The sequence below is a fragment of the Mobula hypostoma genome, chromosome 4 (genome assembly GCF_963921235.1).
Source record: "Mobula hypostoma chromosome 4, sMobHyp1.1, whole genome shotgun sequence".
Taxonomy (NCBI): domain Eukaryota; kingdom Metazoa; phylum Chordata; class Chondrichthyes; order Myliobatiformes; family Myliobatidae; genus Mobula; species Mobula hypostoma.
Window position 1 is genome coordinate 204,602,296 of NC_086100.1, and position 72,089 is coordinate 204,674,384.

A 72,089-nucleotide genomic window follows, 5' to 3' on the forward strand; every position below is an offset into this window, starting at 1 on the left:
AGAAGCTGGATGAGAGGAGACATGATAGAGGTGTACAAGATAATAAGAGGAATAGATAGTGGATAGCCAGCGCCTCTTCCCCAGGGCACCACTGCTCAAGACATGGCTTTAAGGTAAAGTGTGGGAAATTCAAGGGAAGGTTTTTACTCAGAAAGTGCTTGGTGCGTGGAATGCACTGCCTGGGTCAGTGGTGGAGGCAGATACACTAGTGAAGTTTAAGAGACTACTAGCCAGGTATATGGAGGAATTTAAGGTGGGGGCTTATATGGGAGGCAGGGTTTGAGGGTCGGCACAACATTGTGGGCCGAAGGGCCTGTACTGTACTGTACTATTCTATGTACTATGTACTCCCTCCACCACTACCTTCTGCAGGCAAGCCAATTCTGAATCCACTTGGCTAAACTTCCCTGGATCCCATGCCTTCTTACTTTCTAAATAAGTCTACCATACGGAACCTTGTCAAATGCCTTACTAAAATCTATATAGATCACATCCACTGCACTACCCTCATCTATATGCCTGGTCACCTCCTCAAAGAACTCTATCAGGCTTGTTAGACACGATCTGCCCTTCACAAAGCCATGCTGACTGTCCCTGATCAGACCATGATTCTCTAAATGTCTATAGATCCTATCTAAGAATCTTTTCCAACAGCTTTCCCACCACAGACGTAATGCTCACTGGTCTATAATTACCCGGACTATCGCTACTACGTTTTTTTTGAACAAGCGAGATTATTCGCCTACCTCCAGTCCTCCGGCACCATTCCCGTGGACAACGAGGGCATAAAGATCCTAGCCAGAGGCTCTGCAATCTCTTCGTGAAGCAGCCTGGGGAATATTCCATCTCACCTGCCCGCTCTCAATGATATAACTCACGAAGCTGACCGAAGGAACGTGGAACTCCCATTACAACCATTTCTCCCATTTCTAAATAGTTACTGTTTAGGCCTCTAATCAATACAAAGACGAAGCCGTCCTTCTTTTCTACCAGGGAGGAAAACGGTCTGATAATTCCCGCCGCGATGGACTCGCTAATGTACTTCTCCATGGCCTCTCTCTCCGGTCCGGATAGGTTAAAATGGCGACTGGTGGGTAGCGAGGCCCCGGAGAGAAGGTAGATGGCACAATCATATGGGGGGGGGGGGCGCGGAGGCAGGGAAAGGATCCGTTGTTTACTGAATACCTGTGTCATGGTATTCTGTGGGGACTCGGGGCAAATCGAGGGGTTCTGGGACAGGCGGGGTTGCGGTAGCTTCCCTGGGAGATGGGGCTGATCGCAGACAGTTGGCGTGGCAGGACTGGCTGCATTCGGCTATCCTCCCGGTAGACCAGTCGATGTGGGGATTATGTTGGGTCAGCCATGGATACGCGAGAACTACCGGGACTTGAGGTGAATGAATGAGACTGAATCGTACCTCCTCCCGATGGTTGTCGGATAGGATCAAGGCTAGGGGCGGCGTACAGTGGGTCACCCGAGCCAGCAGTTTTCCGTCCAGGGCCCGGGCCTCCAGAGGGTTGGTTAGCGGCTCGCGAGGTATTCCAGCCTGGGAGGCTATGTCTTCGTCCAGCAGATTGCCCTCAGCACCAAAGCGGATATGGACAGGGACTGTCGTTGGTAATTCACGATAGCCGGGATCTGCATCCGAGTCTGGGGGGCTGAAGGGAGTATCTTCCGGCTCACTGGGACCCCCTTTTCACTGGTGAGCCTTCCCTTTTGGCCGCTGAGGGCAGGTATCCCGGAAATGTCCTGGCTGGCCGCAATAGGAGCAATCCCCAGCTCTCCACCTCCAAATTCCTTCGGCCGGGGAGAGACGATTCCGTCCCAGCTACATCGGTTCCTCCTCCAGGGTGGTGGGGACGGTCGGAACAGGAGCTACACTTGGAGTGGCTGGGGAAGGGAGGCTGGCTGAGACTGGCAAGGTGGACCGTGGGCTTCCCAGAGGAGCAAGGGTGAATGGTTCTTTCTCAGCCGCTCTTGAAGTCGACTATCTAATCTAGTGGTTAGCGAGATTAGAGAGTCCGGACAGACCGGGATGTCCCTCGTTGCCAGTTCATCCTTTATCTTGTCCAGGAGACTCTGTCGATACACCTCCCGTAGGGCATCGTCATTCCACCCTGAGTTTGCGGCTAAGGTCCGGAACTCGATGGAATACCTTGCTATGCTTCGCGAACCCTGACAAAGAGTCAGCAAGCGTTTAGCGGCGTCCTTACCATGAATGGGTTGTTCAAAGACGTTTCTCATCTCAGCAACAAAGGAGGGGAAGGAGGAACAAACCTCTGGTTGCTTATCCCATATCGCGTTTGCCCAAGCCACCGTAACCGCCCCCATGATGTACGCAATCTTGGATTTATCTGAAGTGGAGGTACGTGGCTCTAACTCAAAGACCAGAGAGCATTGTAACAGGAAGGCCCGGCACCTCCCTAGGTCCCCAGCGTAGGGTTCGGGCTCGGGTATGTATGGCTCTCGAGGGGACAGTGTTGCTGATCCCAGGGGCGACACCATCCCGAGCGGTGCGGTTTGGGTAGCCGGGGTTCTTGGAGGGGACGGAGAAAGGGAAGCGGAAACTCGGTCCACCTGCTCACTGACCTTTCGTACATTCCTGGACAGCGTCCGAAGGTTTTCCGTGATCTCCCTAAGTAGTTGGTCGTGGGCGCCCAGTAGTTAGCCCTATTATGGCCAGTTCGTTCTGTTACACGGGTGTGGCTGTGGACGAACTCAAGTGCAGAGCACGGGCGCGGAGGCAGAGTCGGGAGGCGTTCTTGCCGTAGCGAGCGTGGAATCGGTTTCCAGGAGAGTCTTTACCCGAGGTCTTCGGTTTGGAGAGAATCCAGGAGCAATGCTAGACTTAGAACTGACAGCGCGAAGAACCATGAGATGAGGTTACTCGCACCGGAGTCGACCAACGAACTGGCAGTTCCTTGTTGTGATCACAGGGTCTTTATCCTGCATTTTCTGATGGAAAGCAGGTGTGTGTAGTTAGTGGAACCTGGGAATGATTGGAAATTAAACGAAGGGTTAAATAGTAAGGAGGGGGATTGCCAGAAGGTACCATGACAACATGAGGCCTAGAATACCAGCAGACTGAGACCTAGGTATACAAATTTAGAAGGATGGGTTGTTATCAGGAGAAACAGGTTCGGAGGGGAAAAGACGCTCTTCTTCCTTCACCCAGGAGTGTTTAATAATCTGTAATTTGTTTCCCGATCAATTGGCGAATACAGACAGTTCCACTGAATTTCGGGACAGTCAACATGAGCACTTGGAAAGGGAAGACGCATAGGGCTCGTGACCGAATGAAATATTTGTGAATACTTTAGTTTGACACAGTATCATGAATTTGTGATATCCAAGCAAAGGGTCCGGGCTCACACTGCTCTGGGGAAAATGCCTGCTGGAATGCTTCCCCGCCCCGTAGCGGTCAGGATGTTTCACATTTGCTCCGTGATACCCCGCGGGCGGTTTGGAATTGGATTTTTTTTTACTGTTGTCCGTAAAGCAGTGAAATGAATGTTTATTGAAAAGATTGTTACGCATACTATTCATGCAGACAAATCATTATATAGTGCATTGAAGTAAAACAACGGCGACACAGAATAAGGTGTAAAAACTACAGGTGAACAGTAAAGCACAATACTACAACAAGATTTATTGTGTGGTCGTTTCAGTCGTATCCGCTCTACTCTCGCCGCAACAAGAGAGAGAACCGTAAAAGGGGTCAACTCGCTGTAAGCACCTACAGGGAGAGTGAAGGGAAGGAAGAGAAGGTGGAAAGTGAATTCTAGTGGAGTGGAGTGGGAAAGCGGGTTATTGGGACTGCGGGATGAAAGAGAATCATGAATGAAGCCGGGAGCCGATAGCTGGAAGACGTGCAGATGAGGAAGCGGAATCTGAAAGGACAGAAACCCATGGAATCAAATAAAGAGTTTTGATGCTGGTCGGCAAGTCATGAGGGCGTGGGTGGCGAGAAAGCGCGAGAAGCTCACCTGACTGAGAGGAAAGAGAAAGGAGAGCTTTGAGAAAATCGACGAGATTGTTTACCGGCGGCAAGAGAAAGGGATGTTCTGTAGACAACAAAAGTCACTGTGGGCCGGCTGTTGTAGGCCGAATCCTGTCAAAATGTGAAGTTTCAACTTCTCAGTAACAGGCTGCTGTGTGCAACGACTGTATTTAAGTTTACTCATCAGAAATTTGACCTTTGCATCCGGAGCATTAAACTTTATTAAAAATAAAAGTTTATTTACAACACGCGGACACAAGACAATCAATATTTGCAAGACAGTAACTACACCCAAAATTACTGTATGATTGCTGCCGTCTATAAAACAGTCAATCCGGCGTCGTGACCACCGCTCACGGAAATCCCTCAATGTGCCCGCAACGAATAATAATATATTAATGATTTAGATGAGGGAATTAAAAGTAACATTAGCGAATTTGCCGATGACACAAAGCTGGGTGGCAGTGTGAAATGTGATGTTATGAGAATGCAGGGTGACTTGGACAGGCTGGGTGAGTGGGCAGATGCATGGCAGATGCAGCTTAATGTGGATAAATGTGAGGTTATCCACTTTGGTGGTAAGAACGGGAAGGCAGATTATTATCTAAATGGAGTCAAGTTAAGAAAAGAGGAAGTACAATGAGATCTAGGTGTTCTTGTACATCAGTCACTGAAAGGAAGCACGCACGTACAACAGGCAGTGAAGAAAGCTAATGGCATGCTGGCCTTCATAACAAGGGGAATTGAGTATAAGAGCAAAGAGGTCCTTCTGCAGTTGTACAGAGGCCCTGGTGAGACCACACCTGGTGTACTGTGTGCAGTTTTGGTCTCCAAATTTGAGGAAGGACATTCTTGCTATTGAGGGAGTGCAGCGTAGGTTCACAAGGTTAATTCCCAGGATGGCGGGACTGTCATATGTTGAAAGATTGGAGCGACTTGGCTTGTATACTCTGGAATTTAGAAAGCAGAGAGGGGATCTTATTGAAACATATAAGATTATATAGGGATTGGACACGCTGGAGGCAGGAAGCATGTTCCCGCTGATGGGTGAGTCCAGAACCAGAGGCCACAGTTTAAGAATAGGGGGTAGGCCATTTAGAACGGAGTTGAGGAAACACTTTTTCACCCAGAGAGTGGTGGATATATGGAATGCTCTGTCCCAGAAGGCTGTGGAGGCCAAGTCTCTGGATGCTTTCAAGAAAGAGATGGATAGAGCTCTTAAAGACAGTGGAGTCGAGGGATATGGGGAGAAGGCAGGAACTGGATACTGATTGTGGATGATCAGCCATGATCACAGTGAATGGCGGGGCTGGCTCGAAGGGCCGAATGGCCTACTCCTGCACCTATTGTCTATTGTCTATTGTCTATAAATTGGACGTTACCTAGACCTTAGATATTACTCCTCCAGCCTGTGAGTGGCCTCATGGTGGCGCAAGACGAGCCCATAGACCGACATGTCGGCTCAGGATAGGGATAGGAATTGAAATGTTTGGCCACAGGGAAATTTCGCTGATGGACACCAGGTGCTCGAAGAAGCGTTAATTAATTTGAAGAAGTGTCTAGGCCAGAAACGTCGCGTGTTTGTTCATTTCCATAGATGCTGCCTAATCTGTTGAATTCTTTCAGCGTTTTGTGTCTGCTGCAATTAAGTTTGTTAATGGTTTACATGTGTTCTATACCTACTTCAGCCTGGATGCGATATTAGTTTAAGTCTCGTCGCTATATTGCAGAAACGTACAAAAACATTTTTTTTAATAATTCAATTGCAAGGTCCATAACCGAGACGATTTCCTCAGTGAACAGAGCAGCCCAATAACGGTTCACAATTGCTCAATGACGACAAAATCTATGCAGCCAAGGAATAGACATCACATGATCAACAATAACAATCCTGAAAACGAGAGGTGACCCTGAGAGCGTTTGGTAACAACATTCGCTGATTGCTAGAATCGTTGTTTCTTTGTCCTTGAGATTTTACAATTCCTATCAACCTATCAATACCTCATCATAATTGCGACTTTAGTTGAATTACATCATATTTGTTTTTACTCCAGCCGTTGGAAGGCACGTCAGTCTTGTGCAATACTGAATATTCAGTGTTCTGGAGCGAGTATAAAGAATGAACGCGGCGATTCATCAGCTCAGAGTTTCTTCAGCGAGATGGCGCGCAGCTGGAAGACAGGCTGAATCTCACACCGAATGCCATACACAGAAATATTTTACCGCGTGAGAGCGATATGGTACACGATCACTGCCGTCATCGGTTTTCCTGGTAAGAGCATATACCAACTAACGATTGTGGTTTTGTGTGCGCGGTCTGTGAACTCGTTCAGTTACCGACAGCGTTGTGATGCCGGTGTATCAATAAGTGCGGTGCAGACGTTGTGACAAATCTCTGCGTTCGATCCGAAGTTTCCTTGCTGTTTAATCCGTGCCCTCAACTGAAAATCACCTGGCGGTTGAAATAGATGCAGTATGGAAGATCGGAGATATGATTCCTGCAGGCTTCGAAGTGAACTCCGATAATCCAGCGCTTCTGCGCCGTTACGGCCTATTGGTGTTACTCTGTATCAATAGAGCAACATGATCTAAATTCAAATTTAAATTATTGCGCAGTGTTTTCAGACATTGCTGCAAGTTTGATGGGAATGCAGGAAGCGGATCGCCGGTGAGATTCAGCGAGGAGAAGTAGACATATCTTGTGATACACTCACAATGAAAAAGTGTGCAGATGACGTTACGGTAAGTCCGTCTCGGCCGGAAGTGTCGACTTTACTTTGTTCCGTTGATGCTGCCTGGCCTGCTGAATTCCTCCAGCATGTTGTGCGTGTTGCTTAGATTTTCAGCATCTGCAGACTTTATCTTGTTTGTGATTGGATTACATCACTTGCGAGTTAGACTCCGAAACATCAGGAGTTTCCAAAATTCAAATAAGGTTCTGTGTGCGTTTTCGTGTACCAGGCTCTCTTCCCACATAAAGTGAAGCGAGCCTTAAGTGCCAACTCAGTGGTGTCAGTTGCAGATGAGGCGGGGTAATCAGAGTGGGGATACTCCACTCTAGAACAATAAGCATTGACTAATTTAGAATAATCCTGCAGCAATCTGGAAACAAAACTAAAAGAGACAGATGTCTTGAAGTACCCATTTTGCCTTTCTTTTGGAAATTGGATAGTTTAAGCACTCAAGGGTCAAATAGCGGAAAATTCAGCGGGTCAGGCAGAATCTTTCAAAGCAAAAGCTGAAATTCTCTGACCGGATACCTTCGGTTGTGTGCAGTAACGGCGGATTTACGTTGATTTCCCCAAAACGCCCCAGGCGATCAGTTGTCAATGCCTCCTGACCAAACCATGACCGTCTTCCAGTACCCTTTCACCCAGCACGTACGTGTGCGTGGCTTCTTCCACTCCCGCTCTACACATTTTAAACTTTCAAAAATAAGTGTCTGCAAAGTTTGATTATTGTCAATTACCAGCTTATTTCTGTCCTGAGACGTAGCGAGCGTCGGCAGAGTAATTAACGTTCCTTTTACTGTTTTTCCAGTGAATTTAGTGGTGATTGCTATCTTGATCTGGGGCAAGTATGACCTCTTCACCTGCATCACTCGCTATCTGGTGGCCATGGCAACGGCTGATCTACAAACCGTCATCTTTCATGTTAAATTCTGGCGGGCCAGTTATTATTACTTCCCGGGGACTTTCCTGGACATCACCCCCGTGTGCAGTGTGATCTCTGCCCTGGGAGAGGCAGCCACAGACTGTTCTGTCTGGTTCACCGTCACTTTTACTTCGCATCGGTGTGTCGCCATTTGTTGCCAGAAGCGGAAAGCAAAGTATTGCACCTGGAAAACTGCGTCTGTGGTTCTGATAACAACCTGTGTTCTGTTCTGTTTTAAAATGTTAATACTGCCCTTCGACACTCTGACAGTCAGACACATTTTAGTGACCAATCGCGTCCGTAAGGGGCTGGGGGGTCAGAGCAAGGCGGAGGACCGCAGTGACCCGGAGATGGAGAGCAGGAGGAGGTCTGTGATCTCACTTTTCACCATCTCCTGGAAATGCATCATCCTGTGGTCGGTGATTGTTGCCTAATTCCTTTATTACATCATTGCTGGACTGCATCCAAATAATTACAACGATTCGTAATACATACTTCAACACTCTGGATAATTGCTGATGATATTAATATGCTGCACAAGCACTTTTATTCCTGGGCTAACTCAGTCCAAGTTCAGAGAGCAGTTCATCAGCGCAATGAAATATCCGCTTACGTCAATTATTCAACTAAATATTAAACAAATTATCTAACCTATTCTCCGAGGCCATCGCTGTGTTTTCACCTAGACACTACAGAACTGTCGTCAACGGACACCGCGACACCGGGGAGAATTAAACTTGTTTGGAGCCCAGAGAGTCACAGCACCATTCGGCACGCGCAGCCCACCATCTCCACGTTCTACCAATTAGTAATCTCATCCTACCAGTTATTTTCATTTTTTTCACCAAATTCCCGCTGTCGTCTCCAGTGGTGTCCCACAAGGATTTCTTCTGGGACCTCTACTTCTTGTGATTTTTATTAACGACCTGGATGTAGGGGTAGAAGTGTGGGTTGGCAAGTTTGCAGACGACACAGCGATTGGTGGTGTTGTAGATGGTGTAGTGCATTGTCGAAGATTGCAGAGAGACATTGATAGGATGCAGAAGTGGGCTGAGAAGTGGCAGATGGAGTTCAACCCGGAGAAGTGTGAGGTGGTACACTTTGGAAGGACAAACTCCAAGGCAGAGTACAAAGTAAATGGCAGGATACTTGGTAGTGTGGAGGAGCAGAGGGATCTGGGGGTACATGCCCACAGATCCCTGAAAGTTGCCTCACAGATAGATAGGGTAGTTAAGGAAGTTTATGGGGTGTTAGCTTTCATAAGTCGAGGGATAGAGTTTAAGAGTCTCGATGTAATGATGCAGCTCTATAAAATGGTTAGGCCAGACTTGGAGTACTGTGTCCATTTCTGGTCGCCTCACTGTAGGAAGGATGTGGAAGCATTGGAAAGGGTACAGAGGAGATTTACCAGGATTCTGCCTGGTTTAGAAAGTATGCATTATGATCAGAGATTAAGGGAGCTAGGGCTTTACTCTTTGGAGAGAAGGAGAATGAGAGGAGACATGATAGAGGTGTACAAGATAATAAGCGGAATAGATAGAGTGGATAGGCAGCACCTCTTCCCCAGGGCACCACTGCTCAATACAAGAGGACATGGCTTTAAGGTAAGGGGTGGGAAGTTCAAGGGGGATATTAGAGGAAGGTTTTTTACTCAGAGAGTGGTTGGTGCGTGGAATGCACTGCCTGAGTCAGTAGTGGAGGCAGATACACTAGTGAAGTTTAAGAGACTACTAGACAGGTATATGGAGGAATTTAAGTTGGGCGGTTATGTGGGAGGCAGGGTTTGAGGGTCGGCACAACATTGTGGGCCGAAGGGCCTGTACTGTGCGGTACTATTCTATGTTCTATGTTCTATGTCTCCGCCGCACCCCTTTCGATAATGATAGAACGGGTCTGGATTGAAGGATATCCAAGAACAAATCTGTAGAAATGTAAAGTCATTCGTTATTTTAGTCTTTTGCATCAGAATGAAAAGAAAAAGAAAGTCAACAGTCCACAGTAAACTTGCACTTCAGCTTCGGATTAGAAGAACCTGTTTTGGAGAAATCTTTAACAGACCAGCACTCGTGCATTCTGTTCATAATTCTGCAAATTTCTGTGGAAAACTCCAATGCCGACTCTGCTTCAAGGAAGGAATGTCATATCACTTCCTTATTTCTATTAAATTTCTTTCCGAGCAAACAGCATGTTGCATCTCCTCTGCGTTCACTCCAGTACAATCGGATGCTAATTATTATTACTTTTTTCCCCAGCCAAAACTGGTAAAACCTGAAGTACATCGACAGACGCAGTTGCTTCTCAATTATTATTCACTTCGGGACTATTCCAGTGGTGTTTATTATTGTGGCTGTCTGGAGATTTAAGTAAATGGTGCCGGGAAGGCCAAATTGTTTAATGCTACTGTGAAGTGACTTTGGGATGATACCAGTTATACATATTACTGTTTGGACAATGTAAACCCTGTTCCTGAAACAGAATCTTTCAATTTCATTTTTAATGTCATCATATTTCTGTTGTTTTTCGCGTATTGATCTCTGTATGTTATGTGTGCTTGGGATGGCAATATCTATTATGTATGATGTGTTTGCTTGTTTATTCTATAATATTAGTTACGGACGGGCATCAGTTATCGCCCTATCTCTAATAATGGATCGGTGGTAATATAATTGTAGGACACTGAACCTCAAATTTGTCAGAAAGTATTTTTAGTCATCTTTAGTACCTTTCATGAGTTCGTATTTTAAATCAAGATTTTGGTGAATAATGCTTGCCACTAGCAGGTCGCTGTGTAAGTAACTAGATTGAAATAAACTGTTGCAGGATCTTGGAATGTATTGAATAGTTTCTTGTTTCTGTGCCCCCCCTCCCCCCCCCCCGGGCCATCAGGGTCGCTCGGCTCGCTGTCGTCTAGGGAAACAGCCTCGGTCCCGGCAAACTGGGTAATTCGTTTGTGTGGATGCTGTGTGAGGTACCCCACCCCGCCCAAACAACAGACAATACACCAGATGCAATTAAATGATTTACAGTTTACAGATATTACTGGAACTATATAATTAAAATAGAATAAAATATAAAAGGAAAATAAAAGGCGCCACACTAATCAAAGTTCAATCTCTTCGTGCACAAACAGTTGGAGCTCAGGACCCTTCTTCTTCACCCTGCGACCCCTCGGACCACCTCGATCGGCCGCCTGGGACCAACAACGGTGGTCGACCAGACGCTCCACACGAGTCCGTCTCCGTCTCCTCGCCAAACGTCCCGCTCGGGGTCCGACCCCCTTAGCGGACTCACAGCACCTCGTCCATCCTCTGTCTCACTCTCCCGCCTTCTGCCCCAAAACCCTGCGCATACAGTATCTTCAAATACACCAAAACGATAACAACTATCCCAATTGGTTAATAGCAGTCTCTTATCACCCTCTAAACCAAAATAAGCTGCTAGCGCAAACTTTCTCAGCGTTTAACACAACAAAGCCGCATTCCCCAGATTAACATAACAAAGACGCCATTTTAATTAGCCTCCGCAGTAATATAAAAGTCGAAACCCCCTTACATTTCTCTGGACATTTTCTGGTTTAATCCTCTTGAACTTTTTTATTGTTTAATTTTGATATTTTTGCGTTAATCCCCTGTTAGGGAATTTCCTTTTCCACACAAGACTCGGATCCAGGTATTTGTTAGGAGTATCTTTGTTCGCATGACATGGAGCGCCGTCCCTCCGGAGAGCAACGACTCCGCGTACAATCGGTACACGCTCCGTGTTTACCGTTGATTATAACGGGTTCAGTTTATTCAACATTTCCATCCTTGGTATTGTTCCAAGGACTTCCAGGCGCAGATCCATGGTCTCGCAAGACTAATGGATGCCTTTAATCTTGGGTTCCCCTGTCATAATTCTGGTATCATGTTTTCCGGAAGAAAAGGCCTTCCGCCACGTAGAAAACATACCTAATACCGATTATTGGAAGCCTTCGCCAGCCGGCATGTGCACAAAGTCCGCCTATAGGTTGGAGAAAGGAGGCTCTGCCAGGGGAAGACGGCCCAACTTTGCGGGTGATTTCCCTTTATTATATGTTTGTCAAATCTCATACCCTTGTACAGTGTGCTTGCCCGCTAGCACCCACTGTTGTAATACCTGGTTTATAATACCTCCTTTCTCTCCGTACCCGCTCCCGTGACTTACGCGAACAAGAGCGGGTAGGACACTCTGTATGCAAACCAGCCGCCAGCAGGGCGGCGCCACACTGTTTCAGAGCCAGGAGCACATTTAGCTTTTCCCGCACTGGGGCAGAACTTCGGACCACTGCTAAGTCCGGTGGGGAGCGCCCGGTGGTCGATGTAATTTTACACATAGCTTGGACAGGACTCTGCAGTTGCACGTTTCCCGCAGCAGCCTGCTTGCCTGCTTTATCTGCTGCCTCGTTGCCTGCGACGTGGGATCCGAGGCACCAGTGTGTGCGTTACAATTCATTATTGCTAATCGATTTGGCACCTGCACTGCCTGTAGCAGATTAGCCATCAAACTGGCGTGTTGTATATGCTTCCCAGATGAAGTAATAAATCCGCTATTTTCAGATGGTCCCAAAATCGTGTACCACCCTAAAGGCGAAACCAGCGTCAGTATCGAACTTCCCGGCGGACAAAATGCAGGTTTCAGTTATAGCGAATCACTCAGCTGCCTGTGCGGATGTGCCTAGGTGATCGGCGGCTACCGCCGGTGTCTCGTAGGGTGTGACAATCGCACAGCCTGCCGGGATCGTATGATCACTGAGTTTGCAGGAGTCGTCTGTAAAAAAAAAGATTGGTATTATCTGTGAGTGGGAGTGATGGGGGCAGTTGAGAGGCGGGGGTTTGGTAGCCAGCAGATCGGCCCTAGGCGAGGTGACCAGCTCGACTGCTTTCCTGTGCCTGAAATCCTGTACAACCCCAAAGGCGTGACGAGAGTCAGTGCAGATCTTCCCGGCGGATGGAACACAGGCCTGGATTAAGGCAAATAACTCAACTGCCTGAGCGGATATACGTAGGTTTTCGACGGCTACCTTCAATGTCTCGTAGGATGTGACAATCGCACAGCCTGCCAGGATCGTATTGATCATTGAAATTGCAGGAGGAGCCTTCCGTAAAGAGAGTAATATCGGGATTATCCAGGGGATAGCTAACAGATCGGGTCGGGTCAAGGTGACCACCTCGACTACTTTCTCGCAATAATGAGGTTCGGGAGGACCAGGGAGAGACATCAAGTTGGAAGGATCTAGAGCAGGTGCTCTCTGAAAACAGAGTTTCCGTTTACTTAGCAACATGAATCGTAGCCCGCTCGAAGAGCCGTGGTAAAGTACTGTGTGGCTTCTGAGTTGAGTAGCGGCAGCACTGCGTGGGAAGTCAGAAAGGGCGAGTCATGATCCAAGACCAACGGTGTGGCCTGTTCCATCGCAATGGCGGAAGCGGCTACAGCACGGAGGCAGCTAGGCATGCCGCGGACCACGGGGTCAGGAGGGTCGAATAGTAGGCTACAGGCTGCCGAAGTCCACCGTGTTTTGGGTCAAGACAGACCCAGCATAACCCTCTTTTCCACGTACAAAAAGCTGGAAGGATTTCCGATAGTTTAGTAGCCCTGGTGCGCTGGCCTGCGTTAGCACTTCTTTCAGGACAGTGAAGGCTATTTTGTTTTCCATTTGCTCCGTCCATTGGATGATTCCGGCACACTTCGTTTCAAAACCCCCCGAAGGGTCCCGTCGTAGATCCTGTATTCGGCGATCCAGTGCCTACAAGAGTTTGTCATGCCTCGAAACGTCAGCATCTGCTTCTTGTTGGGAGACTCAGGAACCCGTGTGACGGCAGAAGTAGGTTCGGCTCCGGCCTGCAATGTACACCCCAGGTAGGTGACTATTGTTTGGCTGTACTGGAACGTAGACAGAGGGGCTCGATAACCCTCAGCCGCCAGGTGTTTTAAAACTGTAATGGACCCCTTTCCACAGGCGGCCAGAGTTTGAGAAGCAAGTAGCTAGTCGTCGGCGTACTGTAACAGAGCGGTATCTTCAGAGAGGGGTATATCAGCCAGATCGCCTCTAACTGCAGCGGCATACTCAGCCGGGCATTCCGTGTGTGCTTGAGGAAGTCCGGTCGATGTACGTTGTTGACCATTGTCACTGAAGGCAAGTAGGTACTGGCTGTCTTCATGCAGGGGGATGTGGAAGAGGGAATAGCTGACATTGTTACAGTGTACGAGCGGCTTTCGGAGGGATTCGAGTTCAGTGTAACACTAGTGTACGGCACATCAGGCCAAATTTGTTGCACGACTTGATCAAGGCCCTCAGGTCCTGTATGAACCACCATTGCTCAGGCCTTCTCAGTTTCGTCGTCCTCGTTAGGTCGCATCTGGAATTTCCAGTTGACAGACGATTTCCGTCCATGCCGTTCTGACATATTGGGAAATCATGTTCATGCAGGTTACAGCAGTGGTTTGACTTTGCCTTCTGCCGGATGAGTTTAAAGACATCACCACCTCTTCCGGTGGATGACCACGACGTCTAAGTGCCTTGTCCTGCTCCTAGCGCTCCACAACGCCTGCTGGCCTGCCTTCTTGACCGTCGGGCCATTAATCGGTCTCCTCCGCTCAATGCGCCGGGGCCAGACTTCACAGGCTGGGACAGACAGATCCCTTACCTCACCGAGGGTCGAAGACCAGTCGGCTACCCTCACCTGGTTTGGCCCGTCTGCCGAGACGGTTGACCGGCGTGTGGTCGCGGCGCGTCTTACAGCTACTTGGAGCCATAGGTGAGAGCTGAGCGCCAGGTGGGGACCAAATGTGGGCGAGCTGCTCTGAAAAGGCCCCCCACCAGAGCTGCTACCCCACTCTAGATACCCCATATACCTCCTTCTCAGTTTAGAGACTGGTAAAATAGGTGTGTTACAAGAGCTCTGAGTGGGCCGAATGACCCCTTGTTGTGGCAGGGTCTCGATCGCTGGCCTGATGCCCTCAAGGCGTCCGGCGACAGGGACCACTGTCGGGCGGGTAGGCGCCTAGTCTACTTCAATCACACGGTGGGGTGGGGGGGGGTGTACTATCTTGACAAGGCCTGCGTGATATTAATGTTGAGCCCATAATTGAGGGTTCACTTGCTGAATGTCGGCAGTTCCTGACGCGTGGGATTGGGGAGGGGACGGGAGATGATGACGAGAACATGTCCCTTCTGCCCGCTTGGGGGTAATCATAATGATGCCGGCTTTGGGGTTCAGGAATTATAGCCCGGGATTCCTTCAATGGGGCAGGTTGACTAGTAATCTCTTCAATTGCTTTGTCGTCTTGTGTTTTGAAATGTTCGTCTCTGTGACCTTATTCATGGGCTCGATCGGGCGTCGTTCATGGGGGCCTCCCTTGTACTTTTCCCATCAGGTTGGCTTGACCGAGACTTACTGGCCCGGTTTCCTACTTTAACATTTTCTACTTTTATTTATTCTTGTTATTAGTATTCTACTTTCTATTTACTGTGCTATCCACGCTTCCTAAACAACTGGTTACCATACACGAAATCCTAGATCCTCTTAAATTCCAGAAAATAAAAATATTTTGTCCATCAGCTCAGATTTTCCTCTCCCAGTTTCCTTTTTGTTCTTACCAGAACTCAGGAACTGGGCACCGGCCGGTCGGGGACGGCCTTACGCACAACTTATCCTGGTCCTGGTCTTGATTCCCGTCTTTCAGGGAAGTCTCACAGGGAGAGATGAGATTCCTTTCCGAGGGATAGGATATAGGGAAATATAGGGATCCCATCCTTGCCGCTAGATTTTTAGGGAATTTCCTTTTCCACAGCAGACTCGGAGCCAGGTATTCGTCAGGAGACTCTTTATTTACATAGAAACATAGAAACATAGAAAATAGGTGCAGGAGTAGGCCATTCGGCCCTTCGAGCCTGCACCGCCATTTATTTGATCATAGAAACATAGAAACATAGAAACATAGAAAATAGGTGCAGGAGTAGGCCATTCGGCCCTTCGAGCCTGCACCGCCATTTATTATGATCATGGCTGATCATCCAACTCAGAACCCAGCCTTCCCTCCATACCCCCTGACCCCTGTAGCCACAAGGGCCATATCTAACTCCCTCTTAAACACAGCCAATGAACTGGCCTCAACAGTTTGCTGTAGCAGAGAATTCCACAGATTCATCACTCTCTGTGTGAAGAAGTTTTTCCTAATCTCGGTCCTAAAAGGCTTCCCCTCTATGCTCAAACTGTGACCCCTCGTTCTGGACCTCCCCAACATCGGGAACAATCTTCCCGCATCTAGCCTGTCCAATCCCTTTGGGATCTTATACGTTTCAATCAGATCCCCCCTCAATCTTCTAAATTCCAACGAGTACAAGCCCAGTTCATCCAGTCTTTCTTCATATGAAAGACCTGCCGTCCCAGGAATCAATCTGGTGAACCTTCTTTGTACTCCCTCTATGGCAAAGATGTCTTTCCTAAGATTAGGGGACCAAAACTGCACACAATACTCCGGGTGTGGTCTCACCAAGGCCTTGTACAACTGCAGTAGTACCTCCATGCTCCTGTACTCGAATCCTCTCGCTATAAATGCCAGCATACCGTTCGCCTTTTTCACTGCCTGCTGTACCTGCATGCCCACTTTCAATGACTGGTGTATAATGACACCCAGGTCCCGTTGCACCTCCCCCTTTCCCAATCGGCCACCATTCAGATAATAATCTGTTTTCCTATTTTTGCCACCAAAGTGGATAACTTCACATTTATCCACATTAAATTGCATCTGCCATGAGTTTGCCCACTCACCCAACCTATCCAAGTCACCCTGCATCCTCTTAGCATCCTCCTCACAGCTAACACTGCCACCCAGCTTCGTGTCATCCGCAAACTTGGAGATGCTGCATTTAATTCCCTCATCCAAGTCATTAATATATATTGTAAACAACTGGGGTCCCAGCACTGAGCCTTGCGGTACCCCACTAGTCACCGCCTGCCATTCTGAAAAGGTCCCGTTTATTCCCACTCTTTGCTTCCTGTCTGCTAACCAATTCTCCACTCACACCAATACCTTACCCCCAATACCGTGTGCTTTAAGTTTGCACACTAATCTCCTGTGTGGGACCTTGTCAAAAGCCTTTTGAAAATCCAAATATACCACATCCACTGGTTCTCCCCTATCCACTCTACTAGTTACATCCTCAAAAAATTCTATCAGATTCGTCAGACATGATTTTCCTTTCACAAATCCATGCTGACTTTGTCCGATCATTTCACCGCTTTCCAAATGTGCTGTTATCACATCCTTGATAACTGACTCCAGCAGTTTCCCCACCACCGACGTTAGGCTAACCGGCCTATAATTCCCCGGTTTCTCTCTCCCTCCTTTTTTAAAAAGTGGGGTTACATTAGCCACCCTCCAATCCTCAGGAACTAGTCCAGAATCTAACGAGTTTTGAAAAATCATCACTAATGCATCCACTATTTCTTGGGCTACCTCCTTAAGCACTCTAGGATGCAGACCATCTGGCCCTGGGGATTTATCTGCCTTCAATCCCTTCAATTTACCTAACACCACTTCCCTACTAACATGTATTTCACTCAGTTCCTCCATCTCACTGGACCCTCTGTCCCTTACTATTTCTGGAAGATTATTTATGTCCTCCTTAGTGAAGACAGAACCAAAGTAATTATTCAATTGGTCTGCCATGTCCTTGCTCCCCATAATCAATTCACCTGTTTCTGTCTGTAGGGGACCTACATTTGTCTTTATCAGTCTTTTCCTTTTTACATATCTATAAAAGCTTTTACAGTCCGTTTTTATGTTCTCTGCCAGTTTTCTCTCATAATCTTTTTTCCCCTTCCTAATTAAGCCCTTTGTCCTCCTCTGCTGAACTCTGAATTTCTCCCAGTCCTCAGGTGAGCCACTTTCTCTGGCTAATTTGTATGCTACTTCTTTGGAATTGATACTATCCCTAATTTCTCTTGTCAGCCACGGGTGCACTACCTTCCTTGATTTATTCTTTTGCCAAACTGGGATGAACAATTGTTGTAGTTCATCCATGCAACCTTTAAATGCTTGCCATTGCATATCCACCGTCAATCCTTTAAGTGTCATTTGCCAGTCTATCTTAGCTAATTCACGTCTCATACCTTCAAAGTTACCCCTCTTTAAGTTCAGAACCTTTGTTTCTGAATTAACTATGTCACTCTCCATGTTAATGAAGAATTCCACCATATTATGGTCACTCTTACCCAAGGGGCCTCTCACGACAAGATCGCTAATTAACCCTTCCTCATTGCTCAAAACCCAGTCCAGAATAGCCTGCTCTCTAGTTGGTTCCTCGACATGTTGGTTCAAAAAACCATCCCGCATACATTCCAAGAAATCCTCTTCCTCAGCACCTTTACCAATTTGGTTCACCCAGTCTACATGTAGATTGAAGTCACCCATTATAACTGCTGTTTTATTGCACACATTTCTAATTTCCTGTTTAATACCATCTCCGACCTCACTACTACTGTTAGGTGGCCTGTACACAACTCCCACCAGCGTCTTCTGCCCCTTAGTGTTACGCAGCTCTACCCATATCGATTCCACATCTTCCCGGCTTATGTCCTTCCTTTCTATTGCGTTAATCTCTTTTTTAACCAGCAACGCCACCCCACCTCCCCTTCCTTCATGTCTATCCCTCCTGAATATTGAATATCCCTGAAAGTTGAGCTCCCATCCCTGGTCACCCTGGAGCCATGTCTCTGTGATCCCAACTATATCATAATCATTAATAACAATCTGCACTTTCAATTCATCCACCTTATTACGAATGATCCTTGCATTGACACATAAAGCCTTCAGGCGCTCTTTTACAACTCTCTTAGCCCTTGTACAATTATTTATGATCATGGCTGATCATCCAACTCAGAACCCCGCCCCAGCCTTCCCTCCATACCCCCTGACCCCCGTAGCCACAAGGGCCATATCTAACTCCCTCTTAAATATAGCCAATGAACTGGCCTCAACTGTTTCCTGTGGCAGAGAATTCCACAGATTCACCACTCTCTGTGTGAAGAAGTTTTTCCTAATCTCAGTCCAAAAGGGCTTCCGCTCTATCCTCAAACTGTGGCCCCTCGTTCTGGACTTCCCCAACATCGGGAACAATCTTCCTGCATCTAGCCTGTCCAATCCCTTTAGGATCTTATACGTTTCAATCAGATCCCCCCTCAATCTTCTAAATTCCAACGAGTACAAGCCCAGTTCATCCAGTCTTTCTTCATATGAAAGTCCTGCCATCCCAGGAATCAATCTGGTGAACCTTCTTTGTACTCCCTCTAAGGCAAGGATGTCTTTCCTCAGATTAGGGGACCAAAACTGCATACAATACTCCAGGTGTGGTCTCATCAAGGCCTTGTACAACTGCAGTAGTACCTCCCTGCTCCTGTACTGGAATCCTCTCGCTATAAATGCCAGCATACCATTCGCCTTTTTCACCGCCTGCTGTACCTGCATGCCCACTTTCAATGACTGGTGTATAATGACACCCAGGTCTCGTTGCACCTCCCCTTTTCCTAATCGGCCACCATTCAGATAATAATCTGTTTTCCTATTTTTGCCACCAAAGTGGATAATTTCACATTTATCCACATTAAATTGCATCTGCCATGAATTTGCCCACTCACCCAACCTATCCAAGTCACCCTGCATCCTCTTAGCATCCTCCTCACAGCTAACACTGCCACCCAACTTCGTGTCATCCGCAAACTTGGAGATGCTGCATTTAATTCCCTCATCCAAGTCATTAATATATATTGTAAACAACTGGGGTCCCAGCACTGAGCCTTGCGGTACCCCACTAGTCACCGCCTGCCATTCTGAAAAGGTCCCGTTTATTCCCACTCTTTGCTTCCTGTCTGCTAACCAATTCTCCACCCACACCAATACCTTACCCCCAATACCGTGTGCTTTAAGTTTGCACACTAATCTCCTGTGTGGGACCTTGTCAAAAGCCTTTTGAAAATCCAAATATACCACATCCACTGGTTCTTCCCTATCCACTCTACTGGTTACATCCTCAAAAAATTCTATGAGATTCGTCAGACATGATTTTCCTTTCACAAATCCATGCTGACTTTGTCTGATCATTTCACCGCTTTCCAAATGTGCTGTTATCACATCCTTGATAACTGACTCCAGCAGTTTCCCCACCACCGACGTTAGGTTAACCGGTCTATAATTCCCCGGTTTCTCTCTCCCTCCTTTTTTAAAAAGTGGAGTTACATTAGCCACCCTCCAATCCTCAGGAACTAGTCCAGAATCTAACGAGTTTTGAAAAATTATCACTAATGCATCCACTATTTCTTGGGCTACTTCCTTAAGCACTCTAGGATGCAGACCATCTGGCCCTGGGGATTTATCTGCCTTCAATCCCTTCAATTTACCTAACACCACTTCCCTACTAACATGTATTTCACTCAGTTCCTCCATCTCACTGGACCCTCTGTCCCCTACTATTTCTGGAAGATTATTTATGTCCTCCTTAGTGAAGACAGAACCAAAGTAATTATTCAATTGGTCTGCCATGTCCTTGCTCCCCATAATCAATTCACCTGTTTCTGTTTGCAGGGGACCTACATTTGTCTTTACCAGTCTTTTCCTTTTTACATATCTATAAAAGCTTTTACAGTCCGTTTTTATGTTCCCTGCCAGTTTTCTCTCATAATCTTTTTTCCTCTTCCTAATTAAGCCCTTTGTCCTCCTCTGCTGAACTCTGAATTTCTTCCAGTCCTCAGGTGAGCCACTTTCTCTGGCTAATTTGTATGCTTCTTCTTTGGAATTGATACTATCCCTAATTTCTCTTGTCAGCCACGGGTGCACTACCTTCCTTGATTTATTCTTTTGCCAAACTGGGATAAACAATTGTTGTAGTTCATCCATGCAACCTTTAAATGCTTGCCATTGCATATCTACCGTTAATCCTTTAAGTGTCATTTGCCAGTCTATCTTAGCTAACGTGACACGTTGAGCCGATCCTCGGGAGAGCAACGACTCCGCTTATAATCTTTATTGTTGATTGGAAGGGGATGGTTTGTTCAACATTTCCATATTTGGTATTGCTCTGAGCAAGCTGGAGGGAAAACACAGGTCACGTGGCCTCGTGCTGTATAGCTACAGGCCAGAGGGAAGTGTGATGTATTCTTTTGTCTACAGCAGTCCGCCGGAGGTCGACTTCAGGATTTTTTGCTGATCCAGGCATTAGGCGATACAAACGCAAGATGCTATATCACAAATAGTGCCGAGTGAGGCCCCAATGCTCCTCTCCGCGGATTTTACTGTCTCCTGTGGTTTCTGTACCATAGAAAGATGGAGCCGGACATGACAGTACTCATGGTGTTCCGTAGACGCTGCTCTGCCTTCTTCACTAGTGAGGAGGTGTTGTGGGTGGAGGTTAGATCGTTACTTATGTGCACACCAAGGAACCTCATGCCCCCGACTCTCTCCAAAGCAGAGCCATTGATGAGCAGTGGAGACTGGTCGATGTGTGCCTTCTTGGTCCGCCATCATCGTTTATCTATGTCTCATCCACTCTGACGCTCATGCTGTTGTTCTCCTACCATTTAACAAGCTCTTCTACCTCTTCTCCGTATGCTGGCTCACCATTGTTGCTAATGATACCAGCCACTGTAATACCATCAGCTAACCTGATGATGTTGTTCGAGTTGAATCTGGCCATGCAGACGTCAGACAGCAGTTTGGGGAGCGGCGGACTGAGTACACAACCTGGGGGTGAGGGTGATCAGCGCTGAGCGTAATGCAGCTTGTGACGTTTTGCCAACAAGAACTGACCGAGTCTTCCCGTCAAGAAGTCCAACAACTAGTTACGGAGAGGAGTGTTGTGTCACAACGAGAGTATTTTACCCACCAGCCTCTGAGTTATGACCATGTTAACGCCCAGCTGAGGTCTGTGAGCAATATCCTGACGTGAGAACCATCGTCTTCTCGGTGGGACAAGTCTGATAGAAGAACAGGGCCATGACATCATCAGCGGAACCGTTTGAGAGGTAGAAGAACTGGAAATGACCCAATGTAACCAGAAGGTGATATTTTATTCGACCCAGTGCCAACCTCTCAACGCACAGCAAGACTGTTGAAGATAGTGACACTGTGTGCTATCATTTAGCCCAGTTCTCGTTGTTCTCCTGGGCACCGAAATCATGGCGGCTGCCTTGAAGCTTGAAGAGACATTAGACTCTTTCAGAGAGATTTTAAATTTGCCCGTTCAAACTTCTCTTACCGGGGCCATGTGGTCCTTTGGCAGCTGACTGGTAAGCTGTCTGGCTCTGCGGGTTTGTCTGGGTTGTCCCTGGGTAGTGTCCTCCTCACTTCGGCTCTGGTCAGACAGGGTGTCTGTTCCTGTGGAAGAGAGGAGGCTTTTCTTCAATGACACGTCATTCCATTGGTCTATTCGTGCACACAAAACATTCAGCCTGTCAGAAATGGAGGCGTTGCAGTTATTGAGGATTAGGGTCCACTTGTAATCCGTTTGGTATTTGTACCTTGCCATATCCTCCGCGTGTCCCTGCTGTTACAAAGGTGTCTGTGCATTTTCTGCGCGACCTGCCGCATCTCCTCCCTGATGGCACGCTATCCGCTCTCTTGCTTTCTGCAGGTTTGTTCCGTGGGATCATGAATGGTTCAGGACAGGCAGATTGGAGGAGAATAGAGAAGCAAATCATACTGCGAATTTACGTGAGCAGAGGAGACAGGAACAACTAGATTAGTTGTTGGAAATATCGAAGGGTTGCAGGAATTTGAAAATCACGGACTTACTGCTGATTCTGAAACTAGACACCGGTCGGATTTAAGCATTGCTTGCCTGGTATTGCAGTCTCAGTGATAGACTCCCACTGGCTCTTTACTCTGCCTGGCAGCAACGAAACACCCCCACACAAACAGCAAACACACCTCAGGTTGCTGTTACCGATGGAATTCGGGGTTTAACACCATCATTCGCTCAGTACTAATCAACAAGCTTCAGACTTGGACTCTGCACCTCATTCTGCAACTGGATCCGCAGTTTCCTTAGCAGGAGTTCAGAGTAAATGCAGATCAGTAGAGACTACTTCCTCGCTGAGAGTTCTGATGAACCCTTGGGTTGATCTTTCTGTGTACTGTCATTTTTAAGAGTGTGTGCCTGAGTGACGTCAGCCGCCGGCTTTCTTGGCTCCTGTTTGATTCTTACCGAGAGAGAGAGAGAGATAGGGAGAGGGGAGCTGTGGGACTCTGCAGCTTGTTTTGATTTAAGCAGGGACACACTCACACACAGTCAGTCGCAGTTGGAGCCGGACAATGGAGGGAAGCCAGTGACAAAGGGTCATTGGTTAGAACTTTCGAGTGCCCACAAGAGTGGGTTAAGTATCGATCCAGCACATCGATAAGTGGCTATAAGTGATTGGGGCAACGTTGTGGAATCTACCTATGTGTTAACCCTTGCATGGGTGGTAGTTCCCTTTGAAGACGGTACCCCTGTGATAAGCTGCTATTGGTGACGATTCGTAAGTGGATTTGGAACAACGACAGGTAAAACCTACGGCGATTGTAATCTTGTTTTACTTCCGTGGAACCTGCGGAATACGACATAAAGGCCTTCTCTCGACATTCACCTTGGTTTAGAAATATCTCTCTCACATCCTTTAACCCGTGAATGAACTGAACATTCATACCTTACCATCTCAAGATTTTAAGTCTGGTGCCCCCCTCCCCCCCCCAGCACAATAGTTTGGGAGTTATATGTACTTGTATGTATACTCATAACACTGTTAACGTTTGATTATTCTTGTTTAAGTTGCTATATTAAGTAGATATAAAGACAGTGGTTTTAACATCAAAACCAGACTTCAGGTGTGGTCTATTGCTTCTGGTTCGTTTAAACCGTTACGGGTCCGTAACAGAGTTAACGCAGACACACCTGAAGAATGCGTGCTTAGTCGACTGCTGCACGATCTGTCATGTTTGTATATCTAAACGTAGCTGCAAGATTTCTGCTGTATTCGCATGTTCATATGGAATTTTTGTTGTTACAATCTCAGCTGAAGGCGAAAATTGCAAAATCTTGCAAAATTTCATGGACGTGCATGTAAGTCACGTGAGCCCTTTCCCCGCTCCCTTTTTACCGCAGATCTGCCTTGTTTCCGAGGTTCCGCGCCCAGCTCTGATGACATAAATTACAGTCCTGATTTTCCTTCAGTTATGTGTTGAAGCGGGTCGGCGGCGGAGGCGGATCGTCTGTAGGATCCGGATTGGGAGACGACCATCACCCCCAGAGTCGGGAGTCGGGGGGAGGGTTCACTGTCCAGGCGTGAAAACAAGTTCTCATCGCTGAGTACTGAGGCTGGTCCCGAGTGTGGACGTCTGATGTAAGGTAGTGCATCCAGTTAACTTCCCCGATCTAGCGGCCTCTCTGCGCTTTCTGGACAGAACCTTGCGGTGTCGGTCTGTGTTGTGGGACCTTCATAACATACGGACTGAGATGAGCCGCCGCTCAACCCCTCTTTCCCTGGTCCTAAGAATGTGATGGGATGGCGATGCCGAGACTTCACACATCCGTTGAGGTTTATCCCGGGAACTTTACCTTCATCACCCAGTACCGTACCGGGTCAAAACTCCACTTGGATCGATAGCCGGTGTCTACAATTGTTTTACATCATTCCAGGGCACAAGAAGCAGCCCTTCCACCTGTTCTGTTCTTGCAGACAGAGAAGGTTAAACCGAGTAATCGCACCTTCGGGACACTGCTCCATCTGCCTGAGTAGATCCACCTTTCGCCGGTTCAGAAAAGGCAGTGAGATCAAGATCTCTCACGGCCTTTCGTTTTGTGTGGCCATCGTTCAGTTTATTTTTGTTAACTCCATGCCAGTATTCTGCCTTGCCGAAGTGCAGCCAATGTTTTCGTTTTTATAACCCCAATAAATGCGAGAAATAAACCTCTTCCATTTATCTGAGCTTCTCAAAAGTTTGTAAACTTCAGTTAAACCTTCCTTCAACAGGTGTTGCATATCAGCCACACAGATCAATACATTGCAACAGTACACTGAGCTGATATAAGGAAAAACAATAACAGAGGGTAAGAGAGCGTTATGGTTGCAGTGAGAGTGCAGTGTACATCGAGTTAGACTGTGAGATCAAGAGTCCAACTTATCACGGTGGGAACATTCAATGTGCAAACTGGAAAGTTCCCTGGAGCCTGGTGCTATGTGCTTTTAATGTAATTTTAAATCTTCGACTCGGCTGAGAAGAGAGAATATCGAGGGTTATGATGATCTTTGATGCTGTCAGCTTTACCGATGCAATGGGAAGTGCAGTCACAGTTCAGGGAGGGGAGTCTGGTTTCTGTCATGTACGCAGCTGTACCCACAGTTTTCTGCAGTTCCTTTCAGTCAAGGGTAGAGTGGTAGACTTATAAAGTCGTTATGTATCCGGATGGGATATTTTCTTTGGTTTTTTGATAAGGTTTGGGAAGGGGCAATGTACCTAAGCCAAAGTTAATGTTGTGTGATCGAGGTTTGTCATTTTAGGATCTTTTTCCATCCTATTATTCAGTAGCCGTGTTTTGCTGAATGACCACCAGTGATTGTCCTTGATCCCTCACCCACATGGTTCCATCTCCTCATTCACTCATATCTTGTGAAACCTCTCTCCAGCCAGTGTGTTCCCACCTCAATGATGGACAGTATATCAGTAAAATTTCATCTAACATTTGACTTCAATGTGAAGTATTAGCTTGCACTCTTTATCTAACTGATGTATCCAGGATTCGTTCTATGTTAGCTAGACCTACCAGAGGTTTAATTGAATGCAGCACCTGGTAGTGTAAGAGCTACAAGCTTCCAGCCAAGGTCATAGAACATAGAACATAGAATAGTACAGCACCATCCACTCTCTGAGTAAAAAACCTTACTCTAATATCCCCTTTGAACTTCCAACCCCTTACCTTAAAGCCATGTCCTCTTGTACTGAGCAGTAGTGCCCTGGGGAAGAGGCGCTGGCTATCCACTCTATCTAATCCTCTTATTATCTTGTACACTTCTATCATGTCTCCTCTCACCCTCCTTCTCTACAAAGAGTAAAGCCCTAGCTCCCTTAATTTCTGATCATAATGCATACGCTCTAAACTAGGCAGCATCCTGGTAAATCTCCTCAGTACCCTTTCCAATGCTTCCACATCCTTCCTATAGTGAGGCGACCAGAACTGGACACAGTACTCCAAGTGTGGCCTCACCAGAGTTTTATAGAGCTGCATCATTACATCGCGACTCTTAAACTCTATCCCTCGACTTATGAAAGCTAACACCCCATAAGCTTTCTTAACTACCCTATCCACTTGTGAGGCAACTTTCAGGGATCTGTGGACATGTACCCCCAGATCCCTCTACTCCTCCACAATACCAAGTATCCCACCATTTATTTTGTACTCTGCCTTGGAGTTTGTCCTTCCAATGTGTACCACCTCACACTTCTCTGGGTTGAACTCCGTCTGCCACTTCTCAGGCCACTTCTGCATCCTATCAATGTCTCTCTGCAATCGTCAACAATCTTCTACACTATCTACAACACCACCAATCGTTGTGTCGCCTGCAAACTTGCCAACCCACCCTTCTAGCCCAAATCAAGGTCGTTAATAAAAATCACGGAAAATAGAGGTCCAAGAACAGATCTTTTTGGGACACCATTAGTCACAATCCTCCAATCTGAATATACTCCCTCCACCACGACCCTGTGCCTTCTGCAGGCAAGCCAATTCTGAATCCACCTGGCCAAACTTTCCTGGATCCCATGCCTTCTGACTTTCTGAATAAGCATACCGTGTGGAAACTTGTCAAATGCCTTACTAAAATCTATATAGATCACATCCACTGCACTACCCTAATCTATATCCCTGGTCACCTCCTCAACGAACTCTATCAGGCTTGTTAGACACGATTTGCCCTTCACAAAGCCATGCTGACTGTCCCTGATCAGACCATGATTCTCTAAATGCCCATAGAATCTATCTCTAAGAATCTTTTCCAACAGTTTTCCCACCACAGACGTAAGGCTCAGTGGTCTATAATTACCCGGACTATCCCTACTACCTTTTTGAACAAGGGTACAACATTCGCCTCCCTGCAATCCTCCATTCCCGTGGACAACGAGGACATAAAGATCCCAGCCAGAGGCTCAGCAATCTCTTCCCTCGCCTCGTGGAGTAGCCTAGGGAATATTCCGTCAGGCCCCGGGGAATTATCTGTTCTAATGTATTTTAACAACTCCAACACCTCCTCTCCCTTAATATCAACATGCTCCAGAACGTCAACCTCACTCATATTGTCCTCACCATCATCAAGTTCCCTCTCATTGGTGAATGCTGAAGAGAAGTATTCATTGAGGACGTCGCTCACTTCCACAGCCTCCAGGCACATCTTCCTACCTTTATCTCTAATCGGTCCTACCTTCCTTGTCATCCTTTTTTTCTTCACATAATTGAAGAATGCCTTGGGTTTTTCCTTTACCCTACTCGCCAAGGCCTTCTCATGCCCCCGTCTTGCTTTTCTCAGCCCCTTCTTAAGCTCCTTCTTGCTTCCCTATATTCCTCAATAGACCCATCTGATCCTTGCTTCCTAAACCTCATGTATGCTGCCTTCTTCCACCTGGCTAGATTTTCTACCTCACTTGTCACTCATGGTTCCTTCACCCTACCATTCTTTATCTTCCTCACCGGGACAAATTTATCCCTAACATCCCGCAAGAGATCTCTAAACATCGACCACGTGTCCATAGTACATTTCCCTGCAAGAGCACCATCCGAATTCACACCTACAAGTTCTAGCCTTATAGCCTCATAATTTGCCTTTCCCCAATTAAAAATTTTCCTGTCCTCTCTAATTCTATCCTTTTCTATGATAATGATAAAGGCCAGGAAGCGGTGGTCACTGTCCTCCAGATGCTCACCCACTGAGAGATCTGTGACCTGACCCGATTCATTACCTAGTACTAGATCTAGTATGGCATACCCCCGAATCGGCCTACCTACATACTGTGACAGGAATCCATCCTGGACACACTTAACAAACTCTGCCCCACCTAAACCCTTAGAACTAATTAGGTGCCAATCAATATTAGGGAAGTTAAAGTCACCCATGTTAACAACCCTGTTATTTTTGCACCTTTCCAAAATCTGCCTCCCAATCTGCTCCTCTGTATCTCTGCTGCTACCAGGGAGCCTATGGAATACCCGCAGTAGAGTAACTGCTCCCTTCCTGTTCCTGACTTCCACCCATACCGACTCAAAAGAGGATCCTGCTACATTACCCACCCTTTCGGGGAGAAGCATTTTATTTATTATGTCTTCCGCAGGCGGATACATAGTGATCAGGGACGAGATTTCGAGAATAGACTGATGCCAGAGTTACTGAGCATGCCTGGAGTCGAGAGGTCGATAATACGCCCGATCATCCGCAAGGTGATGCCCAGCCCGAGAGCTTTATTCGGATGTTGATAGATATGCTCGGAACCCGGGAGATCAGCAACAAGAACAAGTGGAATCAACATATGGGATACCCGCTCCATTACTACAACTGTACACGGAATGATACCAGCGGTTACTCGCCGTATTTTCTGATTTTTGGGCGGTTGGCGAGGTTGCCCATCATGTTTTGTTTTGCGTCTGGAGAGAAAGAACTACCAACGAATAATTAACTTAGGTATGTGCCTGTGACGGGGTCCTGAAATACCTTTATAAACTGTGCTTTTGAAAAGAGAGAGAGAGAGAGGTACTCAACAACAGACACATTTTTAAAAAGGGAAAGAGAGAGTTATTTAATATCTTGCTTTTAGGAGAGAGAGAGATGAAGACTGCTTTGAGATGGTGTTATGATTTTTCGGCAGCATGTTTACATTTCTACAAGAACATGGCCTGCCTGGACATTCTTATACAGACAGAGAAGGGAGGAGCTGATTTTACAGACAGTTGGTACTCAGCACGGGGAGATAAATAGAAGGTCAGATGATAGACCTGAGACACATGATTTTGGACACTGAATGAGCTTTGTTGTGCCCACAGAAAAAGTGGGTTTTGGAAGAACGATCAGGCGGATCGATCAGTGGCTCTCGCAGTGTGGAGAAGGTGTAACCGGTGGGGAGCTAGTTGTGTCTCCAACCCTCGCCTGGGTTGATAACTCCACCACAGAAGAACGGTCCCCTTTGTTGTGGTCACAGTCGGTGACTTTTAAAAGTGCAAGGGTTACTTCTTTTATGTTACTGCGTAGGCTAACTAAAATGGCTTCTTTGTTATGTTATAATTAAAATGGCTTCTATGTTATGACAAATGCCGAGAAAGTTCTCTCGCTAGCAGCTTGTTTGGGTTATAGTATTGATAATAGAGCGAATGAAACAATGGGTCTCCATGCTATTCTTTATTATATGTCTGTAAGCTATTGTGATGCGCGGGTTTTGGGCAGAAGGCGCGATGGACGGAGAGAAAATGGACAAGATGCTGTGAGCTGCCTAACGGGTCGGACCCCGAGCAGGAGTCCGAAGTCCAGGGTCTTCAGCGAGGGGAGGAGATGGAGACAGACTAGTTTGGACCGTCTGGTCGATCACCGTGGTTGCTCCCAGGCGGCAGGTCGAGGTGGTCAGAGGGGATCGAATGGTGAAGAGAGGATCGTTACTAGAGCTCCAACTGTTTGTGCACAAAGAGACTGAACTTTGATAAGTGTGGCTCCTTTTATTTTCCTTTTATATTTTATCTCTATTAATTATATAGTTCCAGTAATATCTATAAACTGTAATTCGTTTAATCGTATATGGTGTATTATCTATTATATGGCGGGGTGGGGTACATCACACAGCATCCACACAAACTTAATTACCCAGTCTGGCGGGGCCGAGGGCTGTTTCCCTAGACGACAGCGAGTTGAGCGACCCTAAGGCTTGTTAGGGGGCTTACATTTGAGGGCTTTCGCCCGTATTGGATTCAGTGGTGTGCTGTGTGGTTGCCCTGTATAAATCTGTAATGTGTGTCTCTGTGGGTTATTTGCTGGTTATTGCTGCATGCGTGGTGGATGAGGTCTTTGCTCGCGTTCAGACTATCGAAGACGAGTTGGTGGTGGGACTCGGGGCTGTCCATGCTGTTGGGAGAGAGAGGAATGAGTGACCCGATTCGGTAGTAGTGTCTGCGAATAAATACTCCAGCTCTGGCAGGCTCCGCCTGTCTTTTGGGATATTGCCCACCCCAAAAGGGGCGGAGGCGTGCGAGACGTGGGCGGAGCGGATCTCTCAGTTGTTAGGTGACTGGCAGTGCTCGGTTGAGGGAGAGCGACGGGGATTGGTTGTAATTTTGAGTAGGTGGGCTGTTGACGGTGTTAGAACTGTCAGGTTCAATTACCCTATAGTGACAGCTGCCAGTTATCTGAAAGAGGGGAAAACGTTTTCAGTGTATCTTCTCTGGCTAAGAGGGCAGCTAAATTGCTTGCAGTGCCAGGGGTATCATTTTAGGGGATCAGCCCCTCCCTAAGTTGTTCAGCTCATCAGAGATGTATCGGGAAAATTAGTGGAGCCCAGTGGGGAAACAGCTTGGGGTCTCTGGGGGAGCACATTCCCAGCAATGTACCAAGGCACTTCTGAAAGGAAAAGACCCTATTCCTGAAGGCTTAGAAGGACCACGCCCCAGAGTGTCGTTACGGATAGATGGAAGCGATGCTAAAGCCATCCTGGACACCGGGGTGCAGGTCAAGTTGTTGTATAGTTCGTTTTACAACCGGTGTCTTAAGTATTTACCCTTGAGAGCCGTAAGGGCACCGGAGATTTGGGGTACCAGTGCCAGTAGTTATCCAGAAGATGATGATTGGTTAGTGACCCTGGAGTTCATGGGTGCATTGTATGGGCACCCAGCGTGTCGAGCTACTTCTGAGGACGTGTGTAGCAGCCTTGGGCTGGTACCGAATTTAATTGTGGTACGGCCTGGGGGAAGTATCTGAGGGTGAGATCCTCTTAGGAATCGCTTCGAAATACCACGAGGGAGGGGAGTTGACCGCTGAAGACACCTCGGTGAGAGAGAGGTCGCGGCGACTGGACCCTGTAGCCGTGGAAGACATAGGCAGCGTGTGTGTGGATTATAGGACCCTGAACAGGCGCAGTCTCATTGACCAGAACACGGGCCTTAGGGCCAAAGACGCTTTTGATCTGTTTGTATGGTGCGGCGCAGTTTAATGTGCTGGGTCTGAGGAGTGGATGTTGCCAGATCCCGACGAGTGAGGCCGATGAGGAGAAGACGGCCGTTATTGGTTCCCTAGGATTCTTCCATTCCGAAAAGATGCCACAGGGTATATCCAGAGCCCCTGCAACCTTCCCGCGGGGCATGAGGAAGACCATGGGAGAACTGAAGGTGTGTGGATTTTTGGCGTATGTGGATGACCGCCTAGAGCTTGGATTCGCCTGGGGGGACTATGAGGCGAGGCGAGTGGCTAACCCGGTCGAAAAAGAGTTAAAGAATTAAAATTTTCTTTCGACAAGTGCCAGGACTGGAGAGAGAGGCAATCGGAGAAAAATGACCCGACATACCAGTTGAACATCCTGGTGTTGGAACAGACGGTGGTGGACCTGGGGAGGGAAACCCAGGTCGTCAATCGGAATGAGACACTGGGGAGAGAGGGGACGACCCCTGAAGAATTGGAGTGCACGCTCGTGAAAGTGGAGACAGAACAACGGGATTCCGAGCCGACACTGCGGTCATGTACTGATGAATTAATCCAGCGAGAAGAAACAATGACCCACCTTCGAAAGGATCAGCAGAAACTCAAAACATCGATCCAGAAAAGATTGGAAGACTTACAAGTTGGGGAAGACCTAGGAAGCTGTCTGACTAGGGCCAACAGAAAACCGAGAGCCCAGGGAGGCGAATTTGACTACACTCCCGAGAAGGTGAAGCAATTGAGGACAGATCTCGGAAAAGGGAAGCGGACGCTTGAAAGGAACCTGAAGATGACTATCGACAGTTTAATTGAAGTGCAAGAACTGAAAGTTGACCTGGAAGAAGTCATCAGGAAGAAAAGAACTGGAGGCTGAACATTCTTTAACTGCTGCTTTTCAGGTCAGGGTGGAAGAAGTTGGTGGGGTAACTGCGTCCCAGAGTGAGATGGCCAAGAACCCAGAGTCAGAGCTGCTGAGGCTGTGGCGAGAGTTGGAGCAAATCAAAACGCAGCTATCGATCGAGGAAATGTTGAAAAATACGGATTCCAATGTTGATCTGCTGGAAATGTGGTACATGCTGCCTTTCGCGAACGTCCCCATGATTGAGGAAGAGACCTTTGGCCCTTCTCCCACTGAGTCAGGTGTAGTGGGGAGGGCTAGCTGTGGGCAGCCTGTGTTACAGCAGGACCAGGAAGGAAAATAAGCGGGGCCCCGGAAACGGGACAGGGGATTCCGAGTTGCAGTGGAGGATTGAGAGAGAATTTGGCAAGGGACCCGAGGTATCCTCCGTAGTGTCCGAGCCTTAAGGATTTAGGTGAGGGGGTACGGAGGTCTCGTAGGATTAGGAAACTTCCAGCTAAGTTGGCCTATGTAGCGCCCGTGGGACGGGCGTAAGGTCCACACTTTGCGGTGCAATGTCACAGTGTGTACCTGGATTGGGATTTTGTGTCTGCAGGAACGGTTGGCGAGTTATTTAGAAGCCATGAAGACATGACTTTATTTGGTGGGGGGAGAATGTAAGGGGTTTCTTCTTTTATGTTACTGCGTAGGCTAATTAAAATGGCTTATTTCTTATGTTATAATTAAAATGGCTTCTTTGTTCTGTTAAATGCTGAGAAAGTTCTCTCGCTAGCAGCTTGTTTGGGTTATATTATGGATAATAGAGCGGCTGAACCAATGGGTCTCCATGTTATTCTTTCTTGTATGTCTGAAGCTATTGTGATGCGTGGGTTTTGGGGCAGAAGGCGCGATGGACGGAGAGAGAATGGACAAGGTGCTGTGAGCTGGCTAATGGGGTCGGACCCCGAGCAGGAGTCCGAGGTCCAGGGTTTTCGGCGAGGGGAACAGACAGAGACAGACTCGTGTGGACCGTCTGATCGACCACCGTGGTTGCTCCCAGGCGGCAGGTCGAGGTGGTCAGAGGGGATCGAATGGTGAAGAGAGGATCGTTACGAGAGCTCCATCTGTTTGTGCACAAAGAGACTGAACTTTGATAAGTGTGGCGCCTTTTATTTTCCTTTTATATTTTATCTCTGTTAATTATATGGTTCCAGTAATACCTATAACCTGTAAATCATTTAATCGTGTCTGGTTTATTGTCTGTTATTTGGGCGGGGTGGGGTACATCACACAGCATCTACACAAACTAATTACCCAGTCTGGCGGGGCCGAGGGCTGTTTCCCCAGACGACAGCGAGTTGAGCGACCCTGAGTCTTGTTAGGGGGCTTACAAAAGGAGTTCGTAGGACAGCAGGAAGATCGACTTCGGCAGCTCACCGGAAGACTGGAATCTCTCCCTCTCTCTCTCTCCATCACTACTCAACTAATACCACGAACTGAACTGAACTTTACTCATGCAACACACATCAAAGTTGCTGGTGAACGCAGCAGGCCAGGCAGCATCTCTAGGAAGAGGTACAGTCGACGTTTCAGGCCGAGACCCTTCGTCAGGACTAATTGAAGAAAGAGTTAGTTAGAGATTTAAAAGTGGGAGGGGGAGGGGGAGATCCAAAATGATAGGACAAGACGGGAGGGGGAGGCATGGAGCCAAGAGCTGGACAGGTGATTGGCAATGGGGATATGAGAGGATCATGGGACAGGAGGCCCAGGGAGAAGGAAAAGGGGGAGGGGAAACCCAGAGGATGCGCAAGGGGTATAGTCAGAGGGAAAGAGGGAGAAAAAGAAGAGTGATAGAAGGTATGTGTATATTTAAATAACGGATGGGGTACGGGGGGAGGTGGGGCATTAGCGGAAGTTAGAGAAGTCAATGTTCATGCCATTAGGTTGGAGGCTACCCAGACGGAATAGAAAGTGTTGTTCTTCCAACCTGAGTGTGGCTTCATCTTTACAGTAGAGGAGGCCGTGAATAGACATGTCAGAATGGGAATGGGATGTGGAATTAAAATGTGTGGCCACTGGGAGATCCTGCTTTCTCTGGCGGACAGAGTGTAGGTGTTCAGCAAAGCGATCTCCCAGTCTGCGTCGGGTCTCGCCAATATATAAAAGGCCACATCGGGAGCACTGGACACAATATATCACCCCAGCCGACTCACAAGTGAAGTGTTGCCTCACCTGGAAAGACTGCCTGGGGCCCTGAACGGTGGTAAGGGAGGAAGTGTAAGGGCATGTGTAGCACTTGATCCGCTTACGAGGATAAGTGCCAGGAGGGAGATCAGTGGGGAAGGATGGCGGGGGGCGGAGGGGGGGGGGCGAATGCACAAGGGTGTCGCGTAGGGAGCGATCCCTGCGGAAAGCAGAGAGAGTGGGGGAGGGAAAGATGTGCTTAGTGGTGGGATCCCGTTGGATGTGGCGGAAGTTACGGAGAATAATATGTTGGACCCGGAGGCTGGTGGGGTGGTAGGTGAGGATCAGGGGAACCCTATTCCTCGTGGGGTGGCTGGAGGATGGAGTGAGAGCAGATGTGGTGAAATAGGGGAGATGCGTCTGAGAGCAGAGTTGATGGTGGAGGAAGGGAAGCCCCTTTCTTTAAAAAAGGAGGACATCTCCCTCGTCCTGGAATGAAAAGCCTCATTCTGAGAGCAGATGAGGCGGAGGCGGAGGAATTACGAGAAGGGGATGGCATTTTTGCAAGAGACAGGGTGAGAAGAGGAATAGTCCAGATAACTGTGAGAGTCAGTAGGCTTATAGTAGACGTCAGTAGATAAGCTGTCTCCAGAGATAGAGACAGAAAGATCTAGAAAGGGAAGGGAGGTGTCGGAAATGGACCAGGTAAACTTGAGGGCAGGGTGAAAGTGGGAAGCAAAGTTAATAAAGTCAAAGGGCTCAGCATGCGTGCAGGAAGCAGCGCCAAAGCAGTCGTCGATGTATGAAGGAAAAGTGGGGGACAGATACCAGAGCAGGTAAGGAACATAGATTGTTCCACAAAGCCAACAAAAAGGCAGGCATAGCTCGGACCCATGCGGGTGCCCATAGCTACCCCTTTAGCTTGGAGGAAGTGGGAGGAGCCAAAGGAGAAATTATTAAGAGTAAGGACTAATTCCGCTAGACGGAGCAGAGTGGTGGTAGAGGTGAACTGATTAGGTCTGGAATCCAAAAAGAAGCGGAGAGCTTTGAGACCTTCCTGATGGGGGATGGAATTATATAGGAACAGGACATCCATGGTGAAAATAAAGCGGTGGGGGGTCAGGGAACGTAAAATCATCGAAAAGTTTAAGAGCGTGAGAAGTGTCACGAACATAGGTGGGAAGGGATTGAACGGGGGGGGGAGAGGGGATAAAACCGTGTCGAAGTATATAGAAACGAGTTCGGTGGGGCAGGAGCAAGCTGAGACAATATGTCTGCCAGGACAGGCAGGTTTGTGGATCTTGGGTAGGAGGTAGAAACGGGAAGTGCGGGGTGTGGGAACTATGAGGTTGGTAGCAGTGGATGGGAGATCCCCTGAGCGGATAAAGTCGGTGATGGTGTGGGAGACCATGACCTGGTGCTCCTTAGTGGGGTCACGATCGAGGGGTAAATAAGAGGAGGTATCCGCGAGTTGTCGCTGTGCCTCGGCAAGGTAGAGGTCAGTACGCCAGACTACAACAGCACCCCCTTTATCGGCGGGTTTAATAGTAAGGTTAGGATTGGTGCGGAGGGAGTGGAGAGCAGAGCGTTCGGAAAGAGTGAGGTTGGAATTGGAACAAGGTGTGGTGAAGTCGAGACGGTTGATGTCCCGTCGGCAGTTAGCAATAAAGAGATCCAGGGCAGGCAGAAGACCCGTGTGGGGTGTCCATGAAGAGCAGGAGGGTTGAAGACGGGAGAAGGGGTCATCGGTGGGGGTGGAAGAGTCCTCGCCGAAGAAGTAGGCTCGGAGACGGAGCCGGCGGAAGAAGAGTTCCGCGTCATGGCGAACGCGGAACTCGCTGAGGTGTGGGCGAAAGGCGACAAAGGTGAGGCCCTCAGCGTTCTGTCTCAGACAGTTGAAGGTCGGAGGGGATGGTAAAGACCCGGCACGGAGTAGAGCTGGGATCAGAGGGGGGAGGGGGGAGGGGGGAGGGTGGGGGTGTCAGTGGAGACGGAAGGTTTGGGGTGAGAGGAAGATGGGAGCCTCTGAGGGCCCAGGAGCTGACGATGGGATCTGAGGGAGACGGGGTTGCAGACTTGTGGTGGGGGAAGGGGAGACGGGAGTCACAATAGCAGCACATGAAGACCCGGCCTGGAGTTCAAGGCTGGAGTCGCAGTTGGTGGTTACGCAATCGCTTTGAAGGTGTCCATGGTAGTTGCTAGAGTCCGGGTTTTGAATATGCCCTGAGGTGTTGGAACCGGAGAGATCAATGGCAGCGGCGGCAATCTGAAGTTCATGCCTGCTGGCGTCCGGGCCAGCAGGCTCTGGGGTCTGCAAATGTAGGATCTTGCGGTCATTGCCTAACATGACAAAGTCAAAAAAAGGGCGATTGCAGGCATGGATCCGACGGAGGATGAAATAACGGGTGGGACCATTACAGACGGCGAAGAAAGTGTCCCGAAGGTGTGGAAGGGTCTGGGATAGGGACACCAAATACCTTCTCATGGCGGAGAGGGTCGCCTTCAGAGCTTGACGGCAGAACTTTACTCATCACCGTAAGACTATCTATTTACCCCTAGACTTGAAGAAGCTTGGTTTTCATATATTTCCACACTTACCGATATACTTACTTATGTAAAGTCATTGCTTACCTGTTTGATTTATCTAAATTTATATCACTGTATTGCGTAGTTACTAATAAATATCATCAGTTAATTGCGATAGTGGACTCCAAAGTGTTTTCCATTTCTGCTGGTTCTTTAACCCATCACGGGGTACGTGACAAACTACACAAACAAAGTGGACAACTCCTGAGCTAATCGATGATTTGTCCATGATCACGTAGAAAGAAAAGAGCTGTGGTGTCATTTGTGGATCTTTGTTTCCCTTCTGCCGTCATCAAAGATGCCCTCACCCGCATCTCCTCCATTTCCCGCACTTCGGCCCTCACCCCATCCTCCCGTCACCACAAAAGCGACAGAGTTCCCCTTGTCCTCACCTACCACCCCACCAGCCTCCGGATCCAGCGCATTATCCTCCGCAACTTCCGCCACCTTCAACAGGACCCCACCACTAAGCACGTCTTTCCCTCTCCACCCCTCCCCGCTTTCCGCAGGGATCGTTCCCTCCGCGACTCCCTGATGCACACGTCCCGCCCCACGGATCTCCCACCCAGCACTTATCCCTGTAAGCGTAAGTGCTACACCTGTCCCTACACCTCCTCTCCTGCCGTCATTCGGGGCCCCAACAGTCCTCCCAGGTGAGGCAAAACTTCACTTATGAGTCTGTTGGGGTTATCTGTTGCATCCCGGTGCGGCCTCCTCTACATCGGTGAAAACCGACGCGGATTGGGGGACCGCTTCGTCGAGCACCTCCTCTCCGTCCGCCACAACAGACAGGATCTCCCGGTTGCCACCCACTTCAGCTCTGCTTCACATTCCCATTCAGATATGTCCATACATGGCCTCCTCTACTACCATGATGAGGCTAAACTCAGGTTGGAAGAGCAACACCTCATGTACCGTCTAGGTAGTCTCCAGCCCCTTGGTATGAACATAGAATTCTCCAGCTTCCGGTAATCCCCCCCCTTCCTTCCCCATCCATATTTCACTCTGCCCCCTCCCCCAGCTGCCTATCACCTCCCTCATGGTTCCGCCTCCTTCCACTACTCATTGTGCTTTCCCCTATTCCGTTTCACCTTTCCTGCCTATCCCTTCCCTGCCTCCCCTCCCGCACCGCTTTATCTTTCCACTTACTGGTATTTCACCTGACACCTACCATCCTTCCCACCCCCCCCCCACCTTATTTATAGGGCCTCTACCCTTCCCTCTTCCGGCCCGAAACGTTGACTGATCGTTTCCACGGATGCTGCCCGCCCTGATGGAAATAGAGAGAGAGTTGGAGGCATGACCTTGTGAAAGAGGGGAGAGGCTCGGGATATGGAGAGTCTCAGAACCAGGAAGTGGGCAGAGGCTACTGGAAGCGGAAGCTGCATTATTGGGAATATGGAGAGAGAAAGAGTTAGAGTCATGAAATGGAGAGAGCTGGATTGTTGAGCGAGGTGCATAATATAGAAGTAAATAATGAAGGGGAGAAAGCTGTGAAAAGGGGGAGGGCAGTGATATTGGGAGAAAGAACGGAGGGGGTAAATGGATAAAAAGAAACGGGAGGGCCTGCAGATGAATGGAGAGTGGATGTAGGGAGACATGTGTTAAAGTAGGAGAGAGTGTTAACAAGGTCACGGAATATGTCAGGAAGGAGAGGGAAAGGAGGGCAGAGAAGGACAGAGAGGGATGTAGGAGACAGAGTGAGGTGGAAGGTCGAGTTGCAGGATGAGAGAGATGTGGAGACAGAGGGGAGAAAGTAGGGATAAAATGGAGTGAATGGGGATGAAGAGTGAGGGGATGGATGAGGAGGATAGAACGAGAGAAGGATTGGGGTAGGATGAAGGAGGAGAGTGGATAAAGATGCGAGCGAGAAAGAAGGAGAAATATAAAGGGAGTGAGGATGCGTAGAGAAGGCTGAAGCGGAAGGAGGAGGAAGTAGAGTAGGATAGTTTTAAGGATAGAAAGAGCAGGAGAGCGGAGAGAGGGATATTGTAGAAAGAGGGAGAAGAAAGTCTGTATTTCATAACCGTCTATCCAACACTTTTTTCCTGGGATGGGGGAATGTGGGTGACCTCTGTCTGTCTTTTTGTGTAGCTCAACCAAATCATAATCCTTCGGCATACCCTGCACTCTCCCCGTTCTCTCACGCATTACCTCCCACACCCCCAAATTCCTTTCTCACTATTTCACCTCTCATTATGTTGCCCTCTCTCACCGTCCCGTCCACTTCCTTGACTTCCCACCCAGTTCCTGTCGTCAGCCCTCCCCGCTCCCTCTGAGGCGTGATAGCCAACTCCCGCGGTTTCTCCTTTGTCCTGATTCCGCCCTCCCATTAACTAAACCCTCCTTTATCTACTGCGCACGCTCCCCTAATTCCCCACACGCCACTCTCCTCTCTCTCTAAAGGCAAAATCCCACCCCCGCGGGGGTTTCTACCCTCTCTAGAGGATTCAGCAAAAGAGGGAGGCTGGTTTGAAAGTGTGAAAGAGAGATCAGCAGATGCCTGAAATCGATAATAAAACACTAAATATGCTGCAGGAATTCAGCAGGTCAGCCAGAATCTATGCAGTGATATATATATATAGACCACATCAGGACAGTTTTATTTCTCAGTATTTCCGGGAGAACGGGCTTTCCACGCCCGTCTTAGAGAATAGTGTTCCAGGGACTAATAGCAGCAGAAGGAACGGCGTCTTCTACAGGAAGCAATGATCGATGTCCCAGCACATAGCTTCGGAGAGCACCTTCCTCCCATGGCTGCACAGCGGATGGTGCTGGCCGCTGGAAGAGAAGGAGAGAATGAGTGAGAGGGAGAGAGAGCGCGGGCAAAGAGATAGATTGAGAGGGAAGAGATTGGGTTTGAGGGTGAAAAATGAGGAAGAGAGAATAGGATAGAGAGAGCGAGTGGAAGAGAGGGAGTCAGAGAGAGGGAAGGAGGAGAGGTAGAGTGAGGGAATGGCGGAGTGGGGACTGAAATGGACGACCAAAGCGAGGGGAGAGAGATAAAGGTGAGATAGCAATGGTGAAAGTGTACTGACAGTGTGCGAGAAAGAGAGGGTGTGGTGGTAAGATTGGGAGGGAAGAATAGCAGGTGGGAGAGTCACAGTCACAGAAAATTACAGTAGAAGCCGTCCCTTAGCTCCAAACACTTCACGTCAAACCATTTAAAATCCCTGTTCCATCGATCTGCACTGGGACCGTGGTCCTTCGTACCGCCAGCATTTATGTACCGACCCAAATTTCTCTTAAACCTTGTAATCGAGCTCGCATGCACCACTGGCACGAGCAGCCTGTTCCATAATATTACCACCCTCTGAGTGAAGAATCTTCCGCTCCTGTTTACAATCACCCTATCTATACCCTCATAATTTTGTACTCAAACCCATTTTCCTGCCTTCTGTAATCTTTCATGCCCTGACAAATTAAGAAATTATCAACTTCCGCTTTGAACAGGCTAAATTCCCTGTGCCACATACGCCTTTGGCAAGGAATTCCGCAGATTCACCACTCTCTGGCTATAGACTTTCATCCGAACCTCCGTTTTAAATGGAGAGCCCTCTTTAGGTGGGAAAAGGGATGAGGTCCTGAAAGGAGAATATAGGGAGCTAGGAAGGGAGTTGAGAAAAAGGACCGCAAAGGTAGTAATCTCGGGATTACTGCCTGTGGCACGCGACAGTGAGAGTAGGTATGCGATGAGGTGGAGGATAAATGCGTGGCTGAGGGATTGGAGCAGGGGGCAGGGATTCAAGTTTTTTGATCATTGGGACCTCTTTTGGCGCAGGCGTGACCTGTACAAAAAGGATGGGTTACACTTGAATCCTAGGGGGACCAATATCCTGGCAGGGAGATTAGCGAGGGCTACTGAGGTGACTTTAAACTAGAATGGTTGGGGGGTGGGAATCAAATTAAAGAGGCTAGGCATGAAGAGGTTAGTTCACAACAGGGGGATGGGAACCAGTGCAGAGAGACAGAGGGGTGTAAAGTGAGGGTAGAAGCAAAAAGTACTAAGGAGAAAAGTAAAAGTGGCAGGTCGACAAATCCAGGGCAAGCATTAAAAAGGGCCACTTTTCAACATAATTGTATAAGGGCTAAGAGAGTTGTAAAAGAGCACCTGAAGGCTTCGTGTGTCAATGCAAGGAGCATTCGTAATAAGGTGGATGAATTGAAAGTGCAGATTGTTATTAATGATTATGATATAGTTGGGATCACAGAGACATGGCTCCAGGGTGACCTAGGATGGGAGCTCAACGTTCAGGGATATTCAATATTCAGGAGGGATAGACATGAAGGAAGGGGAGGTGGGGTGGCATTGCTGGTTAAAGAAGAGATTAACACAATAGAAAGGAAGGACATAAGCCGGGAAGATGTGGAATCGATATGGGTAGAGCTGCGTAACACTAAGGGGCAGAAGACGCTGGTGAGAGTTGTGTACAGGCCACCTAACTGTAGTAGTGAGGTCGGAGATGGTATTAAACAGGAAATTAGAAATGTGTGCAATAAAGGAACAGCAGTTATAATGGGTGACTTCAATCTACATGTAGATTGGGTGAATCAAATTGGTAAAGGTGCTGAGGAAGAGGATTTCTTGGAATGTATGAGGGATCGTTTTTTGAACCAACATGTCGAGGAACCAACTAGAGAGCAGCTATTCTGGACTGGGTATTGAGCAATGAGGAAGGGTTAATTAGCAGTCTTGTCATGAGAGGCCTCTTGGGTAAGAGTGACCATAATATGGTGGAATTCTTCATTAAGATGGAGAGTGACATAGTTAATTCAGAAACAAAGGTTCTGAACTTAAAGAGGGGTAACTTTGAAGGTATGAGACGTGAATTAGCTAAGATAGACTGGCAAATGACACTTAAAGGATTGACGGTGGATATGCAATGGCAAGCATTTAAAGGTTGCATGGATGAACTACAACAATTGTTCATCCCAGTTTGGCAAAAGAATAAATCAAGGAAGGTAGTGCACCCGTGGCTGACAAGGGAAATTAGGGACAGCAGGCGGTGAAAAAGGCGAATGGTATGCTGGCATTTATAGCGAGAGGATTCGAGTACAGGAGCAGGGAGGTACTACTGCAGTTGTACAAGGCCTTGGTGAGACCACACCTGGAGAATTGTGTGCAGTTTTGGTCCCCTAATCTGAGGAAAGACATCCTTGCCATAGAGCGAGTACAATGAAGGTTCACCAGATTGATTCCTGGGATGGCAGGACTTTCATATGAAGAAAGACTGGATGAACTGGGCTTGTACTCATTGGAATTTAGAAGATTGAGGGGGGATCTGATTGAAACGTATAAAATCCTAAAGGGATTGGACAGGTTAGATGCAGGAAGATTGTTCCCGATGTTGGGGAAGTCCAGAACAAGGGGCCACAGTTTGAGGATAAGGGGGAAGCCTTTTAGGACTGAGATTAGGAAAAACTTCTTCACACAGAGAGTGGTGAATCTGTGGAATTCTCTGCCACAGGAAACAGTTGAGGCCAGCTCATTGGCTATATTTAAGAGGGAGTTAGATGTGGCCCTTGTGGCTACGGGGATCAGGGGTTATGGAGGGAAGGGTGGGGCAGGGTTCTGAGTTGGATGATCAGCCATGATCATAATAAATGGCGGTGCAGGCTCGAAGGGCCGAATGGCCTACTCCTGCACCTATTTTCTATGTTTCTATGTTTCTATGTTTACTGAGGCTGCGCCCTCTGTTCCCGGGCATCCCACCAATCTATATTTCTGCAAACGTACTCTATGTAATCCATTCTATATGCGTTAAATGTCAAATGCGATCTTCTCTCATCATATTAAATTCATGCGAGTAAACGCCAAAAGCCATCAAACCATGTTCAAACGATAAAGCCTCAATTCCAGGAATCTTGGGATTTTCATTTGAGCCTTCTGTAAAATATCAGCACATTCTTGCTTATATAAGCGGCCCCAGAACTGCTAACAACCAAGTGAGTCATCGCCAGTACTTTATAAAGCGTCAGCATTACATCCTTGATTTTACAAATTGATTCCCCTCGAAATAAATGCTAACATGGCATTTGCTTTCCGCGACAACGTCTTAACCGGCAAATTAACCTTTAGTGGGATGCTGGACAAGTCAGTTTGCACCTTAATTGATTTGTATTTTCGCTCCATTAAAAAAATAGTCAATCCGTTCATTTCTTCTACAAAGTGCATGCCCATACATTTCCGACACTGTATTTCATCTGCATTTCCTTGCATATTCTCTGAATCTGTCTCGGTGTTTCTTTAGCCTCTCAACTTCCTCAAAATCACCCGCTCCATTTCTTCAATGCAGACGATGTGGATTTTACAGCAGATTTTACTTGGGGAAGAACTGTTTGATATTGGGTGTTGTGTGATAACGCATACTTCATTAGGGAATGTAATGTAAACATTAAGGAGACAGTGACCATAATATCATTAAATTCATATGCAATTTGGGAGGGAGAAGCATAAATCAGATGTACTGGCATCGCATTACAGAAGTATGAGAGAGAAGATTGTTCTCGTGGATTTGAGGACGATGCTTGCTGGGATGATGGCAGAACAAAGGGAGCTGAATCATCTGCCAATTATTCACAAGGCGTTGGATAGGAATCTCGACAAGCAGAGGTAGGCAACCGTGGTGGACAAGGGAAGTTAAGAACTGTATAGAATGGCCAAGGAAAGGAATTATAATATATCAAAGATGAACGGAAAGTTGGATGATTGGGGTGTTTCTAAATTCCAACAAAAGGCAACTGAAAAAAAAAACATTTGAAGGGAAAAGATGGCAAATGACGACAGAATAGCCCATAATATAAAGCAGGACACTAAAATGTTTTTATTTATATAAGGAGTAAACAAGTGGGGAGGATTCATATTGGACCACTGGAAAATGATGCTGGTGATGTAGTCATGGGCTGCAAAGAAACGGCAGGAGACCTTAATAAGTATTTTGCATCTATCTTCACTGTGGAGGACATTAGCAGTGTGCCAGAGGTCTGTGAGTGCCAGATAGCAGGACAGAGTGCCATTATTATTACAAATGGAAAGTTACCTCGGAAGAGTTAATCTGGATAAGTCAGTTGGACCAGATTCACTACATCCGGAGTTCTGAAAGAGGTTGCTGAAGAGATAGCAGGTTCATTGGGTATGATCTTGCAAGAAACAACTTGAAAAGAGAGTACTAGCAAATTGTAAATGTCACTCCACTCTTTAAGAAGGGTGGAAAGCAAAGGAAAGGTAATTATTGGCCAGCTAGCCTAAACTCAGTGGTGAAAAACCGTTGGAATCCATTGTTCAGAAAGAAGTTTCGGTGTAACTGGAGGATAATGATATTGTAAGTCAAAGTCAGCATGGTTCTGTGGAGGGAAATCTTGCCTGTAAAATCTTTTATGAACTTTTTGAGGACGTTACAAGCAAGGTGGATGAAGGAGGGGGAGGGGATGTCATTTACTTCAATGGTAAGAATGGATTTAATAAGGGGCACACATGAGGCAGCTTCACCTGATACATTCCAGTGTCATTACAGGAAAGATACTGGAGTGCAGATGGAACGGCTGACACGGGGTAGCTGGCAGCGACTGGGAATAGTTGGCTCCCAGTGGCTAGTGGGGATTGGCAAGTGTCAGTATTGGGACTGTTAATTTTCACATTATTTGTCAATGATTTGGATAATGGAATTGATGGTTTTGTGACAATGTTTGCGGATTAATGGAAGATTGGTGGAGAGGATGCAGTGCTGAGGAAACATACGATTGCAGCAGGATGTTCATAGTCATAGTCATAGTCATACTTTATTGATCCCGAGGGAAATTGGTTTTCGTTACAGTTGCACCATAAATAATTAAATAGTAATAAAATCATGCATAATTAAATAGTAATATGTTAATTATGCTAGGAAATAAGTCCAGGACCAGCCTATTGCTCAGGGTGTCTGACCGTCCAAGGGAGGAGTTTTTTAAAAGTTTGATGGCCACAGACAGGAATGACTTCCTATGACGCTCAGTGTTGCATCTCGGTGGAATGAGTCTCTGACTGAATTCAAAAAATTGGTAGATGTAATAGAGTGTTGGGAAATGCATGATGATGCACTTTAGTAAAACAAACAAAAGTGAAGTCTATTATCTAAATGCGGAGAAAGTGCAAACATCAAAAGTGCAAAGGAATCTTACAGTGCTCGTGCATGTTGAGTCTCTGGCGAAGAAGGCCAATGCAATGTTGGCATTTATTACAAGGGAGTAGAACATAAAACAAGAAAATAATGTTCAGGTTTTATAAGTACCTAGTCAGGGCTCACTTGGAGTATTGTCAACAGTCTTAGGCAACATAATTCAGAAAGTTTGGTTGCCATTGGAGAGAGTTCAGAAGAGGTTCCAGAGGATGATTCCAGAAATGAAGGATTTAAAATACGAGGAGCATTTGCAAACGTTGAGTCTGTACTCAGTGGAACTTAGAAGAATGCGGGGCAATGTCATTGAAAGCTACCGAATGTTAAAAGGACTAGACAAGTTGGATGTGGTGAGGCTGATTCTTCTGGGGAGGTGTTAGGAAGTAGAGGGCACCTCCTGAAAATTGAGGGGTGACTCTTTAGAACAGAGGTAAGAAAGAGTTTTTTCTTCGCTAGAGAGCAGTAAATCTGTGTAATGCTCAGCCACAGACAGATGTGGGGGCCAACTACGTGAGTATGTTAAAGATTGAAGTTGATCGTTTCCTGAACTGCCAGGGCATCAAAGGAAATGGCAAGTAGGGCGGTGTATGGAGTTGAATGGCATCCATTATCAGCGATGATGTAATGGCGGAGCAGATTCGATGGACTGAATAGCCTACTTCTGCTTCTATGTCTTATTGGCTTATGGTCTGCACCTATCGTCATAAGTCTGAAAACTTTGCAACAAAGCCATTCATTCACCTAAATCATTGACATATAACGTAAAAAGAGTGGTCCAACACAGACCCTGCTGGAACGCCACTGGTAACGGACAGCCAAACTTTATTCCCACTATATCTTTCTGCCTATGCTCTATCCATGCGAGAATCCTTCATGTAATTCCGAGGACTCGTTGTCTGTAAAGCAGCCTCATGTGTATCACCTTGTCAAAGACCTGCTAAAAATGCAAGTGCGGAAGATCAACCTATTCTCCTCTGTATATCCTGCTTTTATTTCTTCAAAGAATTCCACAGATTTGTCAGGCAAGGTTTTGCCTTGAGGAAACCATGTTGTCGACGGCCTATATCATAATATGCCTCCAAGTACCATGAGGCCTCATCCTTAATAATCGACTAGACATCTTCCAACGGTGGAGTTCAGACTAACTGGCCTATCGTATCCTTTCTTCTGCTCTCTCGCTTCATGAAGAGTGCAGTGACATTTGCAATTCTCCAGTCTTCCAGAAACATTCAGGAATCCATTGATTGTTGATAGATCATTACTAGTGCCCCCACAATCTCCACACCCACCTCCTTCAAAGACCATATATTGTGATGTAATTATAAGTCCTATTGTCTAATTATTTTTCACTCACTCACCACAGCTCCCAGGCTTTCAGTCCCTCTCAATCAGTGCCTTTCCTCACTGCCCAAAACAGGAGTCCCAACAGACGAGAAGCTAAATTTCAGGCCAAAACTTACCACCCAATGTCACACAGCAAGCAAGCACCAGCAAGGTAGAGAGAAAGACAAGGACTCTCACGGAAGGAGTCATCGGGAATATGGCCCTGTGATGGAGATCGTTCAACGACACCTCTTCACACAGGAGTGACTGTAAACTAATCTGAGAAGACAGGTGCATTTATTTGGTAGATTACCGTGTACACGTCATCAAAGACATGATCAGAGACTCGACTCAGGGCGCTGGGTGAGATGTGTTACTGAGGACAGTGTCAGTCCTTGTTTACTCCACAAGGCGCCGACGGAGGAGCACATTCTGTTCCTCCTGTACAGACATTCAGGAGACAGGCAAGCAACGCACGGCTGATTACTGTGCTTTATCTGTGAGGTAGCGACATGGCGAAGAAAGTACAGAGCATTGTACAGAGTAAACAATGTGAAACATAGCGGTCCCAATAATGACCACAGAGGAACACCACTAGTCACCGAGTCAACCAGAAAAGGACCATTTTATTCACAGCCTCCTGTATGCCAGGCATTCCCCTATCCATGCCCATATCTTCCCTGCAACGCCATTTGATTTCATCTTGTCAAGCAGCTCCATATGTGGCACCTTAACAAACATGTTCTGAAAATCCAGGTAAATGACATCCACACCCTCTACTTTGTACACCCTGCTTATTACCTCCTCCATGAACTCTAACAGCTTCGTTAGACAAGATTTTCTTTCACGTAAACCTTGCTGACTTTGACTTACTTTATCATTAGTATTCTAGTACTTCGAAACCTCATCCTTACCAATAGACTCTAACTCTTTCCCAACCACTGCGGTTAGGCTAACAGCATATAATTGTCTTCATTTTCATTTCCTCCATTCTTAAAGAGTGGAATAACATTTTCAAACTTGAAGTCCTCCGCTACCATGAGAGAATCAAGTGACTCTTGAAAGAATATACCCAATGCATCCATTATCTCTTCAGCAACCTCTCTCAGGATGTAGTCTATCCGGCCTAGGTGACATATCCACACTAAGATGTTTGAGTTTGCCAAGCACAGTTTCCATTGTAACAGCAATGGGACTCACTACTACTCCCTGACACTCATCGTCCTCTGACCCATTGATAGTGCCGTCCAGAGTGAAGAAAGATGCACCGTACCTTTCAAGTTCATCAGTAATTTCCTTGCCTCCCGTTACTAGCTCACCACCATTATTTTCCAGTGGTCTAACATCAACTCTCACTACCCTTTTACTCATTATATAACTTCAAAAAAACCCTTGTTATCGTTTTTTATATAATTGGCAAGTCTATCCTTATATTTCTTCTTTTCCCTACTTATAGGTTCTGTTGGATTTTAAACGCTTTCCAAACATCCACCATCCTACTCATATGAAATACGCTTTCCTTGTCTTTTAAGCAGATGTTAACTTCCTTCGTCAGCCACGATTGCCTATCCTTGCCAATTGAGAACGTATTTTTGAGTGGGAAATATCTTTCCTGTGCCATGTGAACTATGCCCAGAATCTTTAACCATCTCTGTCCTGCCGTCATCCCTGCCAGTATCCTCCTCCAATACAACTGGGCGAGCTCCTCTGTCATACCGCTGCAATTCTCTTTATTCTTTTGCGATACTGATGCATGTGAGTTATGTTTCTCACTTTCAATCTGCAGTATGAATTCAATTATATTATGATCACTGCCTCCTAACTGTTCCTTTACTTAAAACTGATTAATAAAATCCAGTGTTATTGCACAGCAGCCAATCTAAGATAGCCTTTCCCCGAGTAGGCTCAAGCACAAGCTGCTTTGAAAAGCCATCTCATAGGCATTCGACGTTCCCTCTCTTGCGATTCGACAACAGCCTGAGCTTGCCAATACCCTTGCATATTGAAGTCCCCCAATACAATTGGGCGACTACCCTTATTACACGCCTTATCCAACTCAATTCGCAATCCCAACCCCACATCTTGGGTACTATTTTGAAGTCTATATATGATTCCTATAATGGATTTTAACCCTTGCAGTTTATTAACTCCACACATAAAGATTCGACATTCTCTGACCAAATGTCACCTCTTTCTAAAGAAACACTTCTATTTCTTACCAACAGAGCCATACCACTAACTATGCATTTCTGCCTGTGCTCTCGATTAAAAGAAGTATATCCTTATCTCACAACTATGGGCTTCTTTCAGCCGCCGTTAGTGATGCCCACAATGTCATACAGAGTTCTAAATGGATTTCCCTCTATTCTGTGTATCCATTCTTGCCTGAGACTCCTCCACTCCAGGGAACATATTCTCCCCATCCACTCTATCTCGACATTTCAGTATTCTATATGTTTCAATCATCTACGCCTCTGATTTATTTTTTCACACTGCTTAGAAATTAGCCTAAACCATTATTGCTTATAACAAAGCCATGGCCAGATACTTTCCTGCACTATATTCCATCTGTCACTTCTTTGCCCATTTTCCAATTCTGTCTACGTTCTTTTGCAGACACTGGCTTCCACAATGCTACCTGTCCCACCACCTATCTTTGATTTGCCTGAAAAGTTGACCACACAGCAATTTTATCATCCGAATAATTAACCTATAACATGAAAAGAAGTGATTCAGCTGTCCCCAGTCAATCACACCTGAGTTCATCCACCTATCAAGCCTCTTGTATTGAAATATGTGCAGTTTAAACCAATTGTCTTTCCTCTTTTCTGTCTGTCCTCCTGTTTATCCTGTTCTCTGAATTAGCTCTTACTGGAGACAGTATTTCCTCTGCTCAGTGTCACATTGCCAGCCACTTCCGTTTGCACCCTTCTCAGCATCATGAATAAATCCCCAGGGTACTGGTCCCTCTCCAGTTCAGGAGCAGCACATCTCTTGCGTAGAGATCCTCCAGCTATGGAAGAAATTGCAGTGACCCAAGAACTTCAGCTGTGTCCCTTGCACCAGTTTCTCGGCCACATGTTCATCCGAATAATCGTTATATTTCTGTCTTATCAATACTTGGCATGAATCTAGAGTAGTCTAGAGCTATTACTCTTGCGATCGTGCTTTTTATGTCCTCTCCTAACATTCTATATTAATTGTGGCCTTGCCGAACATTTTATGTACCACATTATTGCTGCCAACATGCACCACGAGCCCTTGAGAATGTTCTATAGAACCACAGAACCTTAAAACACTACAGCACAGTACAGGTCCTTTGGCCCTCGATGTTGTGCCAACCCATATAATCCTTTAAAAATGTACTAAACCCACACTACCCTGTAACCTTCTATATTTCTTTCATCCATGTACCTGCCCAAGAGGCTCTTAAATACCCCGAATGTTTTAGACTCCACCACCATCCCTGGCAAGTCATTCCAGGCACCCACAACCCTCTGTGTAAAAAACTTTCCCCTGTTGTCTCCCTTAAACGTCCCTCCCTTAACTTTGTGCATATGCCCTCTGGTGTTTGCTATTCGTTCCCTGGGAAACAGGTACTGGCTATCCAACCTATCTATGCCTCTCATAATCTTGTAGACCTCTATCAAGTTTCCTCTCATTCTTCTACGCTCCACAGAGAAAAATCCCAGCTCTGCTAACCTTGCCTGATAAGACTTGTTTTCCAATCCAGGCAACATCCTGGTAAATCTCCTCTGCATCCTCTCTATAGCTTCCACATCCTTCCTATAATGAAGTGACTAGAATTGAACACAATACTTTGAGTGTGGTTTCATCAGAGTTTTGTAGAGTTGCAACATGACATCTCTACTCTTGAACTCAATCCCCCTATTAATAAAGCCTAGCATCCCATAGGCTTTCTTAACTATCCTATCAACCTGTGCAGCGACCTTGAGGGATGTATGGATTTGAAGCCCAAGGCCCCTCTGTTCATCCACACTCTAATGTCACCGACCATTTACCCTCTACTCAGCCCTCTGGTTTGTCCTTCCAAATTGCAACACCTCACACTTATTCCGATTGAACTCCATCTGCTATTTTTCTGCCAAACTTTGCATCCTGTCTATATCCTCTTGTAACCATCAACAACCTACAGCTCCATCCACAACTCCTCCAATCTTCGTGTCATCCTTAAACTTACTCACCCATCCTTCCGCCTCTTCATCCAGATCATTTAGAAAAATCAAAAATAGCAGGGGTCCCAGAACAGATCCCTGCGGCACTCCACTAGTCACTGACCTCCAGGCAGAATACTTTCCTTCCACAACTACCCTCTGCTTTCTTTCTTTAAGCCAACTATTTTATCCAAACAGACAAGGTTCCACTGATTCCATGCCTCATGACTTTCTGGATGAGTCTCTCGTGAGGGACCTTGTCAAATGCCTTGCTAAAATCCATGTAGACCACATCTACTGCCCTACTCTCATCAATTTCTTTTGTTACCTCTTCGAAAAACTCAATTAGGCTCGTGCAGCACGATCTTCCCTTCACAAAGCCATGTTGACTGTCCTTGAGTAGACTGTACTTCTCCAAATGCTCATAGATCCTATCCTTGAGCATCTTTTCCAATACTTTGCAGACTCTACGACACTTTCGTGACCCTGGTACTCAGGATGCCACACACCAACCTATGTTCTCCTCTTCAGCCGCAGAATCTCGAATTTTCTGTCAAATACAGCCCCGCCCAATCTCTTCCTCCCCTGCTGAGCATCAGAGACACTCTCTGTGCCAGCATACTGGCTGTTGCTGTTGTGCCCTTCCTCAATCAGTACTGAAATAGTGCAATTGTTGTGAGTGGAGCAGCCACTGGGGTCCCTGTTTTGACTGACATTTCCCCTTGTCTCTCCAGGTTGTCTCCAAACCTGCACCTTAGGTGTGTCCATCTCACCAATAATGTGGTCTCAACATCCCTAGACGATCCTTTGTCTGTCGACCTCCACCAACATATCAAGTGCCTTGATATTCTCTTCAGTCTTGCTCAGCAAAAACATTTCACCAGCAACATCATAATTTAGCACTGTTGATTCTCTGTTAATTTCCATGCTTTGCATAATTATCAAGGCCCTTTTACAATTTCTACTTTCTAAACTTTCCTATTTCCAGCCAGAGATGTCGTGGCAGCTGTACTGCACTTCCAGGCCTGTGGTCCTGATTTCAAATCAGCAGGCTCCGAACTTGGGCAACAGCATTATATGCGCAGAAGAAAGGTCTGGAAATCTACATCCATATCTTGCCATGAAAACCCATGGACATCTGCACTATCCATAGAGTTGCCATAAGTTGACGACAAATGGACGGCACTGAACAACAATCTTTCCTCTTGGTTTTTTTTTATTGTATTTGCAACATCTCTGATCATCCAATGTTCTCAAACCTTCCATCCCTGTGTTCCTCCCGCACAGAAACAGTTTGAAGTCTGAAATACTTGTCTTAGTACAGGTGGAAGTTTTCCCAATGACTGCTCCTCACCATCTCTACTGTTCCGAGTTCCTGGCTATCATAGATCTCATTAGGCTGAAACACACACACACACACACACACACACACACACAATTCTGGAGGAACTCAGTAGACCACACAACATCGATGGAAAATAGTCTCTCATCCACGATTTGAAGCGAGACCTTTCACCGGGACTAGAAATAAAGATGAGAAACATAGAAACATAGGAACATAGAAAATAGGTGCAGGAGTAGGCCATTCGGCCCTTTGAGCCTGCACCGCCATTCAGTATGATCATGGCTGATCATCCAACTCAGAACCCTGTACCAGCCTTCCCCTCATACCCCCTCATCCCTTTAGCTACAAGGGCCATATCTAACTACCTCTTAAATATAGCCAATGACCTGGCCTCAACTGTTTCCTGTGAATTCCACAGATTCACCACTTTCTGTGTGAAGAAGTTTTTCCTAATCTCGGTCCTAAAAGGCTTTCCCTTTATTCTCAAACTGTGACCCCTCGTTTTGGACTTCCCCAACATCGGGAACAGTCTTCCTGCATCCAGCCTGTCCAATCCCTTTAGGATTTTATAAGTTTCAATCAGATCCCCCCTCACTCTTCTAAGTTCCAACGAGTATAAGCCTAGTCGATCCAGTCTTTCATCATATGAAAGTCCTGCCATCCCAGGAATCAATCTGGTGAACCTTCATTGTACTCCCTCTAAGGCAAGAATGTCTTTCCTCAGATTAGGGAACCAATACTGCACACAATACTCCAGGTGTGGTCTCAGCAAGGCCTTGTACAACTGCAGTAGTACCTCCCTGCTCCTGTACTCGAATCCTCTTGCTATGAGTGCCAGCATACCATACGCCTTTTTCACCACCTGCTGTACCTGCATGCCCACTTTCAATGAATGGTGTATAATGACACCCAGGTCTCGTTGTACCTGCCCTTTTCCTAACCGGTCACCATTCAGATAATAATCTGTTTTCCTGTTTTTGCCACCAAAGTGGATAACCTCACATTTATACACATTAAATTGCATCTGCCATGAATTTGCCCACTCACGTAACCTATCCAAGTCACCCTGCATCCTCTTAGCATCCTCCTCACAGCTAACACTGCCGGCCAGCTTCATGTCATCCGCAGACTTGGAGATGCTGCATTTAATTACCTCATCTAAGTCATTAATATATATTGTAAACAACTGGGGTCCCAGCACTGAGGCTTGCGGTACCCCACCAGTCACTGCCTGCCATTCTGAAAAGGTCCCGTTTATTCCCACTCTTTGCTTCCTGTCTGCCAACCAATTCTCTATCCACATCAATACCTTACCCCCAATACTGTGTGCTTTAAGTTTACACGCTAATCTCCTATGTGGGACCTTGTCAAAATCCTTTTGAAATTCCAAATATACCACATCCACTCGTTCTCCCCTATCCACTCTATTAGTTACATCCTCAAAAAATTCTATCAGATTCGTCAGACATGATTTTTCTTTCACAAATCCATGCTGACTTTGTCCGATGATTTCACCGCTTTCCAAATGTGCTGTTATCACATCTTTGATAACCGACTCTAGCATTTTCCGCACCACCGATGTCAGGCTAACCGGTCTATAATTCCCCGGTTTCTCTCTCCCTCTTTTTTTAAAAAGTGGGGTTACATTTACCACCCTCCAATCCTCAGGAACTAGTCCAGAATCTAAAGAGTTTTGAAAAATTATCACTAATGCATCCACTATTTCTTGGGCTACTTCCTTAAGCACTCTGGGATGCAGACCATCTGGCCCTGGGGATTTATCTGCCTTTAATCCCTTCAATTTACCTAACAGCACTTCCCTAATAACATGTATTTCCCCCAGTTCCTCCATATCACTGGACCCTCTGTCCCCTACTATTTCCAGAAGATTATTTATGTCCTCCTTAGTGAAGACAGAACCAAAGTAGTTATTCAATTGGTCTGCCATGTCCTGGCTCCCCATAATCAATTCACCTGTTTCTGTCTGTAGGGGACCTACATTTGTCTTAACCAATCTTTTTCTTTTCACATATCTATAAAAGCTTTTACAGTCAGTTCTTATATTCCCTGCCAGTTTTCTCTCATAATCTTTTTTTCCCTTTCCTAATTAAGCCCTTTGTCCTCCTCTGCTGGACTCTGAATTTCTCCCAGTCCTCAGGTGAACCACTTTTTCTGGCGAATTTGTATGCTTCTTTGGAATTGATACTATCCTTAATTTCCCTTGTCAGCCACGGGTGCACTACCTTCTTTGATTTATTCTTTTGCCAAACTGGGATGAACAATTGTTGTAGTTCATCCATGCGATCTTTAAATGCTTGCCATTGCATATCCACTGTCAACCCTTTCAGTGTCATCTGAAGATGAGGAGGAGGGAGTCAATGAAGAAGCCTTTGTCCCTCACCAGATGTCATCTACCTACCATAGAGAGTATCCCAACAGGATACCTTACGCCTTTTTCCCTGGAGCGTAGAAGAATGAGGGGAGATTTGATAGAGGTATATAAAATTATGATGGGTATAGATAGAGTGAATGCAAGCAGGCTTTTTCCACTGACGCAAGGGGAGAAAGAAACCAGAGGACATGGGTTAAGGGTCAGGGGGGAAAAGTTTAAAGGGAACATTAGGGGAGGCTTCTTCACACAGAGATGGTGGGAGTATGGAATGAGCTGCCAGATGAGGTGGTAAATGCGGGTTCTTTTTTAACATTTAAGAATAAATTGGACAGATACATGGATGGGAGGTGTATGGAGGGATATGGTCCGTGTGCAGGTCAGTGGGACTAGGCAGAAAATGGTTCGGCACAGCCAAGAAGGGCCAAAAGGCCTGTTTCTGTACTGTAGTTTTCTATGGTTTCTATGGTTTGTACGGCACCTGCTTTACTCATGACTGCAAGGAACTGCAGAGAGCTTTGGACAGCTGAGGATATCATGGAAACCAGTTTGGTCACATTAGACTGTGCCCGCACTTCCTGTTGCACTAGTAAAGCAGGCAGAATACCAAAAATCCTGGACATTCTTACTTTCCACCTGCGATGAAAGTTTAAAAAAATGGAAGAGACTACAATTAGGCTCAGGTTTGGCTTCCATTCTGCTGTAAAAAACAAATTGAATGGTCCCCGGCGTTATAAGATTGACTTTAACCTCACAATGTAACGTGCTACGGCATTGCACCATATGTTTACCTGCTCTTTAGTTTCTCCGCAACCATGATGCCTTGTTACACTCTGTTATTGTTTTACTTTATATCACCTCAATGTCCTGTTGTGTTCTATTGATATGTATGGATGGTATGCTAAGCAGGATTTTCATTGCACCTCAGTACAGAAGAATAATACACAGATTTTCCATTTGAATTGTGTGGAGGTAATAGACAGGTTGGGCCCAACATTAAAAAAAAACAAAAAACAAAAAAAAACTAAGGCACAAAGAGACTTGTCCATGCCTGTGCAAGTTCCTTATAGGTTAATATACAGGTTAATTGCTGTTCATATGACAAGCCATTCAACCGTGAAATCATTTTACTGAACAACCTTTGAAGCCGATACAGTTTCAGCACATTCCTTTCGAAGTTAAGAGGCCCAACCCTGCTCACAGCACAACAGGTGCGGCCTAATCAGTGCTTTATAAAGTTTTAACATTATATCCTTGCTTTTATGTTGTATTCCTCTTGAGATGAATGCTAACATCGCATTTGCCTTCCTCACCACAGACCCAACATGCAAATTAATTATTAGGGAATCCTGCACAAGGACCCCCAAGTACCTTTGCATCTCAGTTTTCTGTTGTATTTAGAAAATAGTTAACCCTTTCATTTCGTCTACCAAAGTGCATGACCAAACGCTTCTCGACACTGTATTCCACTTCTTAGCCCAATTTTCTGATCTGTCTATGTCCTTCTGTAGCCTTTCAGATTCCTCAAAACTGCATTCCCCTCCACATATCTTCATACTACCTGCAAACATTTCAACAAAGCCTCCAATTCCATCGTCCAAATCATTAACATATGACATAAAAGAGTCGGTCCCAACACAGACCATTGTGCAAAATCACTAGTCACTGGAAGAAATCAGAAAAGGTTTCTTTTATTCCCATGCTTTGCCCCATTCCAATCAACCACCGCTTTATCCATGTCAGAATCTTTCTTGTAATACCATGATCTTGTAGCTTGATAAGCAACCTTATGTGTGGCAGCGTAACAAAGACCTTCTGAAAATCCAAATACACAGCATCAACCGATTCTCCTTTGTCTATCATGCTTGCTATTTCTTTAAAGGATTTCATCAGATTTGTCAGGCAAGATTTTCCCTTGAGGAAATCCAGCCGACTACGGCCTATTTTATGACGGGTCTCCAAGTACCCTGAGACCACATCCTTGAGAATGACTCCAATATCTTCCCAACTACTGAGGTCAGTCAAACAGGCATATGGGTTCTCTTCTGCCCCCTTATTTTCTTGAACAGTGAAGTAACATTTGCAGTTTTCCAGTCTTCTGGAACCATTACAGAAGCTAGTGATTCTGTGAAAGAACATTATTAATCTACTCAACCACCGCTTTTAGAATTCTGGGGTACACACCGTCGAGTCCAGGTGACATAACTAACATCAGACCTTTCAGTATCCCGAGAAACCTCTCTCTAGTTATGGTAACTTCATGCACTTGATGCCCCCTGACACCTGGAACTTCCAACATACTACCAGTGTCTTCCTCCATGAAGAGTGGTGCAAAATACTTACCAGTTCGTCCGCCATTCCTTCTCCCCATTTACTACATCACCAGTAACGTTTTGCAGCGTCCTGATATCCAGTCGTGCCTCTCTTTTACATTTAATATATCTGAGGAAACGTTTAGAAACCTCTTTAATATTATTTGCTCGTTTACTTTGGTATTCTACCTTTACTTTTTAAAAAAGTTTTGTTGCCCTCTGTTTGTTTTACAACCTTACCAATCCTCCAACTTCCCACAAATTAATGATCTGCTGTCATCCCATAACTTCCAATCAATTTTGGCCAGTTCCCCTCTCATGCCTCTGTAATTCCACGTACACCACTGTAATGCTAGTACTTCTGCAGTATCGATTTGTCTGCCTTTACCTTCTCCTTCTTGTGTTTCTATTTGAATCCCACCAGCTGACAGCAGAGGACAGTGAGAGGGACTTTCCAAACACGGATTGAACACTAAACCCTGGATTTACTCTCTGCAAACACGGAAATGTCCATTAACCCACAGCCTCTCACTGTGAGGGAAGGGATCTTATTCTCCTCTTTGCTTCCAAAGGAACTCCAGAACCAAACATCTGAGCACAGAACATTATTACTAAAACATCACCTCATACGCCTGGGCAGCTTGAAAGACAGGTCCATTATATTTGAGCAACACACATCAAAGTTGCTGGTGAACGCAGCAGGCCAGGCAGCATCTCTAGGAAGAGGTATAGTCGATGTTTCAGGCCGAGACCCTTCGTCAGGACTAACTGAAGGAAGAGCTAGTAAGAGATTTGAAAGTGGGAGGAGGAGGGGGAGATCCAAAATGATAGAAGAAAGCAGGAGGGGGAGGGATGGAGCCAATAGCTGAACAGGAGATTGGCAAAAGGGATATGAGAAGATCATGGGACAGGAGGCCCAGGGAGAAGGAAAAGGGGGGGGAACCCAGAGGATGGGCAAGGGGTATAGTGAGAGGGACAGAGGGAGAAGAATGAGAGAGAGAGAAGGAATGTGTGTATAAAAATAAATAATAGATGGGGTACGAGGGGGAGGTGGGGCATTAGCGGAAGTCAGTGTTCATGCCATCTGGTTGGAGGCTACCCAGATGGAATATAAGGTGTTGTTCCTCCAACCTGAGTGTGGCTTCATCTTTATAGTGAAGGAGGCCGTGGATAGACATATCAGAATGGGAATGAGATGTGGAATTAAAATGTGTGACCACTGGGAGATCCTGCTTTCTCTGGCGGACAGAGCGTCCATTATACTTGTGTCAAAGCCTGCGTGGTATCCCAGGGCCCGTCCTCACAGGGTTCCAACCCACCCCAAGAGGTTCGCATATCTTCTCCCTGCCTCACATGGGATAGTGTTATCAGAATTCCCTTCAACCCGTGCCTACCTATCCGAAACGTCTACTTCATTGCGGAAGGAGGTATGTCCAGTGGCATCTGTAGAAGCAATAAGCTCGGGCGAACACCAAACACTGGAAATTCCATATTCCTGGACTCCCCATCCCAGGATTACAACGAATGTGCCAGCACTCCCAGGACTCTTTACTGCCGCTAATGTGCCGCAGTGTTTCAGGTATTCCCAGTTCGAAAAAGTAACACTCCTACACCAACCCATGACAGAATTGTAACCTGAGGAACCGGTGTCTGGACAGGGATCGGACTGGCTTCCACACCGTGGTTCACAAAATGGCCCCGGATACATTTCAGCTTGTCTCCACAGATAAATTGGGCACATCGTTGTTTATTTTATTGTTGAATGGGATCTACACCAAGTCAGTTAGCCGCCACATTTCCCGTAGTGGAACAGGAACAATATATTTTAATATTAAATAGTAAATATAGCCCTGGAAACAGAGTATAGAGATTTTTCTTTTTTTTTGATTCACAAATAGTGACTGATTTCAAGACGTTTCTGACATTCTAAAATGCTTTGCATAAACACAATCTCAACATTCATTAGTCAACTGTTCAATCCAGCACAGACATCATATATTCCAAACAGTAAGTGCTCAAAGCATCCTCCAATCCAATGTGGTTGGTGCGTGGAATGCACTGCCTGAGTCAGTGGTGGAGGCAGATACACTAGTGAAGTTTAAGAGACTACTAGACAGGTATATGGAGGAATTTAAGGTGGGGGCTTATATGGGAGGCAAGGTTTGAGGGTCGGCACAACATTGTTAGCCGAAGGGCCTGTACTGTGCTGTACTATTCTATTTCTATGTTCATAACACTTTGGCCAGCGTGGACGCCCTGTGATCCTTGGTAGGAAAAGCTTTCGCATATCTCGTGTAATGACCAATGCATCCGACATGTTGCTGGCATCTGGCTCTATTGATAGGAAGTCCATACACACCAGGTCAATCTCTGCAAGTGGGACAATGGAGCGGCTTTCTTAGGGAGCGTCTTCTTCGGTATACATCCAATGCACGACCTGCCTTAGTCTTCGACCTCCGGCTTCATTAGGGGCCAGTAGAACCAATCTCTCAGCAATCCACATTCTTTTCAACCCCAAATGTCCAGATTTATCATGAAGTGACTTCAACACAATCCTCCGATCCTTCTGAGGCAGAACTAGCTGGGAACGCCGAGGTCGGTCCTGAGGCGAAGTGGCCCGGTATAGTATCTGGTTCCTCAACTCCAATCTGGGCTATTCTCTCAGTAATTGAGACACCATATCGTGTTTTGTCCTCACCGCTTGGGCCTTGTGTCCTTTTTCGACCTCTGACAAAATGGTACCGATGCCCTGGTCATCTCACTGAGTTGCTGCCATTTCCCCAGGACTCCATCCTGCAACTTCAGAACAGTCAGTTTATAGTAAGCTTGCGGAATGGCGTCATCGGAAGCTCCCAATTGATCTACCGCTCGATCCTGTCCTTGCCCTTCGGCTGCCTTCACCCTGATGGCAAACTGACATATTGCTTTCACTCCCACCTTCCCTCCACCCCCCCGCTGGGCAGGAACGTTCTCCCACTTTTCGTCCCTGTACATGCAGTCATGCTGTCATGCGCACGACGGTACAAAGCATCAGATCTAATGTTCCTTTTAAATAGCATTAAGGTGGATAAACCCCAGGGCCTGAGGGGATACACCACCACATTATTGACAGAGGCAAGTGAAGAGATTGCTGCGGCCTTGGACAATACCTTTGTGCCCTCCCTTGACACTGGCGAGGTCCTGGAGGACTGGTGAGTAGCCAATGTTCATCTATTATTCAAGAGGGGAACCATGGATAATCCTGGAAGTTATAGACCATCAGTGGTAGGGATAGAATTTATGAGTGTTTGTAAAACCATAGCTTTATTTGGGGGAGCCAGGATGGCTTTGTTTGGAGCAGATTGTGTCTTACTAACTTGATTGGTTTTATTCATATAGTGATGAGGATGCTTGATGAAGGTTGAGCTCTGGATGTTGTTTTCATACATTTTTGTGAGGTCATTGACAATGTCCCACATGGGAGGCTCATCCAAAAGGTTAAGATGTACGGGATCCATGGTGAATTTAATTCAGAACTGGGTTACCCATTGAAGAGAAAGGGTGGTGGTTGAAGGGAGCTATTCAAACTGGAGGTCTGGGTTAGTGCTGTTCTGTGGGGATCTTAACAGGGACCTCTGCCATCTGTGATGTATGTAAACAACTGGATGAAACTGTCCATGGGGGTGGATGGAATAGATGATAGTCAAAGAACACAGTGAGATATCCTGTAAATTAGCTTCAGATATGGGCAGCGAAATGGCAGATGGAGCTTAACCTGGTCAAATGTGAAGTGTTGCACCTCAGCAGGTCAAATGTAAACAGACAGTACACTATTAAATGCAACAGTGGTGATCAGCAGGGGGATCTTGGAGTCCAATTTCATCACTCCCTGAACGTGGCTACACAGATTGACAAGGTGTTAAGAAGTCAAATGGCGTGCTTGCCTTTGTGAGTCGAGGCATTGTGTTCAAAAGTCAGGAAGTTATGTTGCAACTTATAAAACTCTAGTTGGACGACATCTGGAATATTTCATAGAGTTCCAGTCACCCCATTCTAGGAAGAATGTCAAAGAGTTGAAGAGAGTGCAAAAGAAGTTTATGAGGATGCTGCCTGGATTAGAGGGCCTGTGGTTGGACAAACTGGTTGTTTTCTCTGGAGCGGTGGAGACTGAGAGGAAATCTGATAGAGGTTTATAAGATTATGAGGAGTATAGATAGAGTAGGAGGACAGTATCTCTTTTGAGGGGTTGGAATGTCTGATACCAGAGGGAGAGAGGGGGTAAGTTCAAAGGAGAAAGGCAACCTCTGTGTGAAAGGCAAGTTCTTTTACACAGATTAGTTGGTGCCTGGAATGAGCACCTGGGGTTTGGTAGAGACAGGTACTGTATAGTAGGGACATTTCACAGACTCTTAGACAGGCACATGAATGTGAGGAAAATGAAGGGATTATGGATATTGTGTCTGCATAATGGATTAGTTTAGTCAGCCATTTGATTATTAATTCACTTGGCCACTTTCAGGGATCTAAGAACACTGAGGGCCGAACTATTCTTCCTGTGCTGTACTGATCTATGTTCTATGCCTATGTTCTGTAACAATGTTCAGTCACAATGTTTCATGTTTCGGCCCTTCTAGTCAATGCCGACCTGATTTTATTTTTACTGCCTATTTCCAACTACCTGCACCATAGCCTCCATACGTCTCCCATCCATGTCCTCAGCCAAATTTCTCTTTAGTGTCTAAATCGAACCCACATCCACCACTTCCGTTGGCAGCTCATTCCACTCTCCCACCAATCTCTCAGTGAAGAATATCCCTTCATATTCCCACAAAATATTTCACCTTTCACCCTGAACTTATGTCCAATGTGAGGGTGAGAGGGAAGATGGGATGGAAAGGGAAGGCAGTAAGGAGGGAGCGAGGCTGATTGGGGACAAGGAAACAGCGGGGAGTGTTTATACATACTGTTTATCAAAAACGCAATTGTTTGAACTTACTTGCTACAAATGTACAATCCATACCCTGTACATTCTCAGCCAAATTACTGATTACAGATGACAAGTAACATGAAGAGCAGTGTGAGCTGCCTTAATGACTATCATCCAGTGGCTCTCACATCTCTGGTGATGAAATGTGAAGGGTTTGTCATGGTGAGAATGAACTCCTGCCTCAGCAAGGACCTGGGCCCACTGCAATTTGCCCATCACAATAGGTCTACGGCAGATGTGATCGCAATGGCTCTTCACATGGCCTGAGATCACCAAAATGCTCTACTAAACAACTGACAATTGCAACCTCACCAACTGCTCACATGAGACTAATGTCTATATCCGTGACGCAGGAAATCACATCACTGTCACTCTCCTGATGCCGTGTTTGACTTCCTCACCTCTGGGTATCCTCCCTCACCAAACCTCTTCCTCAGTCACCATCTGTGAGATTATATATAAAGAAATTAAAACGATCTATCAGACAGCTCCTGTACCCCTCCACCCGTGACCATGCTTCGCTGGTTAAATCTCTCCCTTCTCAGTCCCTTCCTTTTTCGCTTTCCCATTGTAACTACAGATATGCCAACAGATCCGAATCCACTGTACAAACCCGTGAACACGAGGAAATCTGCAGATGCTCGAATTTCAAACAACACACGTAAAAGTTGCTGGTGAACACAGCAGGCCGGGCAGCATCTCTAGGAAGAGGTACAGTCAACGTTTCAGGCCGAGACCCTTCGTCAGGACTAACTGAAAGAAGACATAGTAAGAGATTTGAAAGTGGGAGGGGGTGGGGAGATCCAAAATGATAGGAGAAGACAGGAGGGGGAGGGATGGAGCCAAGAGATGGACAGTTGATTGGCAAAAGGGATATGAGAGGGTTATGGGACAGGAGACCTAGGGAGAAAGAAAAGGGGGTGGGGGAATACAGAGGATGGGCAAGGGGTATAGTGAGAGGGACAGAGGGAGAAAAAGGAGAGATAGCAAAAAAGAATGTGTGCATATAAATAAATAAATACCGGATTGGGTACGAGGGGGAGGTGGAGCATTAGCGAAAGTTAGAGAAGTCAATGTTCATGCCATCAGGTTGGAGGCTACCCAGACAGAATATAAGGTGTTGTTCCTCCAACCTGAGTGTGACTTCATCTTGACAACAGAGGAGGCCGTGGATAGACATATCAGAATGGGAACGCGACGTGGAATTAAAATGTGTGGCCACTGGGAGATCCTGCTTTCTCTGGCAGACAGAGCGTAGGTGTTCAGCGAAACGGTCTCCCGGTCTGCGTCTGGTCTCACCAATATATAGAAGGCCACACCGGGAGCAACGGATGCAGTATATCACCCCAGCCGACTCACAGGTGAAGTGTCGCCTCACCTGTTAGGACTGTCTGGGGCCCTGAATGGTAGTGAGGGAGGAAGTGTAAGGGCATGTGTAGCATTTGTTCCGCTTACAAGGATAAGTGCCAGTAGGGAGAGCTGTGGGGAGGGATGGGGGGATGGTGGGAACGAATGGACAAGGGAGTCGCGTAGGGAGCGATCCCTGCGGAAAGCAGAGAGAGGTGGGGAGGGAAAGATGTGCTTAGTGGTGGGATCCCGTTGGAGGTGTTGAAAGTTACGGAGAATTATATGTTGGACCCGGAGGCTGGTAGGTGTGGACAAGCGGAACTCTATTCCTAGTGGGCTGGAGGCAGGATGGAGTGAGAGCAGATGTGCGTGAAATGGGGGAGATGTGTTTGAGTGCGTGAAATGGGGGGAATGACTCTTACAGCTATCTGGACTATTCCTCTTCTCACCCTGCCTCTTGCAAAAATGCCATCCCCTTCTCGCAATTCCTCCGTCTCCGCCGCATCTGCTCTCAGGATGAGGTTTTTCATTCCAGGACGAAGGAGATGTCCTCCTTTTTTAAAGAAAGGGGCTTCCCTTCCTCCACCATGAACTCTGCTATTTCTCTATATTGTTGAGACCCGACGCAGACTGGGAGACCGTTTCGCGGAACACCTACGCTCTGTCCGCCAGAGAAAGCAGGATCTCCCAGTGGCTACACATTTTAATTCCACGTCCCATTCCCATTCTGATACGTCTATCCACGGCCTCCTCCACTGTAAGGATGAAGCCACACTCAGGTTGGAGGAACAACACCTTATATTCCGTCTGGGAAGTCTCCAACCTGATGACATGAACATTGACTTCTCAAACTTCCGCTAATGCCACACCTCCAGCTCGTACCCCATCCATTATTTACTTATTTATATACACTCATACATTTTTTCTCTCTCTCCTTTTTCTCCCTCTGTTCCTCTGACTATACCCCTTGCCCATCCTCTGCTTTTTCCCCACTTCACCCTTTTCTTTTCCCTAGGCCTCCTGTCCCATGATCCTCTCATATCCCTTTTGCCAACCAACTGTCTACCTCTTGGCTCCATCCTTCCCCCTCCTGTCTTCTCCTATCATTTCGGATCTCCCCGCCCATCCCACTGTCATATCTCTTACTAGCTCTTCTTTCAGTTAGTCCTGACGGAGGGACTCGGCCCGAAACGTCGACTGTACCTCTTCCTAGAGATGCTGCCTGGCCTGCTGCGTTCACCAGCAACTTTTATGTGTGTCGTACATACCCGTGTCCTTCTTTGACGCAGAAGTAACAGACCACCGCGGCAACGATACCAGAGGGGACGAAGCCTCCAGTCGTTCGACAGAGCTCAGTCCCGATCCATAGCCACCGCCAGCCCCCGATTTACACGAACATAGCACACAGAACATAGAATAGTACAGCACAGTATAGGCCCTTCGGCCCACAATGTTGTGCCAATCCTCAAACACTGCCTCCCATATAAGCCCCCACCTTAAATTCCTCCATATACCGGTCTAGTAGTCTCTTAAACTTCACTAGTGTATCTGCCTCCATCACTGACTCAGGCAGTGCATTCCATGCACCAACCACTCTCTGAGTAAAAAACCTTCCTCTAATATACCCCTTGAACTTCCCACCCCTTACCTTAAAGCTATGTCCTCTTGTATTGAGCAGTGGTGCCCTAGGGAAGAGGCACTGACTGTCCACTCTATCTATTCCTCTTATTATCTTGTACACCTCTATCATGTCTCCTCTCATCCTCCTTCTCTCCAAAGAGTAAAGCCCTAACTCGCTTAATCTCTAATCATAATGCATACTCTCTAAACCAGGCAGCATCCTGGTAAATCACCTCTATACCCTTTCCAATGCATCCGCATCCTTCCTATAGTGAGGCGACCAGAACTGTACACAGTACTCCAAGTGTGGCCTAACCAGAGTTTTATAGAGCTGCATCATTACATCGTGACTCTTAAACTCTATCCCTCGACTTATCAAAGCTAACCCCCTATAAGCTTTCTTAACTACCCTATCCAACTGTGAGGCAACTTTCAGGGATCTCTGGACATGTACCCCCAGATCCCTTGCTCCTCCACACTACCAAGTACCCTGCCATTTACTTTGTAACCTGCCTTGGAGTTTGTCGTTCCAAAGTGTACCACATCACACTTCTCCGGGTTGAACACCATCTGCCACTTCTCAGTCCACTTCTGCATCCTATCAACGTCTCTCTGCAGTCATTCACAATCCTCAACACTATCTACAACACCACCAACCTTTGTGTCATCTGCAAACTTGCCAACTCACCCATCTTACCCCACATCCAGGTCGTTAATAAAATCACGAAGAGTAGAGGTCCCAGAACAGATCCTTGTGGGACACCGCTAGTCACATTCCTCCAATTGGAAAATACTCCCTACACCACGACCCTCTGCCTTCTGCAGGCAAGCCAATTCTGAATCCACCTGGCCAAACTTCCCTGAATCCCATGCCTTCTGACTTTCTGAATAAACCTACCGTGTGGAACCTTGTCAAATGCCTCACTAAAATCCATATAGATCACATCCACTTCACTACCCTCATCTATATGCCTGCTCAACTCCTCAATCCTCAAAGAACTATATCAGGCTTGTAGGACACGATCTGCTCTTCACAAAGCCATGCTGACTGTCCATGATCACACCATGATTCTCTAAATGCTCATAGATCCTATCTTTTAGAATCTTTTCCAACAGCTTTCCCACCACAGACGTCAGGCTCACTGGTCTATAATTACCCAGACTATCCCTACTACCTTTTTTGAACAAGGGAACAACATTCGCCTCCCTCCAATCCTCCGGTACCATTCCCGTGGACATCAACCTCACTTATATTCCCCTCACCATCATCAAGTTCCCTCTCATTGGTGAATACCAAAGAGAAGTATTCATTGACGGCCTCACTCATTTCAAAAGCCTCCAGGCACATCTTCCCACCTTTATCTGTAATCGGTCCTACCTTCACTCCTGGCATCCTTTTGTTCTTCACATAATTGAAGAATTCCTTGGGGTTTTCCTTTACCCTACTCACCAAGGCCTTCTCATGCCCCCTTCTTGCTCTTCTCAGTCCTTTCTTAAGCTCCTTTCTTGCTTCCCTACATTCCTCAATAGAACCATCTGATCCTTGCTTCCTAAACCTCATGTATGCTACCTTCTTCGTCCTGACTAGATTTTCCACCTCACTTGTTACCCATGGTTCCTTCACCCTACCATTCTTTATCTTCCTCACCGGGACAAATTTATCCCTAACATCCTGCAAGAGACCTCTAAACATCGACCACATGTCCATAGTACACTTCCCTGCAAAAACATCATCCCAATTCACACCTGCAAGTTCTAGCCTTATAGCATCATAATTTGCCCTTCTCCAATTAAAAATTTTCCTGTCCTCTCTGATTCTATCCTTTCCATGATAATGCTAAAGGCCTGGTGGTCACTGTCCCCCAGATGCTCATCCACTGAGAGATATGTGACCTGACCCGATTCATTACCTAGTACTAGATCTAGTATGGCATACCCCCGAATCGGCCTACCTACATACTGTGACAGGAATCCATCCTGGACACACTTAACAAACTCTGCCCCATCTAAACCCTTAGAACTAATCAGGTGCCAATCAATATTTGGGAAGTTAAAGTCACCCATGACAACAACCTTATTATTTTTGAACCTTTCCAAAATCTGCCTCCCAATCTTCTCCTCTGTATCTCTGCTGCTACCTGGGGGCCTATCGAATACCTCCAATAGGGTAATGGCTCTCTTCCTGTTCCTGGCTTCCACCCATATTGACTCAAAAGAGGATCCTGCTTTTATAGATTTGTAAAAAGGAAAAGACTGGTAAAGACAAATGGAGGTCCCCTGCAGACAGAAACAGGTGAATTGATTATGGGGAGCAAGGACATGGCAGACCAATTGAATAATTACTTTGGTTCTGTCTTCACTAAGGAGGACATAAATAATCTTCCAGAAATAGTAGGGGACAGAAGGTCCAGTGAGATGGAGAAACTGAGCGAAATACATGTTAGTAGGGAAGTGGTGTTAGGTAAATTGAAGAGATTGAAGGCAGATAAATTCCCAGGGCCAGATGGTCTGCATCCGAGAGTGCTTAAGGAAGTAGCCCAAGAAATAGTGGATGCATTAGTGATAATTTTTCAAAACTCATTAGATTCTGGACTAGTTCCTGAGGATTGGAGGGTGGCTAATGTAACTCCACTTTTTAAAAAAGGAGGGAGAGAGAAACCGGGGAATTATAGACCGGTTAGCCTAACGTCGGTGGTGGGGAAACTGCTGGAGTCAGTTATCAAGGATGTGATAACAGCACATTTGGAAAGCGGTGAAATGATCGGACAAAGTCAGCATGGATTTGTGAAAGGAAAATCATGTCTGACGAATCTGATAGAATTTTTTGAGGATGTAACTAGTAGAGTGGATAGGGGAGAACCAGTGGATGTGGTATATTTGGATTTTCAAAAGGCTTTTGACAAGGTCCCACACAGGAGATTAGTGTGCAAACTTAAAGCACACGGTATTGGGGGTAAGGTATTGGTGTGGGTGGAGAATTGGTTAGCAGACAGGAAGCAAAGAGTGGGAATAAACGGGACCTTTTCAGAATGGCAGGCAGTGACTAGTGGGGTACCGCAAGGCTCAGTGCTGGGACCCCAGTTGTTTACAATATATATTAATGACTTGGATGAGGGAATTAAATGCAGCATCTCCAAGTTTGCGGATGACATGAAGCTGGGTGGCAGTGTTAGCTGTGAGGAGGATGCTAAGAGGATGCAGGGTGACGTGGATAGGTTGGATGAGTGGGCAAATTCATAGCAGATGCAATTTAATGTGGATAAATGTGAAGTTATCCACTTTGGTGGCAAAAATAGGAAAACAGATTATTATCTGAATGGTGGCCGATAAGGAGAAGGGGAGGTGCAACGAGACCTGGGTGTCATTATACACCAGTCATTGAAAGTGGGCATGCAGGTACAGCAGGCGGTGAAAAAGGCGAATGGTATGCTGGCATTTATAGCGAGAGGATTCGAGTACAGGAGCAGGGAGGTACTACTGCAGTTGTACAAGGCCTTGCTGAGACCACACCTGGAGTATTGTGTGCAGTTTTGGTCCCCTAATCTGAGGAAAGACATCCTTGCCATAGAGGGAGTACAAAGAAGGTTCACCAGATTGATTCCTGGGATGGCAGGACTTTCATATGAAGAAAGACTGGATGAACTGGGCTTGTACTCGTTGGAATTTAGAAGATTGAGGGGGGATCTGATTGAAACGTATAAGATCCTAAAGGGATTGGACAGGCTAGATGCAGGAAGATTGTTCCCGATGTTGGGGAAGTCCAGAACGAGGGGTCACAGTTTGAGGATAGAGGGGAAGCCTTTTAGGACCGAGATTAGGAAAAACTTCTTCACACAGAGAGTGGTGAATCTGTGGAATTCTCTGCCACAGGAAACAGTTGAGGCCAGTTCATTGGCTATATTTAAGAGGGAGTTAGATATGGCCCTTGTGGCTAGGGGGATCAGAGGGTATGGAGGGAAGGCTGGGGCGGGGTTCTGAGTTGGATGATCAGCCATGATCATAATAAATGGCGGTGCAGGCTCGAAGGGCCGAATGGCCTACTCCTGCGCCTATTTTCTATGTTTCTATGTTTCTATTACCCACCCTTTCTGTAGCTGCAATAGTATCCCTGACCAGTAATGCCACCCTTCCTCCCCTTTCCCCGGCCCCCCCATCCCTTTTAAAGCACTGAAATCCTGGAATATTGAGAATCCATTCCTGACCTGGTGCCAGCCAAGTCTCTGTAATGGCCACTACATCATAATTCCATGTATGTATCCAAGCTCTCAGTTCATCACCTTTGTTCCTGATGCTTCTTGCATTGAGGTACACACCCTTCAGCCCTTCTACCTTACTGTCTTTACACCGTTATTCTGCTTCTCTTTCCTCAAAGCCTCTCTATATGTTAGATTTGGCTTTACTCCATGCACTTCTTTCATTGCTCAATCGCTCCGGGTCCCATCCCCCTTGCAAATTAATTTAAACCCTCCCGAACCATGCTGGCAAACCTACCTGCAAATATTGCTCCCCCTCGAGTTCAGGTGCAACCCTTCCAATCTGTACAGGTCCCACCTTCCCCAGAGGAGATCCCAATGATCTAAAAATCTAAAACCCTGCTCCCTGCACCAACTCCTCAGCCATGCATTCAACTGCCATCTCCTCCAATTCTTACCATCACTGTCACGTAGCACTGGCAGTAATCTTGAGAACGCCACCCTTGAGGTCCTGTTCTTCAGTCTTCTGCCTAGTTCCCAAAACTCATACTTCAGGACCTCTTCCCTCTTCCTGTCTATGTTTTTGGTACCAACATGTATCACGACTTCTAATTGCTTTCCCTCTCGTACCAGGACGTCGTGCACCCGGTCAGAGATATCCCAGACCCTGGCACCCGGGAGGCAACAAACCATGCGGGTGTCCTTCTCACGTCCACAAAAATCTCCTGTCTGCTCCCCTGACTATAGAGTCTCCAATGACGACTGCTCTCATCTTCTCCGTCCCACCCTTCTGCACCACCGGGTCAGACTCAGTGCCGGAGGCCCTGCCACCGTGGCTCACACCTGGTTGGTCGTCCCCGCCAACAGTATCCAGGACGGTAAACTTATTATTCAAAGGAATGGCTACAGGGGTGCTCTGCACTACCTGTCTGCTCACCTTCGTTTTCCCCCCTCCGATTGGCACCCAACGACCTGCTTCCGAAAGCCTAGGTGTGACTACCTCCCTGTAGCTCTCATCTATGACTGCCTCATTTTCCTTTATGAGTCGAAGGTCATCCGGTTGCTGCTCCAGATTCCTTACATGGTCTTCCAGATCGCCCAACCGTATGCTCTTCTGGCAGATGTGACTCTGCGGGAGAGGGGCGTTCCCCCAAGACTGCCACATCTCACATGAGAGGCACATCAATGTCAACCAGACATCTTTCCTATTTTCACCAGAGAACCACGGCGACACCTGGGGTCGGCACTCTGCCTGCGCGCCACGGGCGGCCGGAGATCTGCACATCGCCACAGGCTGTCGGAGGTCTCCGTAGCGCCACCGGTGGCCGGAGTGACGACCTAGAATGAGTCACAAACCCAAAGGAGTCTGCAGATGTTGGAAAAACCAAACAACACACACAAAATGCTGAAGGAACCCAGCAGGTCAGATAGCATCTATCGAAAAGAGTCGACGTTTCCAGTTGAGATCCTTCTTCAGGACCGAGAAGGAACGGGGAAATATCTGAATAAAAACGGGGCGGGTGAGGAAAAGGCTCGCTCGAAGATGACAGTTGAAGCCAGGGTAGGTGGGAAATCGCAAGAGCAGGAGGGGAAAAAAATAGGATAGGAGATTAGACAGCAGGAGAAAGCGATGGAGTAGTGGTCCCAGGGATAAGCGATGGAGTAGTGGTCCCTTGCTTTCCTGACACACCTAGACCAGTTCCTAGTACTTCAGTGTCTATGTCTTGCTTTCGGGTCTGCCATCAACGGTCACCTTATGACACAGAGAGAAATATGAGGCAGTGGAGGAGAAGCGAGGAGGGAGGACAGAATGGGAGAGGGAAAAGAGAAGGTGGAGGTGGAAGTTAAAGAAATCCATGCTCACAACGTCAAGTTGGAGGTGACTCAGATGCAATATAAGGTGTTGATCCTCCAACCAGAGAGTGGCCTTATCTTGGTAGTAGAACAATGAACAGGCATGTCAAAATTGGGATGAAGAGTGGATTTTAAATGGTTGGTCATTGGGAAATACAGTTCGTTGCGGATTGAACGAATGTGCTTGATAAAGCCGTCTCCCAATCTACATCGGGTCTCACTGATGTACGGGACGCCGCACTGGGAGCGCCGGATACAGTAGATGAGCCCAACAGACCCGCAGGTGAAGTGTTGCCTCACCTGGAAGGGCTGATGGTGATCCTGAATGGAGCTGAGGGAAGAGGTAAATAGGAACTTGGAGCACTTCCCTCGCTTGGAAGGACATGTTCCAAGAAAGGGATTAGTGGGGAGGAGCGAATGGACAGGGAAATCTCTGTGGAAAGCAGAGTGTTGGCGGGGGGAGGGGGAGATAAAGGTGTGTTTGGTCGTTGGAGATGAAAGAAGTTGTGGAGGATGATGCCTTGGATGTGGAGGCTCATGGGGCTGCAGGTGAGAACAAGAGGGACTCTGTCAATGTTAAGGTGATTGTAAGACGGAGTAAAGGCGGATTTTCAGGAAATAGAACCGATTGGACTGAGATCAGTATCAATGGTGGAGAAAGGGAAACCCATACTGTGAAGGAGGAGACCATCTCTGGTGTCAAGGAAAGGAAAACCTCATCCTGTGAGCAGATATGGCGGGGACAAAGCAACAGAGAAAAGGGAATAGCTTTTTTACAGGAGTCAAGGTGGAAAGAGGTTTAGTCAAGATAACCATGAAAATCGGTAGGTTTACAAACAGAAAGTGCGAGGGTATTTTATGAGCCCAGCCATCTGCCACCGGCAGTGTCATCCTCGGGTCAGCTGTCACCCGAATGCACCAGGGCGGATGGTAGAGGGTTTAGCAGAGATGGCGAGTGCTGCAGGCGTCGGAGAGTTTTACAGAAATGGAGAGTGGTATAGGGGATTGAAGGGTTTTTAGAGATGGCGAAGGGTGTTGGCACAATTCTCCACCACTGTGGAAATATAATTTACTAGTTATACCAAAATGGTAATGTTGTCTGTAACGAAATGAAACCCGTATTGTATCAGAATGTTTTGCTAATAATGTTCGTGCAACATCATGCTGAGTGAACCTGAATCCCTGACTGTACTAGGTAATGAACCGGGTCAGGACACACATCTCTCAGTGGGTCAGCATCTGGGGGACAGTGACCACCGTTCCCTGGCCTTTATAATTATGATGGAAAAGGATAGTATCAAGGAGGACAGGAAAATTTTTAATTGAGGAAAGGCAAATTATGAGGCTATAAGGCTACAACTTCCGGGTGTGAATAGGGATGATGTTTTTGCAGGGAAATGTACTATGGACATGTGGTCGATGTTTACAGATCTCTTGCAGGATGTTAGGGATAAATTTGTCCCGGTGAGGAAGATAAAGAATGGTAGGGTGAAGGAACCATGGGTGACAAGTGAGGTGGAAAATCTAGTCAGGTGGAAGAAGGCAGCATACATGAGGTTTAGGAAGCAAGGATCAGATGGGTCTATTGAGGAATATCGGGAAGCAAGAAAGGAGCTTAAGAAGGGGCTGAGAAGAGCAAGACGGGGGCATGAGAAGGCCTTGGCGAGTAGGGTAAAGGAAAACCCCAAGGCATTCTTCAATTATGTGAAGAACAAAAGGATGACAGGACTGAAGGTAGGACGGATTAGAGATAAAGGTGGGAAGATGTGCCTGGAGGCTGTGGAAGTGAGCGAGGTCCTCAATGAATACTTCTCTTCGGTATTCACCTATGAGAGGGAACTTGATGATGGTGAGGACAATATGAGTGAGGTTGATGTTTTGGAGCATGTTGATATTAAGGGAGAGGAGGTGTTAGAGTTGTTAAAATACATTAGGACAGATAAGTCCCC